Consider the following 72089-nt stretch of genomic DNA (forward strand, 5'->3'; position numbering starts at 1 on the left):
TTGAAGATTAATTGTATATGGTATATGGGTACAGGTCCTTTGCTTGCAAATCAGCTAAAGATGGAGATATGAAAGAGAGCAAAAGCAAAGGTTTTTGCAGTAGTTAGGCATGATGTATATATGATTTATTGTAGTAGATAGCGGGGAAGTAGAGAGGATGGTGTGAAGAGTTCCAACCCAACCGGGTATCCGCATTCCCTAATTAACAGAGAACCAAAAACTCCCATTGCTCTTATGTGAGTATAACAAGTATGACATCTATTTTATGAATGAATACTAACGTAGAGGAAAGCGGAGGAGTCACTTCGTGTGATGGATGCTTCGCTTGTTTGTATGATGAGATAAGATAACGATTCATTCATGCTTGTTTGTAAAGAAAAGATGGACAGTATTATTATGAAGTTGGAATTATTTGTTTTGTTTTCCAATATTTTTTCCCTCCCTGAAATGGTAATCTGCAGGTATCTGGCCACAGCATCTTCTGATCATACTGTCAAGATATGGAATGTGGATGGATTTACCTTGGAGAAAACTCTCATAGGTACATACCAAATTAATGTGGTTCTTTTTCTTTGATTTTTTATGTTAAATCTCTAATGTCCTCATTCTCTTATTTCACTACCCATAAGATTCTTCATAAAGTCAAATGTGATATTTCTTATTTGGAGGCATTTTTAGTCTGTATCTTGAGAATGCTTGGTCAAATCTTGGGGTGACTTATTGCCATATTTGCATGCTTCTTATTGTGTGCTTTGTAGTCTGTAACTAGCTGACATGTCTAGCTTTCCGATTTCAAACATTATAATGTCGAACCCAATCTCTAGTACACGCTAAAATAATCACAACCTTCAAATTTTGCAGCTTCTTCCGACACAACAGCGAGATTATGGTCCATGTCTACTGGCAAAGATATCAAAGTATACCAGGGACATCACAAGGCAGCTGTGTGTTGCGCTCTCCATGACGGGCCCGAACCCTCTACCCGATTCTGCAGTAAGCTAGCTAGCTAGCTCATCCATCAATTATAGATCATTTGGTAAACTGGCAAAGGATATTTTGTCCATGTCAATCTGACAATCAATATAATACACTGATCGAGTTGCACTTATGCACAGATTTGTTTGCATTTCTGGACCATGACTGGTTGTATGCAGGCCTCTCATCCTACTACTAACTAAATGTTTATTTGGCATGTTCAACAGAATCAAGTAGTGGATAAGGGCCAAGTTCTATGCTACATTGATCACCTTGGTTGGGAGATGCCGGTTGAGTTTTGGGCCTTGATTTCAATGTAATTTCTTAATGATCGAGTTGGACTACAACAATGGCTGTGTGACAATATTGTAAAATATGTAATTTCATTTTTCATAATGGTTGTGAGAATTACATGGTGCAAAATAATTATAATTTTAAAATTTTTTTTAAATTTTTTTTTTAAATTTTTTAAAAGAATATCCGCGACCATTCTTTGTGATTTTTAAAAAAATAAAAAAACAATACGCGACCATTCCTATCCAAGAATGGTCGCGTATTACATTTGAATAAAAAAAATAAAAATACAATAGGCGACCATTCTTGGTCAAGAATGGTCGCGTATTACCGACAATGCGCGACCATTTAGAAATGGTGGCGTAAAGTCCATGGCTTTCCGCGAGCCTCTCATAGGCGACCATTGTACAATGGTCGCCTATTGTCTTTTACAATGGTTGCCTATGTGCAGTTTTGTACTAGTGTAGCAGAGTCGGGTTCAACGACGGAATGATGTGCAAAGCTTATGCCATGTCTAACTCTTTAGGTAGTGTGGTGCTCAAACAATCAGGGACTTTACAGAGACGGGCCTATCTCGACGTTTGAGGCTATTAGCAGGGTAAGGCGGGAGCTATTCTTGATCTCTCTCTCCTGGACTTTTTACCGCAGGGGCTTTGGAGATGAGTTCCTTCTTACGGCTGGTTTAGCAGCACACTTTGGTGCTCCTCCGCGGAAGGACAACCGTGTGGATCAGATGGCTTACACCGCCGGTGGGAAGATTAAAGCTTAACACAGACGCGACTTTCTTGGCGGATGGGGCAGCGGGTGGGGCCTGCTTGAGAGACTCACGCGGCCACCTCATGGTGGGGCTGTGTTTCCGCCTTGAAGACTCTTCGGCCCTTGAAGCCGAGGCTTTATCTCTCCAATTTTCTCTCCAATGGTGCATCGCCTTTGCCAAGCGTCCTTTTGAGGTTGAGGTGGAATCTCTAGTGCTAGCCAATTTGACAGCGTCGGGAAGGGACAGGATATCGTTGAGGATCAGGCGCAGTGCTCTTCATTCGTTCATGTCTAAGTTCGTGGAATTCCGAGATTAGACATATCTACCGGGAGGCAAACCACGTCGCGGATGCACTTGCTGAGTCCAGTTTTGCTTTCCCCACGCATGGTCTATTTAGTTTAATAGGCTTTAAAATGAGCCTAAGTCGAACCTTTTTACTAAACAAGACAGACCTAATTAGGCCAAGCCACAGACCCCTATGAAGGGGCTTGGCTATTCCCATCCTTACCTACAACCCATTTTCTTGGCAAATTATACCATGGACCAGGGTCTTCCTTGCATTGTAGACCATGATCGAAAAAAACATTCATATTTTGTATCTATAGTTTACATATTTTGTACCTGCAGTTGATAGTTTCTGTACATTTAACTATCATATTATATGTCATCAATTATCAAGGTATATGTTTATATGTACATAAATTATATTGTTAACTGTAGGCACATAATGTGTTAACTGAAGGTACATAATATTAGGGTTCACAATGCAATGTTTGTTTACATGTATAGGAACTATTAACGGTAGGTACAACATGTGTTAACTGAATGTACATAATTTTTGTATAGGATTCACAATGCAATATGAATCCTGGTACATAGTATAACAATTGTATTTTCTTCCCCTTTACTTCATGTTCTTCATAACTATGAAACTCTTTTAATGCCTTCCAATTAAAACCTAATCATTATATATACATATACTATTTTCACCAAATATAATGGAACCCTTAAATTTGCTTAATCCCAAAATGGCTATGATGTTTTCTGACTTTTAATGTTAAAATTGTGCCTTAATCTTTTTCTTTAATTTACACTAGTCTTTGCACCCGTGCGATGCACGGAATGGATTTATTGTAATATATTAATAATATATGAATCAATATATAATTATTTAAATTAATACATCAAATATTATATAGTACAACTAAAGATATGATTTGGATCGTCTATATATTTTGATGTTATCATTGCTTGAATTTGTGCAAATAATTACTCAAATTAATAGCTATATTTAGATGTAGGCATGTGGTGCTATAACTTTGAAGATTTTATTTATCATTGTTTAATATTTTCATAAATTAGGCAAATGTGCTCGTTCTCTAACAACTCAGTTATAGAAATGAATTGCTATCCTTATTCACATGTATGGAAGATATATTTTTTTTGTCATGATATATAGCAATTTTTTCATTTAAAAAAAAAAAACTTAATATCACCGATTATATTTACACATTATTGAAACCTCTTTGTAGACGACATTGGTAGTGACAACACAATCTTGTTCATCTTGGTCTAGAGCTAACACTTTCAATCCATCAAGACGGGTTACTTGGGTGAATAATTAGTAATATTAGATTCATTTTTAGCCAATTTTTTTTTTTTATATTTTCAGTCAATTAGTCAATTAGAATATCAAATGCAGTGATATTTTTACCTAATTTTCGTTCCATTTTTATTTGATGATGTAGATATTATTATTGAATATTTCCATTCCATTTTTAATTTACCTTTACTATTGTTTTAAATATGCATTTACTATTGATAATGTAGAATATTATTATTGAAATATTTTCCTCCAATTTTTAATTTCCATTCCATTTTTAATTAAAATGCAATGATCTGACCATTTCTTTTTTTATTTTAGTCAATTATGGATCATTTTTTATTTGCAATCAATTATTAATATTAATTTCTTTTTATATTTTCAGTCAATTAGTAATATTAGATTCATTTTCAATCAATTATTATTTTTTATTTTCAGTCAATTAGTCAATTATAATATAGATGCAGTGATGTTTTTACCTAATTTCCGTTCCATTTTAATTTGATGAAGTAGAATATTATTAATGAAATATTCTCGTTCCATTTTTAATTTTTTTTTGAATGCTACTGGCTCTATTACATTGTAGTACGTTCCATTTTTAATTTACCTTTACTATTTTTTAAAATATGCCTTTACTATTTGATGATGTAAAAATATTATTATTGAAATATTTCATTTACTTCTCAAAAAAAAAAAAAAAAAAAAGACTTTGGACTACTCAATACTTGTCCACATTGATGGTTTGTAAGAGGAGCAGGAGATTAAAGTGATCGCACATCATTTACAAAGGGAGCCACGGGTGCGCTCCCTTTTGTCTTTTTTTTTTTTTTAATTTTATTTTGTATATCGTTTTGTTTGGATTATTAATAATAATAATAATAATAATAATAATAATATTATTATTATTATTATTATTATTATTATTATTATTATTATTATTATTATTATTATTATTTGATTATTGACAATTTCGTCAAAATTTTAACAATTTCGCTATTTTAACAATTTATCTTTAATCAAAACACCAAAATATTATTTAATAACTCAATAATTTGCTCCAAACTGCTAAAAACTAAAATAACACATACATTTTGGGTTAATCTTTCCCAAACCCCACTAATAATAAATAAATAATAAAAATCTAAAAAAAAAAAAGACAAATCTAAGGTTTCTTAAATAAGAACATTGTTGACTTCTCAATACTTACCATATTGATGGACAAACAATTATGTTTGTACCTCTTATATAGAAGAGCTCAAGAGCTCATCTTTTCAAACATTTTCAATGTGCGATCAAAATGATCCCACATCATTTACAAAGGGAGCCCGTGGCTCCCCTTTGTCTTCTTTTTTTTTTTTTGTTAATTTTAATTTTATTTTGTATATAGTTTTGTTTGGATTATTATTATTATTAGTATTTTCACCCGTGTGATGCACGGAATGGATTTGTTGTAATATATTAAGAATATTTGGATCGATATATAATTATTTAAATTAGAACATCAAATATTATATAGTGCAATTGAAGGTATGGTTTGGATCCTTTGTGTTTTTATGTTATCATTGCTTGAATTTGAGCAAATAATTGCTCAAATTAATAGCGAATGTGTATATGTACGCATGCGGTGTTGTAGCTTTGGAGATTTTATTTATCATTGTTCAGTATTTTTATAAATTAGCCAAATGTGCTCGTAACTTTAGCAACTCAGTTATAAGAATGAATTGATATCCTAATTCATTTGTATGAAAAATATATTTTTTGTCTAGATATATAACAATTTTTCCATTAAAAAAAAAACATAATATCACCGATTGTATTTACACATTATTGAAACATCTTTGTAGACAACATTGGTAATAGCAACACAATCTTGTCCATCTTCGTCTAGAGCTAACACCTTCAGTCCATCAGGATGGGTGACTCGGGTGAAAATATATAATGGTAGAATATATCAGTCAATTAGTGATCCTTTTATATTTTCAGTCAATTAGTAATATCAGATTCATTTTCAGCCAATTATTATTTTTTATTTTCAGTCAATTAGATAATTAGACTATTAGATGCATTGATATTTTTACCTAATTTCCGTTCAATTTTTAATGGATGATGTATAATATTTTTATTGAAATATTTCCGTTATATTTTTAATTTACCTTTATATTGTTTAAACTTTAAAATATGCACTTCCTATTGATGATGTAGAATATTATTGAAATATTTCCGTCTAATTTTTAATTTTTGTTCCTTTTTTAATTAAAATGCAATGATCTTGACAATTTCTTTTTTCATTCTAGTCAATTAGTCAATTACTCAATTAGAAATATTATTGTTACCAATTAAGCTTTATTAATTTTTTTCAATTTAATTAATATTCATATTAATTTGGATGGGAATGTTGAAAAGGGGGATTTTACTTTTTATTAATAGTATAGATAGATTAATTTTATTTTGAAATCATTGGTTCATATATTTGAATTATTTATTTTTTCATTAATTATTCGCATGGTAAACATAAATGATAGTGCAATAAAAAAATTATGATATTTATCAAATTGTATCTTTTTTAAAATATAAAATTTTCATGGGTTGAAAAACTTTTAAAATATTTTTATTTTTAAAATATTTTCTAGCAACCCAAACACTCCATTAATCTCCCATAAAAAACTGATAAAGAAAAATCATTTCATTAAGGAAATTAAAACTAATTAAATTAAATCTAATCATGCTATATTTATTTGTAACTGTATATTAATTTCATTTTGAAAATATTGGTTCACATATTTGAATTATTTATTTTTTCTTTAATTATTCTCATTGTAAACGTAAATGATATTGCAATAATTAATTTATGATATTTATCAAATTGTATCTTTTTTTAAAATATAAAATTTTCTCATGTTTACGGGTTAAATAATATTTTAAAATTATTGTTAAGCATAGTCTGTGTATATACTTTAAGAAAATATTCATTATTGAAAATGAGATATAATTTAAAAACTAAATTATTAATTAGATTACCTAATATAATTGTCCAACTAATTGATTAAATGCTACTATGTATAATTCATATATTTGAAGACTTGTTAAAGCTAAATACCTATTAATTGCCTTAATAATAACTAGTATTTTCACCCGTGCGATGCACGAAATGGAATTGTTGTAATATTAAGAATATTTAAATCGATATATAATTATTTAAGAGTTAATTTCACCAGAGGTCACTTATCTTTCCTGACAATTCCAAATTTAATTCTAGACTATAGTTATTAATTATTATGATTTATACTATGGACCAGGGTCTTCTTTGCATTGTAGACCATGATCGAAAAAAACATTCATATTTTGTATCTATAGTTTACATATCATGTACATGCAGTTGATAGTTTCTGTACATGTAACTATCATATTATGTGTCATCAATTATCAAGGTATATGTTTATATGTACATAAATTATATTGTTAACTGTAGGCACATAATGTGTTAACTGAAGGTACATAATATCAGGGTTCACAATGCAATGTTTGTTTACATGTATAGAAACTGTTAACGGTAAGTACAACATGTGTTAACTGAATGTACATAATTTTTGTTTTGGATTCACAATTCAATATGAATCTTGGTACATAGTATAACAATTGTATTTTCTTCCCCTTTACTTCATGTTCTTCATAACTATGAAACTCTTTTAATGCCTTCCAATTAGAACCTAATCATTATATATTCATATACTATTTTCACCAAATATAATGGAACCCTTAAATTGGCTTAATCCCAAAAAGGCTATGATGCTTTCTTACTTTTAATGTTAAAATTGTGTCTTAAATCTTTTTCTTTAATTTACATTATCAATGCCCATTCTAAAGGTTATGTTGGGCCCTACGATAACAAGCACCAACATTACTAAATTAGACAAAACTAGCATTTTTTATTTTTTTTAAAAATAAAAAGTTAATTCATTAATCATAAACATAAATATTTACAATACAAATCGTTAGAATGACAGTGCATTTTTTACAGTCAGATAAAACTAGCGTATTAATAAGTCAATCTCACTATCCACTTGCTAGACAAGATTTTTATCCCCCCACCCCCACCCCCACCCCCACCCCCACCCAAAAAGTGCAGCTTACATGTCTCTAATCCAATCACTATATTGTGGATCAAGATCCACTTTGATTTAAAACTACGCGGGACATTTCATAACTTTTAGAAGTGGTGCCTTTAGCGATGGGGGATTAGTTATAGCGGTGTTGTTTTGCATATCTGGAGGGAAGGCAAGCTTGACAAAGCACTGGAGTTGGTGGAAGAACCGCCGAAGAAAGCACTAAGAAGAAATGACCATTTTACCCCTCTATTTAACACTTTACAAACTAATGCTTAACGAGAGGACAGATGCTGGAACAAATCTGATAGTGTCCAAATTAAAAGAAGTGAACCAATTTTAAAAAATCACAATAGTCTGAGAACGCTGGAATTAACTCTATAGTTTATAACAGAATGTTGAGTGATGGACTTATTATATTTGTACACCCGAAGCACACATAATATAATGTCATTTGCAGAAAAGGTGGAGACAACAAAGCTTCCACTTTCTCGTTTTTTTTTTTTTTTGACTCCACCGCCCCACTCACCACTCACCAGTCACCAGTCACCAGTCACCACCCAGCTTTCTCGCCCTCTTCCACCGCTCTGCACCAAATTTGTTCAAACGAAAACCCATGTAAATGGAGAAGAAGAAGAGGATGGCGGAGCTGGAATTTCCGGGGACTTATGTATGGTTTGCGATGCGGGTGGCGGAGCTGGAATCTCCACTGTGACGATTTCTTCTCCCACTGCGGGCATGCATAAAGCAGCGATGGAGCTCCTCCGCCGGCGATCTTCGGTTTTTCCGGCGACCAAACCAGAGGTTTAATTTGTGCTAGTCTTTTCTTTTCATTCCATATTTGTTGTTCCTGAGTCTTGACATAGCTGTGTGTTCTTTACACAACTGATTAGATGAACCAAATTAAAAGCAGCAGCAATTTCAGTATCTGATAGATCTTCAATTTTAGGCATTAACACAATATGAATCTTTAAGATTATATTGAACTATCATTGTATTTGCAATTCTTCATCTTACTTAGTTACTTTCATTGAATTTTAGGGAAGTAGTTATTGGGATGAATTTATGCAGTTACTATCTCTCTTGAACTTTCTTTTCCATCTTCTACTAGATGTACAATGGTGGAGGCCAAGAATTCATGTTGCAATTCAGCTACTAATTTTTTGTTGGAACTGAAAATATCTATCGAAAAACTTCATCACAAGAACCTTTTTTCCATATAACCCCAAAGTGCTTCTACAGCGGGTGTACGTTACGTGTGTAATTTCTCCTTTATCATTCCTGTTTTGGTGTTATAATGCCAACGCGAGGATCAAGTTTTACATGTTTATTGCAGCTTGTCAACATTTCAGGAGCTCTAGTAGGTCGTAAAAGCCACATATGTAGGTTGCTCACCTTTTCCGAGTAAGCAACACAACTCAAGAATACATGACAAAACTCCAAGGATAAGATCGGAGCTGAGAGCTGTTCTCCTATCGAGTTTGCAGCTGAATCCAAATACTTGGTTGAAGATGTAAGTGTAAAATAATTTACACAATATTGACTATTTTATTTATAAGTCTCACTAGCTTTAAATTAAATAAGTGTTGTTAGATTTATTACTTTTATGGACCATGTGATTACAAAATAAGTGGCTAGCATGCATTGGTGAATAAAGTCTATGATGAAGCCTTCAAAGAATTATATGTGTGGCTGTGGCTTATTCGAACAGTGGAAAGATAGGAAAGGGGCTACAATTGAGGATCAAATAAAGGGGCTCATGAAGTACTATAAAAGAGCATTGCTCGAATGAAGACATTGCCGATTCGATTATTACAATTTGCAAGAGCCATTCTGATTCACTATGCTATTCATATTTTAATGTGATTTATTATTTAAATTCTTAAGAGTATTTAATCTGTACTACATGATCAGTACGTGGTACTGCTGAAGCAACTTGTGAAGATTGTTCGGGTATTCGTGTGTCAATCCTGGATAGGTGTTAGAAAGAGTGGTAGTGGTAAAGGCTGGAGGTCATCTTCATTTACCTCTTGTAATACTCCTTATGGTGAACATCTATAATGGATTGGGCAGACGTGGGTTGCCCCGCAGACGTAGGAGAAGGAGCTCCGAACTGCGTAATAATTCCTTTGTGTTTTGAATTTACTTTATGCTTTCTGCAGTTATTATTTATACTTGCGTAAACGAGTTTTATTAATTAACGAAACTGGTGCATAACTTAATTAACAAGTAAAAACACATAGCTTCTATATTTCAAGTGTCACGGTGCAATTTCAATTGGTATCAGAGCCTGTAGACTTAAATTATTAGTCTATCGATCTGGCGATTCCGTGCCTCTTGAATTCATATCTTCAGCGGCTTTTATTATTTATCTGTTTATTATTGCTTATTTGTTTGATCTCACGGGGTGTTAAGTGTTACAGAATGGATCGAACTAAAGTCCTTCCCTAGTTGACCAGCGACAACTACGCCTATTAGAAGGCTCGCACTCGTACGCATCTAAAAGCTCAAGGTGAAGCTGTGTGGCTGTCCGTGGTGTCAGGTTGGACACATCCCACTAAACCCAGTTCCAGCACTGACGGAACAGAAGTAGCTAAGCCTGAGACTGAGTGGACTCAAACAGAGATAACCAACGCTGGAAACAATGATAAGGCTTTAGACACAATTTATTCTCTTATGCATGAAAGTCAGTTTTCAATTGTTGCAGGTATTCCTTCAGCTAAAGGTGATTGGGAAGCTCTTGAGTCAACTTACGAAGGAACTACATCGGTAAAACAATCAAAGCTGCAACTGGTCCAGTCAGAATTCGAAGAGCTTCGAATGAATGAGGATGAGACAATCATCGACTTTCACACACGCGTACAAGATCTGGCGAATCGTGCAATGGTCCTTGGTGAACCATTCTCGCAAGCAAAGCTTGTTAAGAAAATTCTGAGATCTTTACCTCCCAGGTTTAGAATGAAAGTCACAGCTATCCAAGAACATGATGGCTGGGAGAATAAAACGGTTACACAGTTAATGGGAAATCTCAAAACCTATGAAATGAAAATTTTAACTGATCACACGAAAACGAAAAAACAAAAAATTGTAGCTTTTGCCGCTGAAGAAAATAATGTTGTATCCGATTCAGACGAAACTAGTGATGATACAGTTGTGTTTTTTACTAAACAGTTTTCCAAAATTCTGAAACAGGTATCCAAAAATACACGCAACAGAAATTCACAAAGAGGAGCAACATCGTCCAAAGCTGGCCTAGGACAGGTTCGTCAAACTTCAAACAGTCTGTCTCACGTCCAGGACAGTCCAAAGAAAAATCTAACAATAAAGGAATCAAGTGTTATGAATGTGAAGGCTTTGGACATGTACAAGCAGAGTATGCCACCTACCTCAGACGCAAAAAGTCTATGTCAGCCATCACCTGGAGTGACGACGAGCTTGAAGTTGAAACAACTGGATCTGATGTCGAAGAAATCTCGGGTAACTTTGTAGCATTTACTGCACGTGTCGCTGGCTGTTCGGAATCTGTTGAAGGAGCTGACTCAGAGAATGGTGAATATGTCTCCGCGGAAGACTTAGAACTAAATGCTTTATCTTTTGAAGTTGAGTTTAATAAGTTGTATCCCAAATGGGAAGCCCTACAAAAAGTAAATTGTAAACTAGCTAGTGAGATAGAGATTGTAACAAATGCTAGTAAAGTATATCAAACTCAAATAGCTGATAGGAATGTACTGCTTAAAAAAGCAGACGACCGAGAAGAAAAATTACAAAACGAAGTACAGTCTGGGAATGTACTGCTTAAGGAGAACAGAAACTACAACAAGAAGTACAGACTTTGAAGCAGGAGCTAAGCACCTACAAATGACAAATCCAAATGATGGACACCACTTCAACACTTGATAAAATCCTTGATTCCGGAAGAAAAACTTCTGCAAAATTTGGTTTGGGCTTCACCGGAAGCAACTCAAAAGATAAAACGGTATTTGTCAAAGCATCTGGACCTGATCCAGAGGACGTCCCTGAATCCAGCTCAATGAAACACTCCTATGGTAAAGTAAGCACAAATAAGCTCCATTATAAACTATATAATCCTGTTTGCCACTATTGCAGGTTACGCGGTCATACCAGGCCTGAATGCTACTATTTCTACAAGGATCAAAGAATCGAGAAGTTCAGGCACAAGAACATACAACCTTTCACAAAACAAATTTGGGTTAAAAAGACTGATTATATATCGTTTGTTTCGTTTCACTCTAAAAGTGCAGGAAGAGAAGAGAACCTTTGGTGATGGTGTCAAAGGTCAGGTGACTGGCGTAGGCAATCTTACTGTCTAATTTCCTCGCGCAGGTAAATTTTTTTTCTTTCATTTTATTTTTTTAACAGTTATTTTTTTTTTCTACGTGAGTGTTAATGCAGGTATAACAGGGTGGTTCGGCCATTGTTCACATCCTCAGATGTTCGTTTTTTTTTTTTTTTTTTTTTTTTTTTTTTATATACTCCTATCTTTTTTTTTTTTTTTTTTTTTTAAATTTTTTTTTTTGTGTGTTACATATAGAAGACTAATTCAAGACAAACACATATTCTCTCTCCTACTCCTACTCAATAGCCTACATTATCACCTAAGCCTTTTACCCATCCTATCACTACACGGATTTTTAGAAGACATCCCCTCACAATTAATTTTTTTTGTCTCTTCCCTTGCCTCTACTACGCCTAAGCCGAGATCATCATCTTCCCCATCTCTCTCAATCCATCCGTTTCCACCATTGTTGCTTCTTGAAACCTTCTCAAATGGAAAATCCATTTCTCATCTTTGTTTCACCTTCTGAAAGGCACACGCTTTTCATCAAATCATAGATGCCGAATCTCCTATTTCAACAGAAGCTACCGATCGAGTTCTTGCCACCATCAAGCAACATTATTCCCTTCTAGAAGGACTCACAGACAAGGAAAAACGACAACTGCTTGCACTTGCCCGCCACATCTCCGCCGCACCATTCCCCATTCCGGCCGAGACATCAGCCGCGACTATTGTACCGGAGCCACTACCAGCGATAGTCTCTCTATCTCTATCTAACCCTGTGGTATCTCCCTTGTCTCTCTCTCCTCTAGAACATGCTTTGTCTACTTCTCAAAAAATTGATTCCAATGTCTCCTTACCTGAGCAATTTGTATCTACTGTGCCTAGTAGTTCCATAAATGTGTGTTCTTTTCCTTTACCTAATGACCCTTATGATCTGGCCTCTCACTTATTGTCTGGCAGTTCCACACCTTTGGTTGCTTTCTCTGATTTTGTGAGTTCACTGCCGTCGAATTTCTCCATTAGAAATATTGCACAACATTTATCTGGTCCTGTTTTAACTATGTCATGCTCTGCCTTCTCTATACCCATACACATTCCTGCCTCACTGTCCAAAGCTGAACATGCAACTCTGTCCCACTTATTACTGTACCTCTGTCTAAAACATTCCGAAAGGGAAAGGAGAAACTGTATGTTTCAGGTACTGCAAAAAGGAGGAAGGTTTCTCATTTAGATGATATGGAAACTCAATCTGACCGTAAGCATCAAAGGAGGGGTTCCACTCTTCCACCCAGACTCACTCAGTCACGAGCCCTCACTGAATCACCAACTGTACTAGTTCCATCCAGCTCAAAATCAAAGGGGTCCCGCAAAACTTACGAAGGAAGAAGACTTTAACGAAGAACAATTCCTTAGTACTTTGAAGGCTACAAACACTCAGGAAGTTGGTACACACTCTAACACCCCTCCTTTAATTGGTATTACCTCAATACCCGAGTTTGAGAATCCTAATGTGTTACAATTTTTTACTGGCAATCTTCTTTTGCAGTCTTCGTTTGCCGTTTATATTTTTTCTCTGTTTTAAATGTGCCTAAGATGAATTGCGTCTTTTATTTTATGTGAGTGGCTTTAAAATTGAACATGAATTATTCATTCCCACTTTTACATGTGTGTATCTCTGAATTTATTCACACATCAGGTACATTTGATCATTCTGGATTCATTCTCTTTACTTGTTCGTTTAATTTTTATCTTAAAAGTGTTCGTTTAATTCGCTTGGGTTACTCTTTATGTTTGGTTATTAGCTATTTCTGTGTTTTCACTACATGTCCTTTTTACATTTAATTTGTCTGGGTTACTCTTTAAAGTGCTCGTTTAATTTGCATGGATTAAAGTGTTCCTTTTTATTTGTTTAATTTGGTGCAATTTGATTAATGTGTTTATTCTCTTGTGTTACTTTATGTTTATGTAATTGTGGTTTGTTTGGTCCGGTCATGACTGTATTTGTGTTTATTCATGTGTTTCCCGCGGTATTTGTGCCTCAATTGTTTATTTGTGTGTTTTCCGTGATATCTGGTCTGAATCTGTGCCTAAATTTGGTTCATATGTGTCTGTGTCTGAATTTGATTTATTTTGAATCTTTGGCTTGCTTTACATGAATGTGCTTACTGTTTTATTTGCTAATCTGTTTGACTTCAATTGAGAATTGAAAATTCCTGATTTTTTTATGTGTTTTGCTGAGTTGTTTGCAAGTTGCGTGTGCATAGCTCTAGGGCTCTCGTTTTTTTTTTTAAATCTTCTGCAGGTTCAAACAAAGCAAATAACTTTTTATGGAGTCCCAATTACAGCTTCAAGCTAATGTGAAATTCTTGGCAAAGGAAACAATCACGATGTACATTTGGAGGGGGAGTTCTTCTTAATCTCTTATGAACAAATTCAAATTGTGTATTTATTGGGTATTTTCGGTTATATTGGATTTCTTGGGTATATATGGATTCTCTTACTGGACTCTATCAGTTTTTGGATTATCTCGTTGGGTTATCGTTTTATTTGGCTTATTAAAATCTCTGGGATCTCATTTTATAATCATCACCTTATTTGGATTCTTCTTGGATTATCTACTTGATGAGATTATTTATGAAGAATATTTTGGATGGGATTGCTTATAAGGCTTTATCTTCTTGGTGTATGATATCTGATACTGATGATGCTGATGACGGCTCAGTTTTGGGCACCCCGTTTGTAGGGTAAATCTAGTCCACTATTATGATGTTCACCTTCCTTTGTCATTTATTTGGCAAAAAGGGGGAGTTTAGGAGTAAGGGGGAGTATTATGATAACTTTAGAGCATTTTGGACACTTTTGGATTTTTTTGAAGTATTGGATGATTATGGAATTGTTTGGTAGTGATTATTGACAGTGATTATATTTTTGTTTGGAAGTTGTTATGATTAGTCATTATGGAAATAATAGGATTATATTAGTTAGGGGGAGTAGTAGTGTTTGGTGCTCCTAACTAATTGAATGGATATTTCGGGTTATGCTTCTCAAGATTATTTATGATGTGGTTTGCTATGAGCTCCTAACTACTAATTGAATGGATATTTCGGGTTATGCTTCTCAAGATTATTTATGAAGTGGTTTGCTATGAATTCAATGCCTCTGTGTGTGATCCAAAAATTGAAGATCTCTAATCAGGTACTTTATTCACAAATGGTCCAAAAAAAACTTCTATAAAGTCAAAACATATCACTTGCGTAAACGAGTTTAATTAATTAACGAAACTGGTGCATAACTTAATTAACAAGTAAAAACACATAGCTTCTATATTTCAAGTGTCACGGTGCAATTTCAGAAGAGATGGCTAAGATGAATGTCGACTCTGCCTCAAAGCTCATTTTGTGATATTTAGTTGACATTTCCAGAAAATTGTTTTAGTTTTTCTACAGCTCCTCAACAAGCACTTAAGGATCGGAGGATTATTAAACTTACTTTATGGGATTTTCATATGTATAGCTATGTGCTAATTCATTTTTCCATTGTAAACCTAAGCAAGAAAACCAAAAACAACTATAGAAAAAGGGACCAGAAATGAGAAGAAAGCTAGGAGCAAAGAAGATGCTATTCTTGTTCCCTATATCCCACATCGAAACAAAACGGAAGCAGGAGTTCAACAGCGCCTAATAAAAAGGGGCTCAGGAACAACAAAGAACATACTTACCTGGACGGAGTCAATGAGCGATCATCAAGGCTCATGGCTTAGGCTAGTGACCTTCATTGCACTTTGGAGGTGCATTAGGCTAAGGACTACCTAATAGGTGGAGCCTACGTCATAATTTGTGGCAGCGGGGGCTTGCGTTCGCGCAGCTCCTATCCAAATCTTGTTTAATATTTTATTTTATAGAATAGTTATTTGGTTAATAATTATTAAATTTAATCTAAAAACATAATAAATTTTAGTTAAAGTTATATCCTTCATTTATGTCCATGTTTTTAATGTCAATCATTTTGTACATTGTGCTTTTAGAGTTGTACAATATAATTTTTTTGGACAAAAATTCCCCAAACTTCCGTATCTTTTTCTATTATTGTTACCATGCATATGCATCAACCATATATTTTCTTATATTCTTTAATGATAATAATATTTGTAGACATTATATATTTGATTATTATAATAAATAAATTTGATTTCATATAGATTTTAATTAGAAGGGATTTGTTAGTTATTTTTAAAAAATATAAATATTGGGCATATATTTTTGCGCATCGCAAATAGAAAAGACTAGTATGTTAATAGTGTTTGGTTAGGTTGAAGAATAAAAATATACACAAATAAACATTTGAAACACAAAATTATGGTAATTTATATCGTGCTCCAGGGTGCACATTGTATTGTGCGCCCTGGTGCAAAACGACGTCGTTTTGCACTTTTTTTTTTAAAAAAAAAATTCGTTTTTTCCGTGTTTGCTGTTAATTTGTTAAAAAAAATTCACGTTTTGAAAATGTACATAATTATATACTAAAATGTACATAATTGTATAACAGAATACACATAAATTTTTAGTTGTTAAAAAAATCGCGTGTTCGAATGTACATAATTGTATAAAAAATGTACATAGTTGTATAAAATAATGTACATAATTGTATACCAGAATATACATAATTGTATAACATAATTATATAACATAATACACCTACACTCTATTGCGTGGACTCCCCACACAACTTAACAAAACGACGTCATTTTCGGAGGCGCGAGGCGCACAGTGCTATGTGCACCGTGGTGCAGGGTATAATGATTACAAAATTATCCACTTGATTTAGCAAATAGAGATTAGCCTAATTGTAAAGAAATGTATGAACTGTCTATTATTCTCTGTTGTCCATTTGAGAAGATGTACACCCCTATATATACAAACTATAAGATACAGAGAAAGGAAATAGAATCAATAAGAATAATAATAATGAAACCAAGATTACAAGAGAAAATATTTGCTAGAAGAATTATGTGATTTCTTGTGATTTCTGTGATTTCTTTCCTTAACACCCCCCTCCTCAAGTTGGAGCATGTAACAGAGAGATGCCCAACTTGGGAATAAGAGACTCCATGGGTGTCTTTCCCAACGCCTTTGTATGAATATCAGCCAACTATTGTGTCGTAGACACATGCTCCGTTTGTATCACACCTTGTAATAGCTCATCATGAACAAAGTGACAATCAACCTCGATGTGCTTTGTTCGTTCATGAAAGACTGGATTCGCTGCAATGTGAAGAGCAGCGGTACTGTCACAACGAATGTGCATAGGAGCCGTATGGTGTATCCCAAGAGAATGAAGAAGACCTTTTAACCACTTCAATTCACATGTCACTGCGGCCAAAGCTTGGTATTCAGCTTCGGCTGAGGAGCGTGCAACTGTGGTTTGTTTCTTTGTTTTCCAAGAGATGGGAGAATCGCCTAGCTGAACGAACCATCCGGTTAACGATCGTCAAGTCAAAGGGCAAGCTGCCCAATCTGAATCGCACCAGCCAGTTAATTGTAGAGTATTTTTAGCGAATAGAAAAATACCTTGACCGGGACTTCCTTTTAGATAGCACACTACTCCAAGTGGTGCTTTCCAATGATCATCACGGGGATCCTTCATGAATTGAGCTAGAGTATGGACAGCATAGGCTAACTCTCGCCGGGTGATTGACAAATAAACTAGACGCCCCACTAGGCGACGGTATGGTTTGGGATCATCGAGAAGTGGGGCTTCAGATAAAGCAAGACGATGATTGGGTTCCATAGGAGTACCCAGTGGTCGAGCACCTAGTAGACCTGTCTCAGAAATGATATCAAGGGCATATTTTCTTTGACACAAGAAAATACCAGAAGAATTCCGAGCTACCACTATACCAAGAAAATATTTTAAAGTACCAAGATCCTTCATATGAAAACAAGAGGTCAAGTAGGATTTAAACTTGGCAATCATAACTGTGTTATCTCCCGAAATAACAAGATCATCAACATACACCAAAACATGTACCACACCATGATCACTGTGCAACGAGAACAGCGAATAATCAGATGTGGAATGTGTGAAACCATACCTTTTCAGAGCACCTGACAATTTTGCAAACCAGCACCGTGGGGCTTGTCTTAGCCCATAAAGAGACTTCTTGAGTTTGCCCACCACGTTGGACTGTGACGGTGCGAACCCTGGTGGAAGCCTCATGTAAACTTCCTCATCTAAGTCGCAATGAAGGAACGCATTATGTACGTCCATTTGATGTAGCTCCCATGAACGTGTTGCAGCCACAGCAAAAAAGAGTGCGAATAGTCGTTAACTTTACTACCGGGGCAAAGGTCTCATTGTAGTCAAGACCCTCAACCTGATGATTGCCGAATATCACCAGTCGTGCCTTGTAGCGCTCAATGCTCCCATCAGATTTTCTTTTTATTTTGTAAACCCACTTACTCCCAAGTGGCTTCTTGTGTCTGGGAGCAGGTACAAGTGTCCATGTGTCGTTCTTCTCCAAAGCATCAATTTTCGCACGCATAGCCTTCCTCCATGGTTCACACTGAATTGCTTGACGAAAATTTATGGGCTCTACTTCGGTATCAAGAGAAGCAAGATAACATTTATGAGTCAAGGAAAACTTGTCATACCCAATATAGGTAGTGATAGGATACTTGCACAATGTGTCAGGTGCTCCAATGACTGTGTATGTTACATAATCTGGAAGGTGAACACTAGGAGTACGCGTTCGCCGTCCTCGACCCTGTGCATCGGATAAACTAGAACAGGGACTGGAACCTCCGGGGTTGCCATCCCATCTCTGCCGGCAGCAGTTCCGCCCACCTCCGAGACTGCCACCTCGTCTCTGCCGGTAGTAGTACCGCCCATGGGCAAGTCGTTGGTCTGGGTGGCTGGTTCGACGGGTGTCCTGGCACCGGCGACAGGCCAAACACTATCCACGCACTCCTCCTCCTCTTCGGGGATAAGGTTGTCCTGGCTAGGCGGTGGCGACTCCGAGTCTTCTTCTGTTTCCTGCGAAAAGGGGAACACATTCTCCGAGAAAATAACAACTCGTGAAACAATAATTTTCCCTGTGTTTGGACAATAAACACGCCACCCTTTCCAGGAATACTCCGTTCAGCAAATTTGTCTCCATATTGCTTCTGATTATGCACAAAACATCTACAACCAAAAGCACGAATGTGAGATAAAGGTGGAGCCCGTCCATAAATTTTATCAAACGGAGCAACCCCCCTAGCAAAGAAGAAGGTGTCCGGTTGATGAGATATGCCGCTGTTTGAACACACTCGCCCCAGAACTTTATAGGTAGAGAAGCCTGAAATCGGAGTGCCCGCGCCACATTGAGGATGTGACGATGTTTTCGTTCAACCCTTCCATTTTGTTGAGGCGTGGAAACACAAGATGTTTCATATATGATGCCTTGTGTACGGAAGTATTCTTTCAACCCTTCAAACTCTGTCCCATTATCACTCCGAACACACTTGACATATTTTTCAAATTGACGGGTCACCATAGCACAAAATTGTTGGAAAATAGGGACCACATCGCGTTTTGACTGCAACAAATATACCCAAACTCCGCGAGAATGATCATCGACGATTGTCAAAAAAAAAAATGTAGACCCATTTAGACTTGGTATTTTATACGGCCCCCATAAATCACAATGCACCGTGTCAAAAATGCCACTAGAATACTGAATGCTAATAGGAAAGCTAGCACGTAATTGTTTAGCACGTACACAAATCTCACAACAATTATTAGCTAAACAACTGTTCTTAATAGAGACTGCTAAAGGGACAAAAGAAAAAACACGAGATGAGGGGTGTCCAAGACGTTTATGCCATAAATCAAAACTATGCTCCTTAACTGCATTAAACGCTTTTTGTTTTCCATCTTGGTTGAAGTAGTAAAGTCCTTCTCTATATTCACCCACACCAATCGCTGTCTTTAGGTCCTGTAATACACAAGATTTGTCTGTAAAACGTGCTTCACATTTCGAGTCCTTCGTCATTTGGGAAACAGATATCAAATTGCAACTTAGAACAGGAACAAATAAAACATTTATCAAAATCAAATTGTCCGTCAAACAGACCGTTCCTGATTTCACTGATATAACCCGGTTTCCATCTGGCAAACCAATGGTACAAGGGTCTGTTTGCTGAATATTACTCAATAAATTAATATTCTCTGTCATGTGATTTGATGCCCATGTATCAATAATCCAGCGAGGTAAAGGAATACTTGACAACGATTCATTCAAAGTTGACCTTGTTGGAGACAACGACAAGGCATGACGAACTGTATTCCACTGCTCGGGAGTAAGGTTGTCGAAGTCCGGAAAAGCGGTGAGTGACGCGTCGGCGGTTGCAGCATGTGCTGTCACCTGTCCGCCGGGATGTTGTCCGGGTATACCGCGACCGTCATTCCTGCCGGCTCTCCCACCGCCGCGGTTGCTGCCACGGCCACCACGTCCCCCGTTTCGACCACCAAACCATCCTTCTGGATAGCCAATCAGCTTAAAGCATGTGTCAATAGTATGGCCAGGCTTCTTGCAGTTGGTGCATGTAATCTCCTTGATAGTTGCAAACATCGCAGCATCACTGGTGCCTCCTTTAGTACCATGGACTGTGACACGAGCCGTCTCTTCCTGGACCAAGATATTATAAACCCGACTCACAGTAGGTAGGGATTCAAGAGACAGGAGCTGTGAGCGAATAGAACCATACCCCCCTTCGTCTAAGCCCATCAAAAATTGATGAACACGCTCTTCTTCACGTTTTTTGTCTAAAGCGTCAATTTGGCAAGTGCAATTTTTTCACACAGAAGTAGGATAACGATCCACATCAACAAGATTGTCGTCCCACAATTTCTTCATTTTACCATAGTAGGCCATTATGGTGAGACCCCTCTGTTTGACCTCCGTCAACTCGCGCTTAAGTTGTTGAACCCGTGGCCCATTAATTACAGAAAAAAACGAGCCTTCAAATCATCCCAAAGAGTATATGCAAGTTCAACATGAGAGATCGTGGAACGCAACGTTGGTTCAATCGTGTTACGTATCCAGGATACCAACAATGAACGGTTCGTCCACCAATCATCCACATCATCAGAAGTCGGTACAGGTAAGGGTATAGACCCGTCAACGAATCCGAACTTCTTTCAGGCACGAAGAGCAAGTCTCATAGATTTAGACCACTCATCGTAATTATCTCCTTTCAAAACAACTTGGGTTAGAAGCATACCCGGGTTATCGCTGGGAGAAAGATCGTATGGAGAGATACGACGACGACGTACCATCGTGACATCGTCGTCGTTGTTGCTAGCGTCCCTCTTGTCAGCGTCGACGACCTCCGTGTCTGTCATGGCGGCAGCGGCACACGACAGGAACAATGCAAGGAGAGGGCGTGGATAAAGAACCTGGGAATGATACCATGTAAAGAAATGTATGAACTGTCTATTATTCTCTGTTGTCCATTACAGAAGATGTACACCCCTATATATACAAACTATAAGATACAGAGAAAGGAAATAGAATCAATAAGAATAATAATAATAATAATGAAACCAAGATTACAAGAGAAAATATTTGCTAGAAGAATTATGTGATTTCTTGTGATTTCTGTGATTTCTTTCCTTAACACTAATACTAAGGTTCTTCAGAATAAATAATTATTGTTATTGTTATTATAATAGAATACATAGTATATAATAATTGTTATTATTATTGTGTATTATACTAATAAGAGCCAAAAGAAGTTAGGTCTATAATGTGTAGAAAAAATGTCCATCAAATTATTAAATCAAATGAATGGTTCAGATTGTTCAGATTTTAATCTTTCATTGATATTCTCAAATTTATCTTTAATTATATGATTTCAATATATAAGAAAGGTCCTAGGTTCGAATCTCATCACAATCAAAATTCTATTAAAACTTATATGCTCCATTAACTTACTCATTGGTTTCAATAAGAAAGGTCTTAGGTGAACATATCCCAATGAAAGTTAGCATAATTAGAACTATATTTTACTCTTATTAAATTAATTATTAAATTAAATAATTTAGTAGCTACAACAAAAAATAATACATATGCATTTCTTTAATTTAGAATTATGTGTCTACAATGTATTTATTCAAAAAATAAATTATTCATTATCAATAAATTAAATAAGAGAAATAATTTCATTAGTTATATTGTCTTTATTTTTCTCCAATGTAAAAATTCTTTACATTCAAATTCATCAATTGATTATATTCTCTGCATTGTCACTACAATGTCTTTATTCAAAAATAAATAAATAAATTCTTCATTATCAATAAATTAATTAAAAGAAATAATTTCGTTAGTTATATTGTCTTTATTTTTCTCCAATGTAAAATTCTTTACAATCAAATTCATTAATTGATTATATTGAATACATTGTCTATTATCTTTTTTTGTACACTAGTTTTTAATTAAATATCAAAGTTATAATACAAAATAATGCTATATATTTATTTACCAATTATTTTATTAATACCATGAAAAAATAAAAAAAATATAATTAAGTCAATCATATTAACTACTTAATTGAGGGGGATTTGTTGACAAAGAGAGTATTCAAATCACACAATAAATTGATGTGAAAACTACGTCGCAATGTCCTTGTTTGGCCATCAGCAGTTTAAAAAATTTAGATGTTTAGATTAACATGTAAAATGTCCAAAAACAACTTAATTAAAAGTCTGTTTAATATGTAGTTTAATAAAAATGTTTCAAAGTAAGTATTGCTTTGAGCCTGTTTAAAGCCTACATGTTAAGGTTTTTTAAAAATTTTGATAAGTATTTTAAAATAATTTAAGAAATATACCTAATACAAAACTAATAATATATAACTACACAAATATATCACCACAATGCAAACATAATAGCATTAAAAACTCATTTGTATTATATTATTTCTATTTCATAAATAGTTAACAATCAACTTACTTAATTAATTCGCAACACATCATTAAATATTATAATAGTAAGAACAATTAGTAAATAATTAAACAATGATTAATAGCAATGTTTATAGTTGAATCAGAATTTAGAATGAGACTTTAGAGGTTAAGGTCGGTAGTGTTAGAGTTTGGAAATTATATATACTTGGGGTTAGAGTTAATACCCATTTTGGTCCCTCGACTATTATGTAATGCGTAATTTATTCTCATACTATTAAAAGTACCCAATATATTCATCTAACTTGTAAAATCATACCCAATTTAATCCTCTGATACGATTGTCATCCATCCACCGTTATAGAGATGGGCAAAAATGTTCTTTTATCTAATAGTCGAGAGACCTAAATGGGTATTAACTATTATTATCTAATAGTCGAGGGACCAAAATGGATACTATTACTATTACTATTACTATTACTATTACTATTACTATTACTATTACTATTACTATTACTATTACTATTACTATTACTATTACTATTACTATTATATTACTATTACTATTACTATTACTATTACTATTACTATTACTATTACTATTACTATTACTATTACTATTACTATTACTATTACTATTACTATTACTATTACTATTACTATTACTATTACTATTACTATTACTATTACTATTACTATTACTATTACTATTACTATTACTATTACTATTACTATTACTATTACTATTACTATTACTATTACTATTACTATTACTATTACTATTACTATTACTATTACTATTACTATTACTATTACTATTACTATTACTATTACTATTACTATTACTATTACTATTACTATTACTATTACTATTACTATTACTATTACTATTACTATTACTATTACTATTACTATTACTATTACTATTACTATTACTATTACTATTTACTATTACTATTACTATTACTATTACTATTACTATTACTATTACTATTACTATTACTATTACTATTACTATTACTATTACTATTACTATTACTATTACTATTACTATTACTATTACTATTACTATTACTATTACTATTACTATTACTATTACTATTACTATTACTATTACTATTGGTATTGTATTGTATTATGTATTGTATTGGTATTGGTATTTATTTATTGGTATTGGTATTGTATTTATTGTATTGGTATTGGTATTGGTATTGGTATTGTATTGGTATTGGTATTGGTATTGTATTGGTATTGGTATTGGTATTGGTATTGGTATTGGTATTGGTATTGGTATTGGTATTGGTATTGGTATTGGTATTGGTATTGGTATTGGTATTGGTATTGGTATTGGTATTGGTATTGGTATTGGTATTGGTATTGGTATTGGTATTGGTATTGGTATTGGTATTGGTATTGGTATTGGTATTGGTATTGGTATTGGTATTGGTATTGGTATTGTATTGGTATTGGTATTGGTATTGGTATTGGTATTGGTATTGGTATTGGTATTGGTATTGGTATTGGTATTGGTATTGGTATTGGTATTGGTATTGGTATTGGTATTGGTATTGGTATTGGTATTGGTATTGGTATTGTATTGGTATTGGTATTGGTATTGTATTGGTATTGGTATTGTATTGGTATTGGTATTGGTATTGGTATTTATTGTATTGTATTGGTATTGGTATTGGTATTGTATTGGTATTGGTATTGGTATTGGTATTGGTATTGGTATTGGTATTGTATTGTATTGGTATTGTATTGGTATTGGTATTGGTATTGGTATTGGTATTGGTATTGGTATTGGTATTGGTATTGGTATTGGTATTGGTATTGGTATTTTGGTATTGGTATTGGTATTGGTATTGGTATTGGTATTGGTATTGGTATTGGTATTGGTATTGGTATTGGTATTGGTATTGGTATTGGTATTGGTTATTGGTATTGGTATTGGTATTGTTATTGTTATTGTTATTGTTATTGTTATTGTTATTGTTATTGTTATTGTTATTGTTATTGTTATTATTATTATTATTATTATTATTATTATTATTATTTGGGACAATGTCTCCTGCCACAATAGGGCATTTCTATTTGCACCACCCTATTTGATATTTGCACCACATTTTAATAGGTGTGATAGCTTTATAGGTGCTGTAAATAGAAAATTTCTATTTGCACCACCTTCATTAAATTTATTCAAACATTATATTTAAAAATATAATATTTATTATTTATTTTTATTTAAAATCCAAATTAAAAAAAAAAAAAAAACCTTCCTCGCCTTCTGAGAAGGCAACCCCTCAGGTTTTTATGTTTTTTAATGTTTTAATTAATTAATTTTTTTAATTAAAAAATTATTAATTGCATCTCGTAAATCACATTTGACCAAGGCGGTGCAAATAACAATATGAACACCCCTATGATTAGGAAACAATGTTTGTATTGAATGAATAAACACGGTAAAACTACAAAGATATATATACACACAGTCTAGCAGGAAAATAGAAAACAACCCCAAAGACTTCTAACTAAACATTTATTTCTTACTACTCAATACCCCCCCCCCCCCAAGTTGACGGGGGACAAGGGACCACGCCCAGCTTGCAACGAAGATCACTAAAGTGCGAGGAAGCTAGTAGCTTAGTGGATATGTCGGCGAGTTGGTCGCGAGTGGAGACAAAATTGACTTTGAGGCCGCCAGACGCTACTTTGTCACGAACAAAATGATAGTCCACTTCTACATTTTTGGTCTGTGCATGAAAGACCAGATTAGCGCACCAAAGAATGAGAATAGTTGGCGGTTGTAGGCCGAGTTCACGTAACAGTGATTGAACCCATGTAACTTCTGCCGCCGCATCAGCGACGGCCTTGTATTCGGCTTCGGTGGAGGAGCGGGCCACGGTGCGCTGTTTCCTGGTAACAAAGGACGCTAGGTGTTGACAAGGGTTTGCAAGACTCCATGCCTGCTTTTCGCAAAAGTTCAGTAACATAGCGTTGTTGAGATAACATTAAGGCATCTTGTGTATATGTTGCTTCAATCCCTAAGAATAAACGAGGCATGTCTAGATCCCGAATCTGAAATGTCGTAGCCAACTGTTGCATGACACCGTCGACCATGCTCAGGTTATTGCCCATCAAAATGATGTCGTCAACCTAGACCAATACAGGCACGGACCTGTCCAGAATCAAAGATAAACAAGCACACATCTATCTTCGAGGGGCGAAAACCCACGCGAAGCAAGAAATCATGTAATCTTTTAAACCATGCACGTGTGGCCTGCTTTAGGCCGTACAAAGAGCGTTGTAGTTTACACACATAATCAGGATATCAGGCCATACAACGTACTGCATATTTTATCTTTACTATTATTGTCTCGATTATTATTTTTAGTCTGGTTTTTAGTCTGTTCTGGTCTTTGTCTGTTATGGTCTTCCTTTTGTTTAGAATTATAGGCTTATAACTATTACTTAGGAGAAATAATTTATTATGACTTGTTATAGTTCAGTTGAGTTTTTTGAGGTCTTTTCTATGTATTTAAGCTGCTTGTCTATGCAGTTTTCACAATAGAAAAATAAACACTGATTTTATCTTCTTTACTCCTGTAAACATTTACGTATAAATATATATCTTGTTTCATGGTATTAAGAGCCCAGGTTTGACTTCGTCACTCAGTAAAAATGAATGGCAGTAGTATTTTTATTGATAAGCTTACTAGTGATAACTTAGTTATTGGAGGCAATGCATGGAAGCTTATCTACAAGGGCAGGATTTGTGGGAGCTTGTCTCTGGTGAGGAGGTAATTCCAGCAGATACGCTACAGAATGCCGAGTTACGACGGAAGTGGAAGATTAAGTGTGGCAAAGCTTTGTTTGCTTTGCGGACGTCTGTCGATAAGGATTACATTGAGCATTTTCGTGGCAAAGGGTCTCCTAAAGAAGTGTGGGAGACATTTGAGAAGTTGTTCGCCCGTAAGAACACGATGAGGCTCCAATATTTGGAGAACGAACTTGCTGGGATGGTCCAAGGTAATCTTTCCATTCCAGATTATTTTGTGAAAGTCAAATCTTTGTGTTCTGAAATTTCAGAATTGGATGAAGATGAGCCAATTAGTGACGCTCGTTTGCGGCATTGTCTTATTCGTGGACTGCGTAAGGAGTTCATGCCGTTTATCTCTTCGATACAAGGTTGGGCGACACAACCTTTTATCGTTGTGCTTGAGAATCTCATTGCCAACCAGGAAGCTTTGGTGGCTCAGATGATTGGTGATAGTAGCAGTCATTCCCTTAAGTGGAAAATGTTCTTTATACAAAAGACAAAACGAAGGGCAATTCTTCTTCAAAACAACCTTCTAGTGATAACAAGCAGGCTAAAACAAAAGGGCAATCCAAAGGCACCAACAAAAGTTGCTATAGGTGTGGAAAACAGGGACACCTAAAGCGTAATTGTCGCGTGAGAGTGGTGTGCAGTCGGTGTGGGAAATCAGGTCATATTTAGCAAAATTGTCGTGTGAACCTCGCAGGGGTGAATGTGGCACATGAACCTGCCAAGCTTGAGCAACCTGAGTGGGAGCATTGTTTGTCTGTTGAAGCTATTGATCAACCTGTTATTCTAAGCTCAGTTGAGCAACGAGGTAATACTGCTTCTATAAATTATAGTACAGATTGAATTATTGATTCAAGTTGCTCTCACCATGCAACTGCAAATGTCTCCTTACTATCAAATGTTCGTCCGCATAATGGGAATAGAGCAGTCGTCACTGCTGATAATTCATTACATCATGTAATGGAAGAAAGACATCATTATGTTAGGACAAATGCTTCTGATGTTTCTCTGGAGGATGTCTATCATGTTCCAGGTATGAAGAAGAATCTTGTTTCGGTGTCACAGATTGTTGACTCTGGGAGGTATTCAATTCATGGAACACCTAACTAATGAACTACTTAAGTACTAAAAGCCACTAACTAGTAATTATTAACTACTTGACAGCAAAAATAACATAAGTAAACTTATAAAACTGTAAACATATAATCAAATAAACAAAATTACAAGTTAGAACTTAGAAGCTACTAAGCTAGTACTGAAACTTCAAAACATACAAATTTACAGCAGATTAGCTTACAACTTACAAGTTACAAATTTAAAACTTGTAATGAGAATTATAATTCTTCATAGCAAATTAGCAAAATATAACAATCTTCTCCAAACTCCCAAGGCAAGCAGGCAAGCATGCAACAACATCAGTCTCCAATCAGCACATCTGCATTCAGCTTTCATGTTGCAGCCATTGAGCAAAAGAAAGCCAGAAATCCAAAACTCCAAAAGTAATATATGAATATATGATTAAGATAATATAGAGTACTCTATGTCTCTATCTCTATTAGTCTATTCTTCTTCCTGATAAGTGAACACATAAAAACACAATAAGTTCAAAACATTTGAAGTTAGGATTGACACAATCACACAAACTGTAAAAGACTAAAAGAGTACTCAGAGAGCTTTTTTTTCCATATCAAGTTAGGATTGGGGGCATACTACTCAATGAGTATGGCATAAACACCACACTTCATAGGCAACATACCAAACCCAATTCTAAATATTCAGAGAACATGGTGGAAGCATCATCATAGCACAATAATACTTATACTGGAACAACTAATGAATTATATTTAAATAGCAAAGACTCAAAGAGTGCTCAGATAGTTTTTTTTTTCCATATCAATTTAGGATTGGGGGAACACTACTCAATGAGTATGGAATACACCACACTTCATAGGCAACATTCCAAACCCAATTCTATATATTCAGAGAACATGGTGGAAGCATCATCATTGCACAATAATGAACAGTTATACAGTTATAAGTATAGTAAGTCAGAAGTCAGAAGTCACATTTAGACATTTAGTCAGTACTTATACTGATACCTGAGCTCAATGGCAGCAACATTTAAAATGTTACCTAGCCATGAGCACTTTCCAGTTCCAGTTCCAACTTCCCAGCCTCATGAGGGACATTGATTTGAATCATTGATACACATACATGATACACTGATACAGAGGCATAAATTTATCATGAAATCAAATAAGTAATCACAAATTCAGATTTCAAAATAAATTAATGGAAATTGTAAACATACAACAATTGTAGGCATTCCAGTTCCAGTGCTGGATGTGCTGCACAACTCTGCAGTACAAATACAAAAAGGAAATTAAAACAGAAATTAAACAATTAAACAGATACAAAATGGTAGTTAGAAGTATATACCTTTCTCAATCCTTTCAACATCATCAAGATTTTCTTCAATTGAGATTGGTTGATTGCTTAACCTTAGCCAATCCTGTGCACACACCAATGCCTCAACAATTCTAGGAGTTAGGGAACTCCTAAAGGCATCAAGTACCCTTCCACTTGTACTGAATGTTGATTCTGAAGCAACAGTTGATATTGGAACAGCTAGAATATCCCTTGCCATTTTAGATAAGACAGGGAACCTTTCAGATTGTTGCTTCCACCATCTTAGAAGGTCAAATGAATCATCCTCATCCACAATAACCTCAGAGAGATACACTTCCAACTCAGTTATTTTCCTAGACAAATCCCCACTCACCAATTTTTGCTTCTTAATCTGAGATTTCAGTAATGATTGAGGTCTCCCAACAGAAACAGAATCAGATATTGTTATTGAGGGAGAAGATTTTTCAGATTGTTCAACAGACTGGACAGGGAAGCATGCAACATAATCTTCAAACAACTCCTTAAGGCCAACAATAATCTTATCAAACATTGTTTTACCCTTGTCCTCACCATATAACTGGTTAAACTGAATGGGCATATACTCAATTTTGTCCCTGGGGTCTAAGATATTTGCATTGAATATCAAAAAATTCATTTTTTCAGGCTCACCCCAATACTTATCAAATTTTGCCCTCATATTTTTACCCATCAGTTTAACACTATCTTCTGTAGCTTCCTCCATATTTTTCAACAAGCAAGACAAATCAGAAATCTCAGAGAAGAAGGTATTAGAAGTCACATACAATGATCCAGAAATCCTAACAGTCATTTCATAAAAACATTTCAGAATCATAACCAAAGATTGAATGGATTCCCAATCTAAGAAATCAGGTACACTTCCACCCAAATCAGATTTAAATGAACTGTCATGATCATCATAGGCTTCAAATACCTTCTGAAACAATAACGCAGTATTAAGCATCATATATGTGGAATTCCACCTTGTAGGGACATCTAGACACAGAGAATTCTTAGCTTCCACCCCAATTAGATCAGCTAGTGATTTAAACTTCTACAACCTAGCAGGTGAGCTCCTCACATACCTAACAGCATCCCTGACTTTCTTAACAGAACTTTCACATTCTTTCAACCCATCCTGTACCACCAAGTTAAGAATGTGAGCAATGCACCTCATGTGCAAATACTTACACCTAACAGCAGTACAACCCCAAGAGCCCAACTTCTTCTTCAAGAATCCTAGGGCAGTATCATTGCTGGAAGCATTATCTACTGTCACACTAAACACTGATTTTAGACCCCAGTCCAAAAGGCAACTCTCTAAAGGCTTTGCAATACTTTCCCCCTTGTGGGAATATATAGGAACAAATGAAATAATCTTCTTTTGCAGCTTCCATTCACTATCAATGAAATGTGCAGTTATGCACATGTAGTTTATTCTCTGGACTGAGGTCCAAGTATTAATTGTGATACTTACCCTCTTACTGCTAAGCCTAAAAAACTTCTTCAAGTTGACCCTCTCATCAGAAAATATCTTGAAAATGCCCCTACTGATAGTCCATCTTGAAGGGATTTTAAACCTAGGACAGCAAACTAAAACAAACTTTCTAAAACCCTGTCCCTCAAAAATCCTAAAAGGAAGTTCATTTAAAATAATCATCTCAACTAAGGCTCTCTTTATCAAGTCTTGATCAAACACCCAAGTACCCAACACCCCTTCAGTTCCTTCACTACTTTGAGTTCCAGCAGAAGAAGGTGCAGGTTGGAATGTAAGTAGGGACTGCCTTGTCTCCTTAAAGTGAGGATTTTTAAGGCAGTTTACCACATGAAGTCTGAGTGAAGAAGTCCCATGTTTCTTGGTCTCACAGCAATACACTTTTGCACAATATATACATTTTCCTTTGATGACAATGCCATCACTGTCTTTGATCTTTTCAAAGTGATCCCAACATGGAGCCCTGGATTCAACCTCTTTCCTTTTCTTTGGAACAGGTGGAGGCAAAGGCTGCTGAGACTGAGGAGTAACAGTCTCTACAACTTGTGCTTCCAACTCAGGTTGGGTTCCAGATACACCAGTAACACCACTAACACTTTCCATCTAAAAAGGGGAAAGTATCAGTGACACAGAATGGGAAATCACTCATTCAAAATCATCAACAGAGAATGGGCTTTGTCACATGTATCAATTAATTAAAGTGTTAAACAGGCAGAATTCAGGCAATTGAACATTTCATCATGTATGCAGAATTGCACATAAATGATTTAAGGGTCACATATCCATAAACTTACAATTTCATATTTACAAATTACAACTTACAAATTACAATTTACAATGAAATCCATAATCAGGCATTCAAGCTAAGTAGATGTATGCTACTTTATATGCTCATCATTTATATGGATTTCAGTCACACATGAGTGCAAGACACACTCCCACATTTATATGGCTTCCACAACAATACCATCATGCTTAACATTTATATGGATTTCAGTATTTCACACATAGTTCCTGAGTTCCACACTTCCACAGTGGCAAGGGGCTAGGGCAGTATGGCTTCCACCACATATTAGGTTACAAATTAGAAACCCTAATCAAACAATTCACAAATTCACACTCAAAGAACTACTGACATGCAATCCGAAAATTCTCAACGGATTTACAAGTATCATAGTCCAGTGAGTCCACATATTAGGTTACAAATTAGAAACCCTAATCACACAATTCACAAATTCACACTCAAAGGACTAGTGACATGCAATCCGGAACTTCTCAATGGATTTACAAGTATCATAGTCCAGTGAGTCTACATATTAGGTTACAAATTAGAAACCCTAATCACACAATTCACAAATTCACACTCAAAGGACTAGTGACATGCAATCCGGAACTTCTCAACGGATTTACAAGTATCATAGTCCAGTGAGTCCACATATTAGGTTACAAATTAGAAACCCTAATCACACAATTCACAAATTCAAACTCAAAGGACTAGTGACATGCAATCCGGAACTTCTCAACGGATTTACAAGTATCACAGTCCACATAATCATAAAAATTAGAAACCCTAATCAAGAAGACAAATACACAATAATCTATAACGAAAATATAAATAGGGTTTAGTAATTACTTCATTTCTCAAATTTAATCCCTCGAGAACAAAGGGCTTCGAATCCACTATTCCACCGTTCCACAGTTCCACAGTTCCACCGGAGTCTGGTGACCGGACTAGGGTCTAGGGCTTCCACCGTTCCACCACTCCGCCAGTCGCTACTCCGAGTTTCCGAATAGGGCTTCCACCAGACTACAACTGCGACTCTGCGAGTGTCTAACACTCTAACAAACAAAGACTCAGAGTCTTAGAGAGTAAGACTCAAAGTCTCAAAGACCAGAGCGAAAGAGAGAACGAGAGATGAGAGATGAGAGATTGAGAGAAGTCTAGAAGAGTGAAATGGGAGCTCGCCTGCGCTCAATGAAATGAGTAATATATATATATATATATATATATATATATATATAAACCAAACAACGTCGTATTACATAGGGTAAAAAAACCCTAGGGTTTTATCGGATGTTCAGACGGGTTCGGGTGGCGTTTACTGCCTCCCACCCAAACCCCTTGCATCCGTCTTGTAGCGTAGCATCGGATCGGGTAGGGGTTTCGGATACGGTTCGCTTCACGAACTCGCCCGTCGGGTTTCGGGTCGGGCGGGAGGGTCGGATTTCTCGGGTTTTGCACACCCCTATTCTCAAGCATACGGTCAGGATTATGAAGAGACGTTCAGCCCTGTTGCTAAAATGGCCACAATTCGGATGTTGTTTTCTTTGGCTGCTTGCAAATATTGGAAGTTGTGGCAACTAGATGTGAATAATGCCTTTCTTTATGGGGAGTTAGATCGCGATATCTTTATGGAGCAGCCAATGGAGTTTGTTTCTAAAACCCCTCTGGATTATGTCTGTTGTCTCAAGAAGGCTTTGTATGGCCTCAAACAAGTACCACGTGCCTGGTTTGGTAAAATTGCTCAATACCTTGCGTTTCGTGGTTTTAAATCTTCTGATGCAGATTCAAGTTTATTTGTTAAGAAGACTACATCGGGGAGTACAATGCTCCTTTTATATGTGGATGACATGACCATTAGTTGCGATGATAGTGCTGAAATTTATCATCTTCAAGATGCTTTGTTTCTTCGTTTTGGTCTTGAAGTTAAAAGAGCAGAAGGTTATTTTGTTTCCCAAAGAGGATATGCAGCAAGGTTATTAGATCGGTTTGGTATGAGTGAGTCAAATGCAGTGACTACTCCTATGGAACCTGGTTTAAAGTTGACTAAGGATGGAGGAAAACAACTAGAAGATGCAACTCTTTTCCGTCAGTTTCTTGGTAGTTTATTCTATTTAACCATTACAAGGCCTGACATTTCTTACTCTGTAGGTGTCATATCTCAATCTAAGACAGAACCGCATGATAGTCACTTTGTTGCAACTAAGAGTATTTTTCGTTATACTAAAGGAACTTTGAATCTTTTGAATGGTTTTGTTGATGCAGATTGGGCGGGAGATGTCAATGATAGACGTTCCACGATAGGTTATTGCTTTAATACAGGTTCAGCTGCGATATCTTGGTGTAGTAAGAAACAAAGTACAGTTGCACTTTCTAGTTGTGAAGCTGAATATGTAGCATCTACTATGGCTACTCAAGAATGCATTTGGCTTAAACGGCTTATTTAAGATATGCTTAATGTTGTGGATTATCCGGTTCCTATTCGGTGTGACAATGAAAGTTCCATCAAGCTTGCAGGAAATCCAGTTTTTCATGCCCGTACGAAACACATTGATTATCATTGCCATTTTGTTCGGGAGAAAGTCTTGACTCAAGATATTCAATTGCAGAAGGTACGTACCGAATATGAAGATCAGGTCGCTGATATATTTACAAAAGCACTTGGCAAGGTTAAGTTTTAAACTTTCAGGAGTTCTCATGGCATGGTGGACAGTGCATTTGCACTATGAGGGAGTGTTGAAATTTAGTGCAACGTACTGCATATTTTATCTTTGCTATTATTGTCTCAATTATTATTTTTAGTTTGGTTTTTAGTCTGTTCTAGTCTTTGTTTGTTATGGTCTTCCTTTTGTTTAGAATTATAGATATTATTTAGGAGAAATAATTTATTATGACTTGTTCTAGTTCAGTTGAGTTTTTTGAGGTCTTTTCTATGTATTTAAGCTACTTGTCTATGCAGTTTTCACAGTCGAAAAATAAACACCGATTTTATCTTCTTTACTCCTGTACACATTTACGTATAAATATATATCTTGTTTCAGATGGCTGTCTCGTAGGTGGGTGCGGTGAGGACTGCATGGGTTGACAAAGTTGTGCACTCGCCCAAGGGCGCGTTGTGGTGCTAGAAGTAATAGCGGCACTGCGTTGCACATTATTAAACGGGAACACCTCTTCGTTGAACTGCACTAGTCTTGCAACATAAATGCGCCCTGTTTCCATGTGTAAACACCTGGAACCAAGAAAGGACTCCGGGTACCCCAGAAATACACAAGAGATAGAGTGAAAATTCGTTTTAGGTCTATTGTACGGGCGAAGGAATGGGAAGCACTCGCACCCGAACACACAAAGCATATTGTAGTTCAAAGACTTTATAAATAACATAAAATAAGGACTGACATTTTGGGAAGCGGGGGACGGTAGGCGATTGATTAGGTGAATTGCAGACTCAAACGCGTAATGCTAGTATTTTTGTGGGACATGACTCTGGGCTAGCAAAGTTAGCCCGGTTTCAACTACATGGCGGTGCTTACGCTCCACACGTCCATTTTGTTCGCGTGTGTCTTGACATGAATACTGGTGAGAATGCATGCGGCGGAGAACACCAAATGTAGCTTTTGGTATTCCCCGCCCATATCGGGCTGGACACATTTAGTGGTGGTGGAAAAGCATTTTTCTACAAAGCACGAAACTTAGTCAATATGGAATATATATATCAGATTTACACTTCATTGGAAAATACCAAACAAAGCGTGAAAAATCATCAACGAACAGCACGAAATATTTGTAACCTTCTACTGACTAAACCAGGCCTGGTCCCCAAATACATAGGACTACTTGGTGTATTTGTTTCTTTGGTGAGGTTGCAGTAGAACTCTTTGATGGCTTGTTCTTCATAGGGATCAATATTTGTAACTGATCCTAATAGTTGATTCTTGGTTAGAACATCTGAAATCTGTTCATAGTTGTCTAAGTTGTCCGGAACAAGGAGCTTTTGATTTATGATCTTTTTCCTTAGAAATTTATCCCACATTTTGGAGTTTTCCTTTTTTCAGAAACTTTTGGCTATATGGTTTTGGTAGTTTTGACAGGTCACCTTCTTTAACCACTTTCTGTTTTCCCTTTTATTTGGCAATTGGTTTAACCACTTTCTATTTTCCCCCCTTTTAGCAGCTAATTTTTGTTTCTTTTTGGCTCGAGTTCTTATATGTCCACAACCAGAATCTTCACTCATCTCATCCGGAACCCAATTCTATTCTTCCTCTGCATTCCTTTCTTTTGGTTTCTTAGATTTAGACTGTCTAGGTGGTGGAATATTAGGGTGCCTGCGGGGTGGTCTAGCAGAGATTGGAAAGTCATCAGGCCTTTTTGCCCTAGGATCTGCCCCTTCGTAGTTGTCAATCCTTTTTCTCTTCCTCTGTTCTCTATCTGATATAGGGACAGGTTCATCTTCCACTGCTATAGGGTGCTCGGTGTTCATGGGGCTAGGTTGTGAGTCTGCTTCGGACTCTTCCTCTGTTCTTTCTTCAGAAGCTAGATGAGGAACCCTTCCTTGTTTTAGGGCAAACATCAATTGGAAGAGATCATCATTCGGATCTTGAATGATGTTGTCCCCTAAATCTACCGCAGTGGGTAGGGGATTTGCAATTTCTTCATTTAAATCTACAACAAGGTTTAGGTTACCTGGAATGGTGTCCTGTTGTTCTTGGATTTCTTCGAATGGTACTTGGGAGATTGGGACCGGGTCCATAATGATGGTGTTGGGGCTTTCTTCTTCGACGCACAGTGGGTTCGAGGATGCTCCGGTGCCGGTGTACTGTGGTGTGACCCCTCTTCGAGGTATCTTCCCCTTCCTTTGATTTCTAGTTCTCACCATTGTCAATATTTTTGGAGTGTGAGAGAAGATTGTGGGTGGATAGCCTTAGGTAGATGATGACCCTGATTTTCAATTTGGGGCTTTTTAGACACGGACCGGGTATGGGCTTTGATAGCTTAGATATGAGCCCCTTTATATATATATATATATATATATATATATATATATATATATATATATATATATATATATATATATATATATATATATATATATATATATATTTGGCTATGTAGAAGTAGCACATGCTTTATATATATATATATATATATATATATATATATATATATATATATATATATATATATATATATATATATATTCTTTACAAAATGCATAAACCTATTTCGGCAATTAGTTTTGCATATCTGTTCCCGTCAAGTGTTTTTGTTAAGATGTCTGCTAGTTGTTTTTCTGTATTGATGTGTGTGAGATTGATGATTTCATCTTCTACTAACTCTCTTATGAAGTGACGCATGATATCAATGTGTTTTGTTCTTGAGTGCTGTACTATATTTTTTGAAATATCTATTGCGCTTTTGTTATCGCAATGAATTGTCATAGTTGATTGATGTATTCCATAGTCTTCTAGCATCTGTTTCATCCAGAGTAGTTGTGTGCAACAACTTCCCGCTGCAATGTATTCAGCCTCGGCTGTTGATAAAGATATAGAACTTTGTTTTTTGCTTATCCAAGATACTAGGTTTGTTCCTAGGAAAAGCATCCTCCTGAGGTGCTTTTCCTGTCATCTATGTTTCCTGCCCAATCAGCATCACAATAGGCTGACCGGTGATGGTTGGTATCGAAGGAATACCATATTCCTAAGTCGGTAGTTCCTTTGACATATTTAATGATTCTTTTTACCGCTTTTAAATGTTGCTCAGTAGGACTGGCTTGATATCTAGCACATATACCTACTCCAAAGCTTAGATCTGGCCTACTTGTAGTTAAATATAATAGGCCTCCTATCATGCTTTGATATAGGGTTTGCTCAATCTGTTTACCTTCTAAATCTTTTGAGATCCTTTCTGTTGTTGGAACAGGTGTTCTGACTACTTTGCTTTCTTCTAGTCCGAATCTCTTAACTAGGTTCTTTGCATATTTGCTTTGTGATACAAATATCCCATTATCTTGTTGTTTGATTTGTAGACCTAAGAAGTAATTTAATTCACCAACCATGCTCATCTCAATTTCTCCTTCCATGTTAGTGATGAATTGGTTTTTGTGGCATTCGAGTGTTGATCCAAAGACTATGTCATCAACATAGATTTGGGCAATGACAATGTCTTGACCATAGTGTTTAACAAATAGGGTTTTGTCCACACTTCCTCTTTTATAGCCCTTTTTTACTAGAAATTCAGTGAGTCGTTCATACTAAGCTCGTGGTGCTTGTTTCAGCCCATATAGAGCTTTGTTGAGTTTAAACACGTTTTGTGGAAGATGAGGGTCCCCAAACCCCTTTGGTTGAGCAACATAGACTTCTTCTTTTAAATTTCCATTTAAGAATGCTTTTTTTACGTCCATTTGATAGAGTTTTATCTTGAGTATGCATGCTACTGCTATGAGGAGCCGAATTGATTCAATTCTGGCTATTGGGGCAAAAGTTTCCTCAAAATCCGTCCCTTCAATTTGTGTGTATCCTTGTGCTACTAGTAGACCTTTGTTTCTTGTTATGTTTCCTTGTTCATCTGTTTTGTTCTTGTAGATCCATTTTGTCCCGATGATATTGGCTTTTTCTGGTTTAGGGACTAACTCCCAGACGTTGTTTCTTTCAAACTGTTGTAATTCTTCTTGCATAGCTTCCACCCAAAATTCATCTTTTAAGGCTTCAGTAATGTTTTTGGGCTCTACTTTGGAAGTGTAGCAATAGTCTCCTTCCCCCATTTTCCGATAGTCTCGTTTCTTTCCTCTAGTTTTGATCCCTTCATTGAGTCCTCCTATAATATTTTCTAATGGATGATTTTTCTGTGTCCTTGTGTCCTCAGTAGTGTGACTTTCCTCAATGGATTTTGTTTCCTCTTTCTCTATTGTTTATGTTTCAGATTTCTGTTCCAGAGGTGTTGAAACTGTTGTTTCAACAACACTTGGTCCTTCTTCATCAGTGGTGAGATCTTCTGATGATGTGTCATTGATGACAACATTTATGGATGTTGTCACTGGATAGGCCCTGTTGTTTGAAGAGTATCCTAGGAATATTCCTTCATCTCCTTTGATGTCAAACTTTCTCAATGGTTGTCTATCTTCTAATATATAGCATTTGCTGCCAAAGACATGAGTATGTTTTAGATTTGGTGTATTTCCCTTCCAGATTTGATAGGGTGTCATGTTGGTTTCTTTTCGTATGAATACTCGATTGATCAAGTAACATGCGATGTTTACTGCTTCAGCCCAGAACCTTGGTGATAATCTTTTGTGATTTAAGAGAACCCTTGCCATCTCTTGGATAGTTCGTTTTTTTTTTTCGACTACTCCATTCTGTTGGGATATTTCTGGAGCGGAGTATTCATGGTGAATTCTATTTTCTATGCAATAGTCTTTCAATTTTGAGTTCTCGAATTATCTACCATGATCACTTTTTAAACGGATGATTTTTCCTATTTTTCCATCCTTTTCGTTTTGGATTTTGATGATGAGAGTTTTGAAGGTTGTGAATGCTTCGGACTTCTCTCTAAGGAAGTTTACCCATGTGAATCGTGAGTAATTATCAACAGTCACATAGACGTACCTTTTCCTCCTATGCTTTCTGTTTGAGTGGGTCCAAATAGATCCATGTGGAGTAATTCTAGAATTCTGGAGGTGTGTATTCCCAAAGTCTTCTTGTAAGCTGTTCGTGTGATTTTGTTTTCAAGGCATGCATCACACTTTTTATTTTCATCTATGTCAAGTGTTGGAAATCCTCGGTAGGCTCCTTTCTTTAATCCCTTTTTCATGTCATGGAAGTTTATGTGTCCCATCCGTTGGTGTCATAGTTGTTTGTAGGCAGGTTAAATCACTGTCCCATGTGTAGCATTTATTTGTAGACTTTTTCCCTATCATAACACATTCGTGGTTTTGGTTGAGAACATTGCAGCTATCTTTTGAAAACTCCACTTTAAGTTCATCTTCACATAGCTGGCTTATACTAATTAAGTTTGCTTTTAGTCCTTGACCAGGAAGACTTTTGGTAACCTAGGTAGCCCATGTACATTTAAGATCCCGTTTGCAATAATCTTACCTTTTCCTCCATCTCCAAAGGTAACGTACCCTTCATTCTTATACTGAATGTTTTCTAGATTTTCTAGATTTCCAGTCATATGCCTTGAGCATCCGCTGTCAAAATACCATATATTTTGTCCTTTGCTTGTTTTAGAGGTATATGCAACATTTTGATCTTTTCTTACCCATATTTTCTTGCTATTATTTCTGTTTTGTGTTGGTCAATCTCTGTTGTTTTGCCTGTAATAGAGATCATTTTGTGTTTTGTAGCAGTATGCTTTTATGTGTCCAAATCTGTGACAATAATAGCATCTAATCCTTCTTCGATGTTGAAAGTGATGTTGCGACACTTCAGGATTTTCAGTTTGGTGGTTTTCACTGGAGGCTGAGATTGGAAATCTAGGCCTTTCAGTTTGAACCTTGATTTCTTGTAGCAGTTTGGCCTCTCTGTTTTTGGAATCTAATAATTCATTTTGAGCTTCTTTGAACCGTTTTTCTCCTCTATCTTTTTCATCTTTTAGAAACTAATTTTCTTCCATGAGTTCTAGATTTACTTTGGTGATTTGTTCCCATTTAGCATGTATTTGAGTATATGCCTCTAGTAATTCTTCTATATCTTCTCCGTTGTCATTTTCATGATTTGCCGTGAAAGCTACGAAATTGGTGTTGGTGTCTTCTTCACTGTCTGAGTCATCACTTAATGTTTTCATGTATGTCTTGTTCTTTCTTTTAAGGTATGTTGGACATTCTGACTGGATGTGTCCAAACCCTTTGCACTCATAGCACTATATTCCCTCTGTATTTGAACTGTTCCTTCTTTTCGTACCTGGTGGTTTTTGATTGATTGTGGATTTTCCCTGGCTATTCGAGGGGTTTTTATTTCTAAATTTGTTGAACTTTTTGAGAACTCGATTGAAATTCTTTGTCAATAGGACGATTGACTGTTCTATGGTTTTGGTATCAGTTTCTGAGATGTCTTCTTGTTTTGATTGTAGTGCTATTCCTTTGCCATTATTTTTCTTGTTTTGTAACATCTCAAGCTCATATGTTTGAAAGTTTCCCATTAGATCACTGAGTTTGTAGGTGTTCAAATCTTTGTTCTCTTGGATTGCTGTAACTTTTATCATGAATCTTCCAGTAGGGAACGTAGTACCTTTTTGACGATCCTATGTTCAGGAATAGATTCGCGTAGACTGAATGCATCTCCGGAGATGCTTAAAATTCTGGCACTAAATTGAGTGATGTTTTCTTCTTCTTCCATTTTTTAGTTTTCAAAGTCTGTTTGTATCATCTGTAATTTGGATTGCCTTACAGACGTATTCCCCTTATGATGATCACATAGTATATCCCATGCAATTTTGGCTATGCCAGTGGTGACGATTAGTTTGAAGGTATCTTCACTTACAGCTCCATAGATGGCGTTCATTGCCTTCGAGTTGAAATCATATTCTTTTCTTTCTTCTTCGCTCCAGTCAATTTTAGGTTTTCTATTTCCTTTATCATCAACTAGAGTTTTCCATTCGTTTTCTATAGCATTCCAGACATCTTCTCCTTGTGCCAAGATGTATATCTTCATTCTGGCTTTTCAGTAGGAAAAATTTGTGCCAATTAGAGCCGGTGGCCTGTTGTTTGATAGCCCTTCTCTTGGAAATTCCATTAGGATCCTGCTAGTAACTTAAGCAGTTTGGCTATGATACCAATTGAAATATATATATATATATAAGCCCACCACACAGTGATGTTGAAACTGACGTTGTAACACAAACGATTTGTAACGCAGTTCGGGCAAACAACCCTAATCTGCGAGGCACTTCTCAACATGAGAATTTGCCTAAATCCACTAAAAGCTTAATATTTAAATTACACTGTTTGGAACCTGAGATTACACAATAGAATGATCTTTCCTATCGGACTATTGAGACCTAAACACATGTACTACTTTCTAGGGGATTTGGGTATCTCTTCTCAATGACTCTCGTACCTCACAATATAGATCTTTAAAGCTTAATCTTTGTATTGAAAGACATCCCCTATTTATAATAGCTATACCTAGTAGTTTAATGTTAATCCTAATTAAACCAGGACTAGATATGTTTTAATAACTTAGTCCCAGTGGAACTAGGTTTCTTCACTGACTACTGCCTTTTAGGATTAGTATTCCTTTATAGAACTGGATTCCCTTTTTGCACACAATTTGACAAAACGTCTTCTTGAGTCAACAGATTTGATTCGAAGACCGTGATTCGCAGCACCATTATATTGTAGCATTGATGATCGAGAAGAAGCAAACAAATGTCGAGATTTTTTCCTGCAAAATTTTGGATTCCAAATGTGACCAGTTTAAACAGAGAGAAGAAGACATGAAAATGATTTGAGAATGATTGATTTTAAGGGTAAAGATGGCGGGAGAATGTGAGAGTTAGTTAAAAGCCATGGTTGTTCCTAGTCAATTTCCGGCCGTTGCTGCAACTCTACAAGGAGGAAGAAGAAGAACGAAGAAGAATAGAGAAGGAAGAAGGAGGAAGAGTTGAAATGACCAATTTGTCGCCATAATTAAATAATTAAAAATAGCTAGTTTATATTTTTCCGGCCAAATTTCGCTGGTGATTTGGCCGGGAGGACCAAATGTGTTAAATATTATATAGTTACAAGACTAAATTGTTAGTTTTTAAAGTCAAGTATTGAAATTAACACGCCCCCAATACTCATAGGACCAAAAGTGTAATTTCCTCTTAAATTAAAATTCAAACAGTAAATTTAAAAATTAATATCGCCCCAAATTGAATAATAATTTAATAATGAATAAATTCAATTGGATGATTACATAGAAAAAGCCCAAATATGATAGAAAAAACTAAAGCAAGACCAAATAAACGCATATTATGCCGTGCAACCGTGTGCACCATGTATGGTGCACACGGTTGCAAAAACAACGTCGTTTTGACTAAAAACGCGAGTCCCACTTTAAAAAAAAAATCAGGTTTGATTCCCGGTAATACTATTTTTTTGTGCATAATTTGAATTATATATCCACAAATTCATAACTATATATCCACAGTGAATGAATAACACACAATCCATAATGAATAAACTAAATATTCACAATGAATGAACTAAATATTCACAATGAATGAACTAAATATCCACAATGAATGAATAACATAATGCTGTTGAGGGGAATCGAAACTGAATTTTTTTTTTAATGGGATGCGCGTTTTTAATCAAAACGACGTCATTTTGCAACCGTGTTGCATAGCATAACTATTGCCAAATAAACTAAAGTAGGCTTTTTTTAATAGATCCAGGTCTGGCCGAATGGCCCAGACCCGACCCATACAATATAATCCATCATCATATTCATATTTAATCAGCCATGAAGAAAAAAAAAAAAAAAACTAACTGCAGAGAATTAACATTTGACAAAGGACTGGAAAATCCACCAACTTCTGTTAATTTCGGTTCCAATTTCATGGAAGTCATGGTTTACACACACTGCAAACTAGAGGTACAATACTTTTATTTAACCTCACAGCATTCAATTATAAACAATTCTTGAATCAAGAAACTGGAGATTTAGTTCACTAAAACGCATGGCAAAAAGACAAATATGGTTCAGTGAAAAGGGTTTATATTATCTATGAAGATGACCAAGTTATTGACCAAGAATTTCAGATACATAACATAGAGAACAGGCCTTCTTGTGAAGTGAAATCCATGGCTGCAACTGGACATATGGCCATGCTATCAAAACTTAATTGAGGAGCTCTGCTTTAGCCTGCAGGAAATCATTGCTGATGCTAACATGAAATGGAAGTGATACTGTCATTGTTTGAGTTTTCAAGAAATTGTTGTCATCATCAAAAGAATGAAAAGCAGAGAATGTGGCCATTAGCATGCATGGCAACCCTGAACCAAGTTGGTTAGCTTGGTTTGGTAACCAGTTTAATTCCATGGGAACAATCTAAACCAAATCAATCAGCTATGAATAATTCTAAGGGGATAAAGTACAAATTAGCCGTTGAACTATTTGGGAAACAGCAATTAAGCCATCGAACTCAAATAACCATCAAATAAGCCATTGAACCCGGAAAAAAAGAGCAAATAAGCCATTGAACCCTGAAAAAAAAGCGCAATTAACATTTTTTATAGGTTAACTCCAAGTTTTTGCTGATTGGATTGCCAAATGTTTGTTTTATTTACATTTATTATTTTTTTATTAATATTATCCACTTCGATAGTATTATATTTTAAAATAATTATAATCAAAATAGTTTTATCTTGTCGAGATTTGATTTGTTTATTTATTTATTATTATTTTTTCACTAGATCTTTTGTTTTAAAAAATAATAATAAATAAATAAATTAGATCTAGACAAGACAAAACTACTTTGATTATAATTAATTTAAAATATATTACTATGTAGATGGATTATAATAATAAAAAAACGTAAATAAAATAAACATTTGGCAATACAGTCAGTAAAAATCTGGAGTTAACCTGTTAAAAATGTTAATTGCTCTTTTTTCCGGGTTCAATGGCTTATTTGGGGGTTATTTGAGTTCGATGGCTTAATTGCTTTTTCCCAAATAGTTCAGTGGCTTATTTGTACTTTATCCCTAATCTAAGCTGTTTTTAGTCTTTTGCCAACTAAAATCATAAATACTATAATAGTATGTTTGGTTCATCGAATAGATTATGAATAAAATATCATTATCGGGAATAGACCTATTCCGTCATTTGACAAATAATTATTTTATTTCTGAAAAATTATTTTATTTTTGAAAATAGTATTTCAGTGAATGATCTTATTCTCCTTTACTTATAACGGCCTGAATTCTCATAATGAGAATGATTTGGTAATATATCATCAATCCTTATTTATTTTTATTATTTATACATCTCACAATTAGCATAATTTGGCATTTGGCAATATATAATTTTATCATTATTTATTTTTATTATTTACTATATATGTATTTATTATAACAATAACAATAATTACTATTTACTATGTATTCTATTATAATAACAATAACAATAATTATTTATTTTAAAGATCTTTAGTATTAGGCTAATCTCTATTTGCTAGATCAAGAAGATAATTTTATGTTTCAAATGTTTATTAGTGTATTTTTTTTTTTCAACATAACCAAAAACTACAATATATATTTTATAATAAACCAAATAACAATTCTATTCTATAATATAATAAAATATAAAATATAAAATTAATATTAATAAAATTAAATAATAAAACATTAAACATGATTTGGATAGGGGCTGCGCGAACGCAAACCCCCACTACCACAAATTATGACGTAGGCTCCACCTATTAGGTAGACCTTAGCCTAATGCCCTTCCAAAGTGCAATGGAGGTCACTAGCCTAAGCCATGAGCCTTGATGATCGCTCATTGACTCCGTCCAGGTAAGTATATTTTTTGTTGTTTCTGGACCCCTTTTTATTAGGCGCTGCTGGACTCCTGCTTCCGTTTTGCTTCCATGTGGGATATAGGGAACAAGAATAGCGTATTCTTTGTTCCTAGCTTTCTTCTCATTTCTGGTCCCTTTTTCTATAGTTCTTTTTTGTTTTCTTGCTTAGGTTTACAATGGAAAAATGAATTAGCACATAGCTATACATATAAAAATTCCATAAACTTAGTTTAATCCTCCTTAAGTGCTTGTTGAGCTGTAGAAAAACTAAAACAGTTTTCTAAGAATGTGAACTAAATATCAGAAACTGAGCTATCAGGCAAAGACATTCATCTTAGACATTTCTTCAACCAAGTATTTGGATTCAGATGCAAACTTGACAGGAGAACAACTCTCCGAGATCTTATCCTTGGAGGTTTGTCATTCTTGTATTCTTGAGTACAGTTGTGTTGCTTACTCGGAAAAAGTGAGGAACCTATATAGGTGGCTTCTTACGGCCTACTGCTTTTGGTAGAGCTCCTGAGACGTTGACAAGCTGCAATAAACATGTAAAACTTGATCCTCGCATTGGCATTATAAGATTGATTCAGAGATGAATGGAATGGGTAAGAAATGTAACCCCAAAACAGGAATGGCTTCAATCGGAATACAATTTTCAACCAAGGAACACAACAACTGGATGAAATTTCCAAGAAACATAATTGCTGACTTTGATTTTGCGGGTTGGAATTGAAGCAAACCATCTGCAATATAATGGGGTCTTCCAATCCCTTACTTGTTTGACTAACAAAAACCTGATCCAACAAATCCCATGGCATATATTTGAAATAAAAGAGTTAGTCAAACCCAAGTACAGTTTGAAAAAGTGATTGATCATCGCCATCTTGTTTCAAGTTCTTTAGTATCGATCATACGTAAAACTTGAATGATGACAGCCACTGTTAGCCACATTGCACTTTTATGGTGCGGATTCAATGGTGAAGCAGAAGGTGCTGAATTGCAACATGAATTCTTGGCCTCCACCATTGTACATCCAGTAGAAGATGGAAAAGAAATTTCAAGAGAGATAGTAACATAAATTCATCCCAACTAACTAAGTAACTAAGTAACTAAGTAAGATGAAGAATTATATTGCAAATGCAATGAACTTAACACCATATCATAACATACAGATGCAACTATGAAATCAGAAATAGCCACCAGAATGTTGCCAACTAAGTGTTGCACATATGGATATTCAATAGCAAGCAGGCCCATTTGTGAATAAGAAATGAAAAGATTAACATTTGCATATGTAACCAAAATGAGATGGTAACAGTGCAAAACCAGAACCACAACATTTTGGAATGCAAATGTTGTCCATGAGAAGCTAAAATTATATTCTGAACTTCAAAGCAACCGAAAACAAAGCCATAAAAATGCTGCTAAAAAATGTCTACCATCTAGATGATGGTGTCCCAAGACATGATGAATATAATGATATGTTTCAGTAGTTTGACTACGCGTCACGGGTCTATGGCTAATAGAAGAAGAAGATGGTTTACCTATGGTGGTTGATATAATAGAATATAAGAGAGGAGAAGTTGGAGGAAGAAACTTCCTTTTGATTTTATTTAATTTCCAACTTAACCAGACAAATTAATATTCACCCATATATATAGGAGGTACAACCAAAGATATTAGGAAATAATATTCTAAAAACTACTAAACTAAATATGAAGGCCATCTTTAATAAAAAGGAAACAACATAACTAAACTAGTAAAGGAAACAATATAACTAAATTGATTCTTAAGGGGGCAGCAGGATCTGTATTGTATCATTACACTCCTCCGGGATCCTCCGGGAGATCAAGCTTGTCCTCAAGCTTGAAGTAGGTGACAACTGACAATGCTCAAGGTGAATTCAGGTTATTCCATCGCGTGCATTCAACTCTGTGGATGCAAGCCAAGCAGGCGGTTCTTCGCCATCCTCTAATGTCCACAACATAAAAAGGTGGCGGCATTTATGACCCGGAAAAAATCGCTCATCCCAATTATAACACAATTTTTTGGCATCCCTCTCGGCCTTTTCCGCTAGGGATAAGAATTTATACGGAGGTCCAGGTGATTCGGTGTGGTTGGTTGGTTGTTGTGGGGGTAGTGGGACACGGGCAGAGGGAAGGGGTGCGGCAGGGTGTGGGTCATTGTTTGCCGTTTTGGCATGTAGAAGGCCTAAGATGTGACATTTCCGGTAGAAGTCACGGGCTATATTAATGGCTTCGTTTAGAGAACTAGGCTTGGTCCTTTCTACATCAATCCGAAGTACCTCGTCTAGACCACCGGTAAAACGATCAATCCGTTGGGCTGGGACTGTGCCTGCACGTGCAATGAGGCTTGGACTGCTGATAAAACAATTAAAACATTTAGTTGGGCTAACAAATTAAACAAACAAAAAGAACGAAAAGAGTTTTGCCCACTTTAATTCCATCTAACTCAAGTCTTATTAATTAACAAATATAATATATATATATTTCTAATGGCCCAAAATCATCTTTAAGCTTAATTATTTAAATAATTAACATATTAGTTCAAAATATAAAATAATGTTCAAAATAAATGTAATATTAAATAAATAAAATTAATTTATTATAAAGGCTAATCTAAATTAAATATAAAAATAGTGCTTATCAATATATATATATATATATATATATATATATATATATATATATATATATATATATATATATATATATATATATATATATATATATATATATATATATTTGCACTCAGGTGCGAATGCTTCGCCCAGGCGCGAAATAGGAATGGATTCTGTCCGTCCACGTGTCCAGATCTAATGGATGAAAAACACTGATTTTTTAAAAAAGTGCGGTGACATTTTCGTAAATAATTGAACATCGAAGTGCAAGTAAAACGTATTACAAGTGCATGTAAAATGTATTATAAGTGCAAGTAAAAACTTACACTGAGCATCAATACTAAGTGCTCCTATAGTTATAAGTAGTTGCATTTATAGGTCTAAGTAGTTGCACACATAGTTATAAGTAGTTGCACCTAGGTGCATAAATGTTTGCGGGTGGTTTTCAGGGGTATTACTACCCGCTGAACTCAGATCAATGAATGTTAACAAGGCAAAATTACATGCACTTATAGGTGAAAGTAGGTGCACCTATAGTTATAAGTAGTTGCACCTATAGTTATAAATAGTTGCATCTATATATAGTTATAAGCACACCCAGGTGCATGAATGTTTGCGGGAAGTAAATGCTAACAAGGCAAAATTACATGCACTTATAGGTGAAAGTAGGTGCACTTGTAAGTGATTTTACTTGCACTTCGATGTTCAATTATTTACGAAAATGTCACCGCGTTTTTTAAGCTATTAGATCTGGACACGTGTCACGCACTGATTCGTTCGCATATTCCTTCCTGGGCACTTATTCGCACCTGAGTGCATCCCTCTCTCTCTCTCTCTCTCTCTCTCTCTCTCTCTCTATATATATATATATATATATATGTATATATATATATATGTATATATATATATATATGTATATATATATATATATATATATATATATATATATATATGCCAAGTGAGATTGAGCCTCGTCAATGGAGGCGGAGTCAGTAGAATTTAAACAAAAAATATATATTTATTTAATAACAATAATTCATAAAATAGACACTAGTTCTTAAAATTCAAAAACATATTAATCTATAATGTCTAAAATACACTAGTTCTTAAAATTCAAAAACATATTAATCTATAATGTCTAAAATACACAATAATTCCTAAATTTCAAACTATATTAACATTAATTCCTAAAATTCAAATTAAATTAACAATAATTTAAAATATAATAACAATAATTCCTAAAATACACAATAGTAGTTCTTAAAATTCCAAACATATTAATCTATACTGCTTAAATAAAAAACACAATAATTCTTAAAATTCAAAATATGTTAACAATAATTCCAAAAATACCCAATAACTCTTAAAATTTGAAATATAATAACAATAATTCCTAAACTTCAAACAATATTAACATGGGAAAAGGGTCAAACAAGCCCCTGAACATTATACAAGGAGGCAATTAGGCCCCTAAACTTTTATAAGAAGCAATTAAGCACATCAACTTTTGACTTTTGCGCAATTAGATCCAAAAATTGAATATTTACCTGTAATTGCAGGTAACCTCTTATGTGGCATCGTACGTGTCATTTTTATTTAAAATAATAATATTTAAATTCTTAAAAAATTAACAACATAAAAAAAAAAAAAAAAAAAAAAAAAAACTTACCCGTCAAAGGCAGCCATGGCCGGCTGCATTAGTTGCCTTCCTCCTCCTTCTTCGTCTCCAAATCTGGAGATGATGAAGGTTCTCTTTCCCTTCTTTGCCTCCAGATTGGAGACGAAGAAGGAAATGATTGTTATTTATTAAAAAAAAAAAAAAAGAGGTTGAAGCTTGAAGGCAGCCATGGCCGTCGGCCATGGCTGCCTTATTATGTGTTCCTTCTTCGCCTCCAAATCTGGAGATGAAGAAGGGTCCTCTTTCCTTTCAGAGACGAAGAAGGGAAAGATTTACAACAAAAAAAAAAAAAAAAAAAAAAAAAAAAAAAAAAAAAAGAGAAAAAAGGTTGAAGGCAGCCAGGGCCGACGGCTCGGCCATAGCTTCTTCTCTCCTTCTTCGTCTCCATATTTGGAGACGAAGAAGGGAAAGATATTTTTTTTTTAAAAGGAGAGAGAGAGAAGAGGATGAAGGCAGCCATGGTCATGGCTGCCTTCTTCTTCTTTGCCCACCGGCGGCGGCGAACGGCACATGACTTCATTATCGAAAATGTTTATTTATTTATTTATTATTATTATTATTTTTATTATTATTATTATTATTTTGATTTTTAATTTTAATACTTTTTTTTTATTAAATTTGCATACGTGGCAAGCTCAAATGATGTCACATAAGAGGTTACCTGCAATTACAGGTAAATATTAGGATTTTGGGTCTAATTGCACCAAAGTCAAAAGTTGATGTGTTTAATTGTTACTTATAAAAGTTCAAGGGTCTAATTGCCTCCTTGTATAATGTTCAGGGGCTTATTTGACCCTTTTCCCTGTTAACATTAATTCCTAAAATTTGAAATAAATTAACAATAACTCAAACTATAATAACAATATTTCTTAAAATACACAATAATTTTTAAAATTCGAAACATATTAATCTATAATGCCTAAAATACCCAATAATTCTTAAAATTTGAAATATATTAACAACAATTCCTAAAATGCACAATAACTCTTAAAATTCGAAATATATAAACAAATAATTCTAAATATACTTAAAAATGATTTTAAACTCATAAAATTCAAACATTAAAACAATATTTTAAAATGTATAAATCTTACAAGGTGGTGGCCGAGTGGGAGAGCGGCGGTGACGACCGGAGGCGACAGGCAGCAGCGGCAGGCGGCGACCAAAACAAAGGCAGCGATGGTGGTGGTGCGAGGGCGATGGTATGGAGGCAGTTGGGAAGACAAAGAAGGAATTGAATGAAGGAGAATGTGGAGTAGAACAAGAAGAAGGAATGACGGTTCGGAAGAAGAAGGAGTGGCGGATGAAGAGGATATGAAAGAAGGGGAATGCGTGCCTGGATTTGAAAGAACGGACATTTTTTAATATAGCTATACAACGTCGGTTCTTCATCGAACCAACGTTGTATAGTATTAATTTATTTTTTAAAAAACAAGTATAACGTCAGTTCGATGACGAACCGACGTCATAGTCTGAATTTTTTAATAAATTTATACGTTTAATATACGACGTCGGTTATACAACCGACGTCGTATATCTACTAATTTCTTTTTTTTTTTTAAGGTTACGACGTCGGTTCGTCGTCGTATCCTAAATTTTAAAAAACATAAATACGTATACTATACGACGTTAGTTATACTAAAACTAACATAGTATAGATATTAATTTCTTTTTTAAAAAATAAAATAGGTTAGTCGTAACTTTAATTAAAAAAATTTAAAAATTAGATATACTATACGACGTCGGTTATAAAGCAAACCGACGTTGTATAGTTTGTTAATTTTTTTTATTATTTAAAATGAGTTATAACGTAAGTTTTTAAGCAAAACCGACGTTAAAACCCTTTTAGATAAAATTATAAATTTATTTAATATTTTGACAAAATCGACGTCATAAGTCTGACGTTGTAGGTGATTTCAGTAGTAGTGGCAATGCAATACTTCTATTCTCAATCCATATTCATACTTAGCTATAGTTTACTTGTAGTATTGTACTTTAAGTAGTTAGAAACTTTGAAGACCTATTAGCAGGGCCGGCCTTGAGGGCGAGCGAGATGGGCGCCTGCCCTGGGCCCAACGTTGGGAGGGGCCCCTAGCTTAATTTTTTTAAAATTTTTTGATGAAGTTAAATAAAAAATGCTTGCATTTGCAAATATTTGAATTCATAATTTTAAAATTATTTATTAATTTTAAATCTATTTAACAATTACAACCATTTGATATACTTATAACAGTTAATAGATATATATTTGCGAATGTTGAATTAATTTATAATTACACTTCATATAGGGGCCCAAAGTTTGAATGGGCACTCCTCCAAGACTATTCTAAAATGTTTTTTAAATAAAAAAATTATATGTTTACAAAAATTTAAAATTATCATTTAATTATTTTTAATTAACCCATACAATCTTTTAACTTCATATATTAAAGACCCTTGTTTTTATTTTGCCCCAGGCCCTATAAAATGATAGGACCTGCCCTGCCTATTAGACAGTTTTTATTCAACTGTTTGTGGTTACTGAAATGGGTTCTGGTTCACAGGGATAGGATCTTCAGCTGCAAAATATTGAATACAAGGTATAGATTGCTGGCTTGCTGCAAATTTGGAGTGGGATGCATATCATGAATTTGCAGAGTGTTGATCTGGAATATATGTGCCCATTTTTTTGTGTTCCCAAACTATACCTCGTGAAATAAAAATGGATGGCTTGTATGCACAAACAAACAACCCCGCCCTATTAGTTAACATTTTGTCTGCCAATTATGTTCTTTAAGCTGTGTGTTTTGGTGTTCCCTATGTTACATCTAGCCATACTTGCCAAACTTCTTATTTATTTATTAGCACGATACATTTTTTTTTTGGTGTTCCCATACTATATCTTGGGAAATTACAAGTGCACTCATCACGATGATACAATTTTATTTTATTGAAAGAAAAAATCATTTTAATTTCCTTTAATCTCCTTCATCCCATACTATACCTTGGGCATTACCTAATTCCGGTTCATATCATTCATCTTCATCTTCCTTCTGCTAACCTTCACTCCAACAAACTCACAAAACAACTCTCCTTTCCATTATATTACACCTACACATATAGTACAGAGAGAGAAGAATGGCTTGTGTGGTTGTACTTTCTCTTATGAGGACACTTGAGCTTGAGTTCATGCAACCTCTCCCTCGTCCAATTCTACAACAAAAGGAACTCATCCCTTGCAACAAAGACTTGGTCCTATCTCTCCACAAGAAGCTTGGATCTCTGATGGAACTATTCGATGAGAACAGAATAGATGGTGTTGAAACAATAAAAGACTTGGAAACAAAGCTCAGAGATGTAGCTTTCAGGATTGAGGATGAAATTGAACTCCAAGTAGTACATCTTTATGAGGAAGAAGAAGACGAATTCAGAATTTTTGCAGGAATTTTTGATATTTTTGACAGATTTGTGGATCAGACATTTCAGCCACGGGAAAATCACATTTATGTGGAAATGTCACATGGTGAGAAAAGCACTCGTCATCGCCAAAGCCTTCATCAGACAAGTACTCAGCATTGCCAGAGGCTTCATCAAATTTTGCATCCGCTAAGGGGAAAATCACATTCGTGTCTCAAATTCCGTCGTATTTTACACCGAGCTGTACAAGACATTGATGCCATCACTGAAGAGTTGGCAAAAGCCAAGGAGGAGTACCAGCTTTTCAAACATCATCTACAAGGAGGAACAAAGGTTAATGTTTTACCAATACCTACTTATCAAGTTATCTCCATGCCTGATTCTTCCCACCATGCTTCACGCTCCAAAGAAATAATGGTAGGAAAACAGGATGAATTCGATATTATAAAGGAGATGCTAATCCAACATCCATCTAAGCAATTAGAAATTGTCTCCATTAAAGGTATGAGAGGTATTGGTAAGACAACATTAGCTAGGCAAATTTATGAAGATTCATCAATCACCTCCTACTTTGATAAGCAAGCATGGGTTGTTACATCACAACATCACAATAAGAGGCAAATGCTCTGCGGTCTTCTTGGTTCCAAACACCATAATGCAGGCAATAGCAGTAATGAGGACCTAGCATTACGACTCTACCAAAGTTTCAAGTGTCAAAGGTACTTGGTTGTGATGGATGACGTATGGAGCGAAGAGGCATGGGATGCTATCAAAACTTGCTTTCCCGATGATGGAAATGGTAGTCGAGTATTGGTGACTACTCGCCTTGCTAAGGTGGCTAATCATATCTGCACTCAAAATGACTTTTCTCATCAAATGCAATTGTTAGAACAAAGTGAGAGTTGGAAACTATTTAATGAAAAGGCATGTAAATCTCGCGGTGCTGAATTTGAAATGATTGGGAGACCGGTTGTTGAAAAATGCAAAGGACTGCCTTTGGCAATTATTGTGGTTGCAGGCCTTTTTTCCAAACTCAACACTCTAGATGAGTGGAAGAATACTGCCAATGCTCTACGTTCTTCTTCTGCAACTACTCTAGATGATGAAGAATGTTCGAGAATACTCTCATTGACTTACAATCATTTGCCCCACAACTTGAAAGCTTGTCTTTTATATTTGGGAGTTTTTCCAGAAGATCACAAGATCAATGCTAATAAACTTGCAAAGTTATGGCTTGCGGAAGGACTCGTAAAGGCATTTGAGAATGAAAGCTTTGGTGCAGTGGCTAATAGGTACATGCAAGAACTTATGGATAGAAACCTAATAATTTTAAGCGAGCTAAGCTCTTGTAGAAGAAAAATTAAGAGGTTTAGGATGCATGATTTACTGCATGCCTTTTGTATGAGAGAAGCTCAAAACGAGAACCTTTTGCATGTTGTCCAGAGTGAAAATAGTTCTTATTTTTCTCAGAAAGGTTTTCGCTGGGTAAGCATCCAATATGAAGATTTTAACATGTCTACAATACAACATTATACCTTGAAAAGCTATAGATCATTCTTCAGTTTTTTGTGGGGGAAATCATTTTCAAATTTTATAAATAGCAATCTACTGAGAGTACTCTTCTGCTATTTTACACGTATGAAACACAAAAATATTGTGGATAGTGTCCATTTGAGATTCCTAGGAGTTCCAAATAGTATAGAACTATCTATGGCCCAAGGATTCCTAAAGTCAAGACGTGGAGAGAGTATAGAATTGTCAAGGTCTTGGAATCTTCAAACACTTCATTCTCATGGAAAAGTAATATATAGATTTGTAATACTCACTATCTTGGAAATAAAAAATATACCTATGTTATTAAAATAGGTCAACAAGTCAAAGGTTATTAAAATTGATATTGGATGAATTTACTAAATTACCCCTCTTTACCCTTAAAGGTTAAGGAACCACTTTGGTCTTGGATAAACATTTCATTTGAAAGAAGATAAGGGGAGCTAACTAGAGAGAGATAGGGGAAGGAAAAACCTTGGAGCTTTGATCTCCATCTTCTTCAAGCTTAGATCTCAAAGCTATTGGAGTATTCTAGGTAAGTTTGACCTCTATATTTCACTCTTTGAGTTGGGTTTATCACTTGAGCCCTAAGATTAATGTTTGAAAATATTAGGGATTTTGACAAGGAGTATTTGGGCGAGCTTAATAGCTAAGATTTGGATGTTTTTAGGTAAGTGATTAACTTTTCTCTCCTTATTTTGGAAAACCCCTAAATATTATGAAATAATCTCCACTACTTTGAATCCTCATTTTATGGTTAGTATGAGTTAAAAATATTTTGGACTATGATTATGTTTTGGGTCTGAAATGCTAAGCTGAATTCTGGATTGAAATTGTATTTGGGTTCGTTGGAATTGTGATTTCGGAATGTATTGTTAAGCTAAATAAATTCTGACTGATACAATCACCATGTGTAGAGACGGTAGAGTGGTTTTACGGCTGTTATGCAGGTAGTAGGGCGTGGGTTCGACTCCAACAGCTAGCATATTGTGTGTGTTTGTTTTATATCAATATGCCTTATAAAAATGGTTTGTTTGTTTAAAGTGAGAGTTGAATCCTTAACCTCTTGTTTATTAACTTTAAGTTCTTTTCACCTAAGCCATTTCAATCCTTGTGAAATTACTTTGGTTTAATAAACCATTCTATGATGTTAAAAGAGTTATGTACTAAGAAAATTATTATTTTGAGAATGGTTTATACCTTGCATATTTCTTAGTTTGATAAACTTATTACCTATTTTGGAAATATGAACTTTGTTATGTGATTTTAAGCAAATGATTTTTGCTACATCGGGCTATTTGATTATAAGAACTATTTTGATTATTTGATCAAACTCATGAGGCAACCTACATTTTGTTGTTTGTTTTGTTTGGCTTGGAATGTTCCTAATTGCTCATTCCGAATCGTCGAGCTTGACTCATTTCGAATCGTCGAGTCTTTCGAAATATTTGTTGGAACGTTCCATCCGGCTCATTCTGAATCGTCGAGCCTGACTCATTCCGAATCGTCGAGTCTTTTTGGACCATTATACCGATAATGGCATGTGCCACATAATATAATGGTGGTTGTAGGTTGCCAATGAGTTATATGTAAAGGAATGATTGGTGCTTTTGAAAGTATTGTATTATGACATAATATTGATGCCCATGTAGCTAAAGTTTTTCGTTTTGGAAATTTGTGTATAGTATGATGGAAGTATGTTATGATTTTGATATAATTTAAGGATTGAGTTTTGCATCTAGTTGTTACTCTAAAGCTTTTTGTATTATATTGGGGCTACTTGATCCGGGGTTGAGAGGAGTATCACTTACTGGGCATTAGCTCATTATTTGTATTTTTTCTCATGTTTCAGAGTAGTTAAGGACATGTGAATAGCACGAGCACAAGTGGTGGGGTCTCGAAGGTGACTTTTGAAACTTGGAGACTTAGTCCTAGTTTTGGAGCTTATCATGGATTTTTGTTTATTTAGACTTTCCCTTTGACCCTTTGTATTTTTGGTAGACCATTGTGCTTGGTTTTGGTGCTTGTGATGCATTTTGGACATACTACTCTTAATTATAAATATCTAATAGTGGATTTGATGAGTTTTTGGGAAGAACAAGTCGATTATATTTTGTAATTTTGGGTTGTGGAATTATTGTATATTCAAGAGTTATTATGAAGATTCTGAGAGGTATGTATGGTTAGGCTTCGTATTGTTACAGGTCTTCACGTAACGATACGGCCGTGTCATGTCCTAAAAGTGGGGCGTGACAAGATTAGATGAAGGAAGGAAGTATTTGGAGTTTCCACAACTACACTATATTAGTTGTGGAAACTATTTTTGTGGAAATCCTCCCAATTTTGTTCATAAACTTGATGGGATAGGAGCTGATAATTGCTCAAAAGAATACATTACCAATATTCCATGCTTGAAGAAGGTACGTATTAAAGGTGAAGACAAAGAGATTAATGCCTGCATTGCGAACTTAGCCTACTTAGAGCAACTCGAGAGACTTTGGGTTTCATGTTGGTTTGGAACAAATACTCCAATTAATAATGATATTGTTCTCTTGAAAAACCTTAGGAAGTTGAAATTATATGGTATGAGATTTGAGTGGGAGAAAATTACTCTTCTTAGCAAGTTGCCTAGGGTAGAGGTGCTCAAGTTACTATACATGTCATGCGTAGGCAAAGAATGGGAAATACAAGACGAAGTAATATTTGCCAGTTAATTGCGGTCAAAGTACCTACGAAGTCCCTGTACTATAGCGTTTTGTTCAATTTAATCCCTATACCTTTTTTTTGTTCAATCGAATCCCTGTACTTTAAAAAGTGATACAATTAAGGACAATAGTTAACGGTGCTAATATTACTGTTAACTTAGGTTACGTGGCGCTGTGGATATTTATATTCCTACTCATATATTACTTTATAAACATTTAAAATTAAGTATTTTTACCACCAATATATTAAATTAGTATGCCCAAAATAAATAATTATAACCATGTTCCTAATGAAATTTGGACAATTGTCCTTAGCTTCACCACTTTTTAAAGTAGAGGGACTAAATTGAACAGAATAAAAGTATAAGGACTAAATTGAACAAAACACTATAGTACAGGGACTTCATAGGTACTTTGACCGTTAATTGCTATATTTTTCGCCGCGTGTGATTTGGAAAGCTAGTAGTCATAATTTCCCAAAACTTGAGCACTTATTTCTTGAGGGTTGCAATAAATTGAGAGAGATCCCAATTGACTTTGCTGAAATTTCAACATTGAAGTCAATTGAATTATGGAGTTGTCTTCCTTCTACTGTGGAATCAGCCATGAAAATTCAGGACGAACAACGTGACTATGGAAACAATGATATGGTTGTTATTGAGGTCCAAACTATAGATGTATGTCACCCTTTCTCTTCCTGAATTGTATTTTTTCAACTTGTGCCAAGCAGATTTAATTAAATTCAGTGACTCATGACAGGTTTCGGGATCCGAGGAAAGCCTAAGTGAAGAACAGTCAGTGGATAACTGATAACAATATTTTTTCAACTTGTGCCAAGCAGATTTAATTAAATTCAGTGACTCATGACAGGTTTCGGAATCCGAGGAAAGCCTAAGTGAAGAACAGTCAGTGGATAACTGATAACAATATTTATGAGTTCACAAAGAAGCAAACTCTAGTGAATGAGTACGTTTCAGGTTAACCTATATAAACATTTTAGAAGAAATAAATTTATGATATTTCTTTTATTTTATTGATTGGAAACAAAATCTCCATGGAGTGTAATCTTGAAACATCTCACTCTTCAATTCTTATACAATATAATATTTCTTCCCTTAGCTTGAAACAAAATTACATCAAGTTTAGCTTTCTTTCTTATGTTTGATATGATAACATATAAAGTTACATGACGGGTTTTGTATGACATGATTTGGGATAATGTAAAACCTTAATTTTCAAGCACAAATTTTGTTCTTTTTCTTGATTTTCTCAGTATTGGTTTTGTATGTTAGTTGACAATAGCAGAAGGGCTCTGCACTTTTAGTGTAATACCCACTATCTTAGAAATAAAAATATACCTATGTTATTAAAATAGGTCAACAAGTCAAAGGTTATTCAAATTGATATTAGATGAATTTACTAAATTACCCCTCTTTATCCTTAAAGCTTAAGGAATCCCTTTTATCTTGGAAGACCATCTCATTTGAAAGAAGAAAAAGAGAATATTGGCTAGAGAGATAGAGGAAGGGAAAAACCTTGAAGCTTTGATCTCCATCTTCTTCAAGCTTAGATCTCAAAGCTATTGGAGTATTCTAGGTGAGTTTGACTTCCATATTTCACTCTTTGAGTTGGGTTTATCATTTGAGTCCTAAGATTGATGTTTGAAAATATTAGGGATTTTTGACAAGGAGTATTTGGCGAACTAAATAGCTAAGATTTGGATGTTTTAGGTAAGTGGTTAACTCTTCTCTCCTTATTTTGCGAAACCCATGTATAACCTATTTTGAAATCTCTACTATTTTGAATACCCATTTTAGGGTTAGTATGAGTTTAAAATATTTTGGGCTATGATATGTTTTTGGGTCTGAAAATACTGAGCTATGTATTCTGAAGCCTGGATTGAAATTGTTAAGCTGTATTCGGGATTGAATTTGTTTTTGGGTCAGCCTGGACTGTGTTTTAGGCTGGAATAAGATGTATTCAGGACATAAGTTATGAACATGTGTATTGATGGTGGATTGGTTAGAGTGTTGCTGTGCAAGTGGATGGTTATGGGTTCGATTCTTCCTGCTAGTATTATGTGTGTTTGTTTTGTATATATTATGCTGACAAAATGGATTATTTATTTAAAGTAGGACCTGAACCCTTGACCTCATGTTTAATAACTTAAGTTTTTTCCAATAAGCTAGCTCAACTCTTTTGAAACTATTTTAGTGTAATAAACTATTATACGATTTTTAAGGATCGAGTTATGTACTAAGAAAATTATCATTTTGGGAAGGGTTTATACCTTGCATATTTCTTAGTTTGATAAATTTATTATCAATATTTGGAAATATTATGTATCTTGAGAAAATATGTGACTTTAAAAAACTTGGTACAATAGACTATGTACTTGTTATGTGGTTTTTTTAAGGAAAATGATTTTTGCTACATCGGGCTATTTGTTTATAAGAACTATTTTGAATGTTCGATCAAACTCATGAGGCAACCTACCATTTGTTGTTTGTTTTGTTCGGTTTGGAACGTTCCTAATTGCTCATTCCGAATCGTCGAGCTTGACTCATTCCGAATCGTCGAGTCTTTTGAATTATTTGTTGGAACGTTCCATCCGGCTCATTCTGAATCGTCGAGCCTGACTCATTCCGAATCGTCGAGTCTTTTTGGACCATTATATCGATAATGGAATGTGCTACAGAATATAATGGTGGTTGTAGGTTGCCAATGAGTCATATGTTAAGGTATGGTTTGTGCTTTTGAAAGTATTGTATTATGAAATATTGTTGAGGCCCATGTAGCTAAATTTTCTTGTTTTGTGAACTTGTGTATAGTATGATGAAAATATATTATGACTTCGATATAGTTTAAAGATCGAGTTTTGCATCGAGTTATTACTCTAAAGCTTTTTTGTATTATTTTGGGGTTACTTGATCCGGGGTTGAGAGGAGTATCACTTACTGGGCATTAGCTCATTATTTGTATTTCATTTTCTCATGTTTCAGAGTAGTAAGGACATGTGAATAGCATGAGCACACGTGGTGGGGTCTCGAAGGTGACTTTTGAAACTAGGAGACTTAGTCCTAGTGTTGGAGCTTATCACGAATTTTTGTTTCTTTTGGATATTCCCTTTAACCCTTGTAATTTTGGTAACCCGTTGTGCTTGTGATGTATTTTAGACATACTACTCATGATTGTAAAAATTTGTGTGTGGATTTAATGAGCTTTTGGGAAGAACTAGTTGCTTATATTTTGTCATTTTGGGTTGTGGAATTGTTATGTATTTAAGTGTTGTTATGAAGGTTTCGAGAGATACGTGCGGTTAGGCTTCGTATTGTTACAAGTTTTCATGTAACGGTACGACCGGGTCATGTCCTAGAAGTGGGGCGTGACATAGTGGTATCAGAGCCTAGGTTTAAATCCTTAGTTGGTCAAGAAGTTAAGTTTGAATTTTTGCAAGATTAGGCTTTAACCTAGCCGAAGATAAGTTTAGGCTTTGAGCGTGTTTTGGATGTGGTTTCCTGAACATTTTTTGCTAATGTGTTCATACCTTCTCTATTGTGAATTTAGGGAGTGTTTTGTTACTATGATTAGGAGGGGTGTTCCTACTCGTGGTCGAACTCGTCAAGTTAGGCTGTCGATAAATGTGACGCCTATTCAAAACATAGTTGTGAATGCATGCTTACGTGCTATGTGATTCAGGTTCTTCACATTGTTTTGTTTATGAGAAGTTTGTAAAGAATTAATTTAAATTTGCAAGCTAAGAAGTTGAGTGAAACTTTGTATGTTAATACCCCTATGGGGAAAATTGTAGTGACAGATACTTGGTTTCAAGATGGTCCTCTACAACTTAAGGGGAGTGATTTGTCAATTGATTTAATTCGACTAGATATGCAGGATTTTGATGTGATAGCGCTCGTAGAAAAGTGGTATTTCAAATTCCTGGACAATCTATCTTTACTTTGAGACACTTTCCTAGGAGCGGAATGTTGGTGTCAATAGTGCCATTGAAAGTAATTTCTGCATTGAAGGCTAAGAAAGAATTGAGAAAAGGCCAAAAGGGTGTAGCAGTTTCTTGACTTATGTAATGGATACCCACCAGAAAGAAGTTGAGTTAGATGATATCCCAATTGTTAATGAATTTTCGGATGTGTTCCTAGAGCATTTACTTGGATTACCTCCAAATAGAGAAATTGAGTTTGAAATAGAAGTTCTCGGAACTACTCTAATCTCAAAGCCCCTTATCGCATGTCACCGTCTAAGCTAAGTGAGTTAAAGGTGCAATTGCAAGAATTGCCTGATATGAGATTTATTAGACCTAGTGTATCTTTTTGGGGTGCACTAGTGTTATTTGTGAAGAAAAAGGATGGTAGCTTGCGATTGTGTATTGACTATTGGAAATTGAATAAAGTTATTGTCATGAACAAGTATCCTCTACTTCACATAGATGATTTATTTGACCAATTCAAGGTGTTGAATACCTTTCAAAAATTGATTTGAGATTAGGGTACCGTCAATTGAAGGTTAAAGCTAGTGATATATCCAAGACTACTTTTAAGACCTGGTATGGCCATTATGAATTTTTGGTGATGCCGTTCGGGCTAACTAATCCTCCTGCTTTCTTTATGGATTTAATAAATAGGGTCCTCAAGTCATTTCTGGACAAATTTGTTGTGGTATTTATTGATGACATTCTGCTATATTCAAAGAGTGAGGAAGAGCATGCTCAACATCTAAGGACCATCTTGCATACCTTGAAGGAAAATGAATTGTATGCCAAACTAAGTAAATGTGAATTTTGGCGTAAGGAGGTATCTTTTCTTGGTCATGTAATTTCTGGAGACGGGATTTCTGTAGACACAACTAAGGTTGAAGCAATAACACAATGGCCGAGACCCACTAATGTTACATAAATAAGGAGTTTTCTGGGTTTAGCAGGTTAACTATGCCATTGATTCGGTTAACTCGGAAGGGTATAAAGTTTAATTGGGATGAGGAGTGTGAGAAGAACTTTCAAGAATTAAAGGAAAGATTGGTTAGTGCACCTATCTTAGCCCTACCATCTAGGGAAGAGGGATTTGTTATTTATAGTGATGCATCAAGTAGAGGATTAAGATGTGTGTTGATGCAAAATGGTAAGGTGGTAGCCTATGCCTCTTGACAATTGAAGTCCCATGAAGTTAACTATCCCACTCATGACTTAGAACTAGCAGTTGTGGTTTTTGCTCTAAAAATTTGGAGGCACTACCTGTATGGAGAATCTTGTCAAATATTTACGGATCATAAGAGCTTGAAGTACCTCTTTATCCAAAAGGAATTAAACATGAGGCAACAACGATGGTTGGAGCTAATAAAAGAATATGACCTCACTATTAATTATCATCCATGTAAAGCTAACATGGTAGCTGATGCTTTAAGTCGTAAGTTTTCCACGGTTAATGTGATAGTGGCGACTACTCAAACCCAATTGTTGAAGGATTTTCAAGATTGAGAAGTTGAGGTTTTTTTTTTTCAAAATAAGCAAGGAGGGATATTGGCAACTATGATTACAAAACCGGTATTATTAGATCGCATTAAAGTTGCCCAAGTTGATTAAGATTCATGGAAAAAGAAAATCAAGTGGGTGACCCAAAAGAGTTCGGTATTTAAGATGATGGACCCCTATATTTCAAGTCCCGGCTATGCATTCCGAATGATATTGAGGTAATGAAGGATATTTTAAAGGAAGCCTATCAGTCTCACATCTTGGTACATCCAGGTGCTACCAAAATGTATAGAGATATGAGAAATAATTTCTGGTGGAGTGGTATGAAGCGGGATATTGCTGACTTTGTGGTTATATGCATGGTATGTCAACAAGTACGTTAAAGTTGAACACCAAAGACCTGCAGGATTATTGAAATCCTTAGAGATACCTCATTGGAATTGGGAACATATATCTATGAATTTTGTGAGTGAATTACCGAATAGTCAGCATGGGAAAAATACAATTTGGGTTATTGTGGATTGACTCACTAAGGTTACACATTTTCTACCCATTAGGAAGACCTAGCTAAGTTGTATGTGAATGAAGTTGTAAGGTTTCATGGTGTACCTGTTAGTATAGTATCTGACCAAAACTCTAGATTTGTGTCAAATTTTGGAGAAGCTTATAATGAGCCATGGGGACTGAATTAAAATTAAGCACTGCATTTCATCCACAAACAGATTGGCAAACCAAGAGGACTATTCTGACCTTGGAGGATATGCTTCGAGCTTGTGTCTTGGATTTCAAGAGTAGGTGGAGTATCAACCACTACAAGTTAGGGATGACCTAACTTATGACGAAGTACCTCTTCGCATCATTGATCGGAAGGAACAAGTGTTGAGGTCCCGAGTAATCCCATTTGTTAAAGTGCAATGTTCACATCATACTCCAAGAGAAGCAACATGGGAAAAGGATGATGATATGAAGGATAGATATCCAAAACTCTTCAAGTTTGATGGTATGTAAGTTTCGAGGACGAAACTTATTTTAAGGTGGGGAGATTGTAATACACACTACCTTAGAAATAAAAATATACCTATGTTATTAAAATAGGTCAACAAGTCAAAGGTTATTCAAATTGATATTGGATGAATTTACTAAATTACCCCTCTTTATCCTTAAAGCTTAAGGAATCCCTTTTATCTTGGAAGACCATCTCATTTGAAAGAAGAAAAAGAGAATATTGGCTAGAGAGATAGGGGAAGGGAAAAACCTTGAAGCTTTGATCTCCATCTTCTTCAAGCTTAGATCTCAAAGCTATTGGAGTATTCTAGGTGAGTTTGACTTCCATATTTCACTCTTTGAGTTGGGTTTATCATTTGAGTCCTAAGATTGATGTTTGAAAATATTAGGGATTTTTGACAAGGAGTATTTGGCGAACTAAATAGCTAAGATTTGGATGTTTTACGTAAGTGGTTAACTCTTCTCTCCTTATTTTGCGAAACCCATGTATAACCTATTTTGAAATCTCTACTATTTTGAATACCCATTTTAGGGTTAGTATGAGTTTAAAATATTTTGGGCTATGATATGTTTTTGGGTCTGAAAATACTGAGCTATGTATTCTGAAGCCTGGATTGAAATTGTTAAGCTGTATTCGGGATTGAATTTGTTTTTGGGTCAGCCTGGACTGTGTTTTAGACTGGAATAAGATGTATTCTGGACGTAAGTTATGAAAATGTGTATTGATGGTGGATTGGTTAGAGTGTTGCTGTGCAGGTGGATGGTTATGGGTTTGATTCTACCTGCTAGTATTATGTGTGTTTGTTTTGTATAGATTATGCTTACAAAATGGATTATTTATTTAAAGTAGGACCTAAACCCTTGACCTCATGTTTAATAACTTAAGTTCTTTCCAATAAGCTAGCTCAACTCTTTTGAAACTATTTTAGTGTAATAAACTATTATACGATTTTTAAGGATCGAGTTATGTACTAAGAAAATTATCATTTTGGGAAGGGTTTATACCTTGCATATTTCTTAGTTTGATAAATTTATTATCAATATTTGGAAATATTATGTATCTTGAGAAAATATGTGACTTGAAAAAACTTGGTACAATAGACTATCAGGCCCGATCTTATCATTTTATAGGCCCAGGGCGTAGCAACAAAATGGGCCCTATACTAAATTAATATATATTTTTATAATTAAAATTTAAATTAAATAATAGAAAAATACTAATATTAAATAACTTGAAATAAGATTCTCAAATTTTTAACAATTATACATACACATGAAAACAATTCTAGATGCATTTCTAAATCCAAACTAATCAATAATTGCACCAGTGCTTTCATAAATAAAGAATTACGGAGTATAAATAAAGAATTATAGTTTATAAAAACGAATAAAACTTAATTATTGGGATAAATAAATCAAAATATTCTAAACGTGATAAAATAGTTCGAGTAAAAAATACATAATAAATCACACATCTTGTATATTGATATCATATTTATAAAAACTTTTTTCTTTTAGTTAGATCAATTTTGAATTTTTCTAGATTAATTTGAATACGTTGACACATAATAAGACTTCTAAACTATATTGACTAGATAATTCATAGAAAAACTAATCTATCTTTTAAAATATTTTTCATAACTAAATCACAAAATATATTACATTTACATTTTTTTGAAAACCAAAAATTTCATATATTGCATTAACTTAAATCAGAAGGAATAAAAGAAGGGAGGGATTCCCTCCAGACAGTGCGTGCATGAACCGCTCCTACATGTTTAGCTAAGACATGAGCAACCAAGTTGGTGCCTCTGCGTACAAACTTGATGGAATAAGTTGAAAACGAATTAAATAAACGTAAGCAGGAATCTAAAATAATGCCAATATTCGAACGATAAGAACTGACGTCCCGAAAGCTATCAACGAGAATCGCGCAGTCCGACAAAATAACAATGTTGTGGTAATTGTGATCCTGTAGCCATGAAAGAGCCTCACGTATCACCATAGCTTCGGCTAAGAGAGGATCATACGGGCAAGAGAGGGGGCCATTTACCGCTGCTACAAAAACACCTTCCGGGCTACGCACGTAGAAGCCGAAAGTCGGGGCGTGTTGGGACCCATAAAAGCCGGCGTCCCAACAAAACAAAGTTCACAAAGTAACACATATTTTAAATATAAGTAATAAATTATTTAAATAGAAACAAATTCAAAATTTGATATGCATCAAAAATCAATCTATATTATAAATATTACTATAATTATAGAAAAGTAAAAAAAAAAAAATCTCAAAATTTACAAATTAAATTAAAAAATACAGAAATATAAATAAATTTCATAAGTTAACTATATAATCATCTACTAAAGATAAAGGAGGAAAATTTTGATATAATATTGATTATTGAATCAGACAAAATTCGATCCCTCAATCTAGTGCAAACAAACTTCACTTCTTTCCAATTCAGCTAATTTTCAGTTTAGAGACAAATTTATAATTTATATTTATATCAAACATCTAATAGTATATATAAAAGGTAATTAGATAGAAATGTGGGCCCCTTCCAAGCATGGGCCCTGGGCAAGGGCCTAGCCTGCCCTTGCCCAGGGCCGGGCCTGTAGACTATGTACTTGTTATGTGGTTTTTTTAAGGAAAATGATTTTTGCTACATCGGGCTATTTGTTTATAAGAACTATTTTGAATGTTCGATCAAACTCATGAGGCAACCTACCATTTGTTGTTTGTTTTGTTCGGTTTGGAACGTTCCTAATTGCTCATTCCGAATCGTCGAGCTTGACTCATTCCGAATCGTCGAGTCTTTTGAATTATTTGTTGGAACGTTCCATCCGGCTCATTCTGAATCGTCGAGCCTGACTCATTCCGAATCGTCGAGTCTTTTTGGACCATTATACCGATAATGGCATGTGCTACAGAATATAATGGTGGTTGTAGGTTGCCAATGAGTCATATGTTAAGGTATGGTTTGTGCTTTTGAAAGTATTGTATTATGAAATATTGTTGAGGCCCATGTAGCTAAAGTTTCTTGTTTTGTGAACTTGTGTATAGTATGATGATGAAAATATATTATGACTTCGATATAGTTTAAAGATCGAGTTTTGCATCGAGTTATTACTCTAAAGCTTTTTTGTATTATTTTGGGGTTACTTGATCCGGGGTTGAGAGGAGTATCACTTACTGGGCATTAGCTCATTATTTGTATTTCATTTTCTCATGTTTCAGAGTAGTAAGGACATGTGAATAGCATGAGCACACGTGGTGGGGTCTCGAAGGTGACTTTTGAAACTTGGAGACTTAGTCCTAGTGTTGGAGCTTATCACGAATTTTTGTTTCTTTTGGATATTCCCTTTAACCCTTGTATTTTTGGTAACCCGTTGTGCTTGTGATGTATTTTAGACATACTACTCATGATTGTAAAAATTTGTGTGTGGATTTAATGAGCTTTTGGGAAGAACTAGTTGCTTATATTTTGTCATTTTGGGTTGTGGAATTGTTATGTATTTAAGTGTTGTTATGAAGGTTTCGAGAGATACGTGCGGTTAGGCTTCGTATTGTTACAAGTTTTCATGTAACGGTACGGCCGGGTCATGTCCTAGAAGTGGGGCATGACATTTAGCCAGAGCTCAAAATGGTAGGTTTTCAAGATTTCAGCATTATGATTGCATTATTCTTTAAGAAAAACATGTTTTACATAGATTAGAAAGTTTCCCACTTATTCTTGAAACCTGCTTTCAATTTCATTTAGGCGGTGCTCTAATGATTTGCACAATCTTATGTTATGTATTTCATTGAATACTTTGTTGATGGCATGATTAGGCAAATACTATACTGTTACCGAGTATTGCTTTGTCAATCTCTTAAATTTCCTTCCAAGTTGGAAAAGAAAACATTTACATCATATTTTGCTTTCTTTCTCGTGTTTTATATGATAATAAGGAAGTCGAAGCTTGTGTTCGTTACATAATTTCTTTAAAACAATTTTCCTTCCTTTTGGATTGTGGCATGCAGTTGTATGTCAAAGGGTCTATTGGTCAAGATACAATTAATGGTCCAGCAAAAGCCTCCATTTCACATACATTACTTTGTAAACAGTACATGATTCTTTATCAACTTTTCTTAAAAATTCTTCAATTGTCCTTCACAGGCCGGCCAGGGACAGTTTGAAATAACAACATTATTTTACAAGAAGAAAGGTTTAATGCTAGTTTTCACTTGCTAGTCCAGTACAGTAGTGTACAGTACAGGGACTTCTCATAGTAGCACATCAGTCTTCTTTTAATTAATGCTTATTCTACTATACACTTCATACTATATTTCAACTACTGTTGTGGCTATACATTTCTACTTCCACAACCTAGCTAATTCCACAAATTAAATTAAATTAAACTAAAATGAAATTGGTTATTGAAGTAGTACATTATATAAATATATTCCCAGTTGAAATGACTTCAGGTAATATTTGGAAGCTTTCGATGTGTTGGTTCAAAGGCAAAGAATTGAGCAAATCTGATGGGCAGAGAGAGAGCGAGAGAGAGTTGCAGCCCAGACGGGCAGGCGTTTGTAGAAACTCATTCAAGAATCCAACGCTTGCAAGAATTCATGGATATATATGCTATCTATTTCATGGAGTTTAGTTGTTGGAATCATATCAGACAATCACAAAACTCTGGGGCGTGCTCAAACTTCATGTCTTGTATTTCAGTACTGAATTGGAAGCTTAAAACTTTATAATACTCTTGAAGCTTAGATTTGCAATATGTGTGTGTGTGTTTTTGATGCATATATATATATATATATATATATATATATATATATATATATATATATATATATTTCGAATCCGGTGCACCCCCTACTAGGTGAGCTCGTGAGCACGCTTCTTGGTCGTTGATGGGTTTTTTTTGAACGGTGAGATGGTGTGTTGATGGAATACACATGTGTTTGTCTTAGGGGTTGTTTTGTAATTTTCAGTTGGCATTTATTATGTCTAGCCATATTAACGGAGGTAATTTTGCAAAGAGAGTAGATAAAATAGGTCTCTTCCGTTTCCCAAGCAGCTCTCTTCCTTTTTTCACCCGCTTCTTCTCCACTTCGCATAATCTCTCCGGCGTACTCAAAGTTGCACTTTCTTCATGGCTGGTTCAAGCAGGAGGGTGTCCAAGAGGTTTAGGGGAATCGAAATCTGCTTCAAATACCGGTACTATGTTCATCCATTATTTGATTTTTTTTCGTTCTTTTTCCGTTCGCGTTTTTGGTTTTCCATGGTGGGGGGGGGGGGGGTGTTTAACCGGCGTTCTGTACCAACGGGTATGATTGTGGGTTTTTGGATTTTTGTATTTTTATTTTGTTTGTAGTTCCTCTGGGCGTTATATTTTTCCGGGATTTTCATCGCGGTTTTACGACTGGTGGTCGTCGATTCAAGTAGGGTTGGTGGGCGGCGAGTGTGTTGTTGTCGCTGGTCGAATTCTGGGTTTAGGATTAGGGTTGCGGTTTTTTTTTTTGTTTTTTTTTTTCTAATCGGGTGGGGTATTAATGGGGGGTGTTTCGATGGTGCTTCGTTTATGACTGTGAAAATGTTAGCCGGGTTCTTTTTTTTTTTTTTTTTTTGTTCATGGTGGGGGGCGTTGGCGTGGGGGTTATGTGGTTGGTGTATTTGGGGATTATATATGCTCCGAGCTTGGAGGCGGGTGTGGGGTTTTATTTTTGTGTACTGTAGCTAGATGGTTGGTGTTTTTTGTTTTTATTTCATGCAATGTGTATTTTTGTTTTAGTATTTGCTCAATATTTTTTTTGTTAGGGGGTACGAGGCTTCAAATGTGTGGGTAATTGGCTTGTGGCGGGTTTTTGTTGTTTGTAGTGGTAACATGTTTACTTTTCATGTTATTTATGTTTCGGTTAATTGTTTTTTTCGCTGTATTGTGTATGGTTTTTTCGGACAATGTCAACCACTTTGTGTCTTCCTTTTTTTTTTTTTCCAACCCAGAATGGGGTCTGGGTTTTGGATTTTTTGGTGGGGTAAATGCATATGGGTCCAATAGTTTTATGTGATAGTGTCTGGAGTTGTAATCTGCATTATGGTTTTGTGTTTCCATTTTTTTCGTGATGGGGTGGTGGGCTACTGGTTTTGGGTGGGGTGGTTGTTGCGTTGTAGTTGTTGTTAAGGATATCTGTGGCTGACATATTTTGTATATAATTAAATCTAGTTGCATTCCTTTTATATAGCATTGTTAGACTGTTTGTTACAACAACCTGCTAATTACTCACTATCTTCTCTCCCTTGTATGCTATTTAAAGCTGATTGTTTTACATCAATAATACCAGTTAAGTTCATAATCTATTATGGTATCAGAGCCTAATTTCTCCCACGAAGTTTTTTTTTCTCATTCCCCTTCCAAATGACTTCCGCTACTACAACCACAATAATCCAATTAAATGCCCCAACACACTTCCCAATTAAACTCACAATTGTGAATTTCCCGGTGTGGCGGCGTCAAATTCACGCCACACTTGTTGGGTTTAATCTCTTTGGCTATGTTGATGGTACAACCAAGGAACCAGCCAAATTCACTGATCCTGCTCAAACTTCTATCAACCCGGCTCATTTAGCTTGGTATCGTCAAGACCAAGTTATTGTCAGTGCTCTACTTGGGAGCTGTACTGACACCATACAGTCCCTTATCTCCTGGGCTACGACAGCCCATGATGCGTGGCAACGTCTTGTTGCTAGTTACGCCAGTGCCTCACGAGGACGTATCATATCTCTCAAGGCCAAACTCATGAGGAATCCGCGAGGGTCTCGGTCCATCACCACTTATCTCAATGACATGCGAGCCATAGCTGATGATTTAGCGTTGGCTCAGTGTCCCGTACCTGACGAAGATCTAATCGTCTATGTATTGACTCAGCTAGGCGAGGATTACAGTTACATCACATCGGCCATCCGCGTTCGTGAGAAGCCTCTTTCTTTTGGCGAGTTGGCAGATGTGCTGACTGACCATGAACGCCAATTGACAGACGCAGATGCTTTGCATTAGTCCTTGTTTACTACTAATGTTACTCAACGCACCTCGTCACCTCCGCGGCGCAACCACCAGTCCAACACCAACCGGAGGGCTCGCAACAATAACAATCATTATGGCTCCAATCGGCAACAAGGGGAACAAAATCGCTCAGGTATCGTCTGTAAGTTTTGTTATCTTACGGGTCATGAAACAAGGGTGTGTCGCAAGCTAGCTCGATTTTTAATGGAGCATGATGTTCCTCCTGTGCAATTCTATGTATCTCCTACAGCCAATTCAATGACTAGGGCTTCTCCTCCCTGGATGTTTGATAGTGGGGAGTCGCACCATGTGACACCAAGTCTCGCTCCTCTACAGACTTTCACCGAGTATAGTGGATCGGATGAAATACGCCTGGGTGACGGTAATTCCTTACAAATATCCCATATTGGCACATCTGTCATTCCCACTCCTTCTAATGTTCTCACTCTAGATAATGTCTTGCGTGTCCCACATTTACACACTAATTTAGTTTCTATTTCCCAGTTATGCAAGACTAATCGTGTGCCTGTTGAATTCTTTGATTCTCATTTTCTGGTCAAGGAACTTCGAACGGGGATTCCGCTGCTACGGGGAGTGAACATTAATGGTGTCTATTTTGGACCAGTTGCCTCTCACCCAACAGTTCATGCTACGCAGTTGGCTTGTTTGTCTCAGTGGCACCAACAACTTGGCCACCCGTCGAATAAGGTGTTGCAACTTGTGTTACAACGCTGTAATGTTCCAATCTCCATGTCATCTCTGCGAGAATTTTACTGTTCCTCCTGCAATGTTCATAAAAGTCATAAACTACCTTTTTCTAAAAATACACTTGTTAGCACTAAACCTTTGCAACTTGTTTATACTGATGTGTGGGGACCTACTGAGAACTCTATTGATGAATTTTGCTATTATGTCATTTTTGTAGACCACTTCTCAAAATACATTTGGTTGTACCCCATGAAACGTAAATCGGATGTGTTTACGATATTCATTCAGTTCAAACAGCTAGTGGAAAAATATTTTAGCCTGTCAATTATTTCTGTTCACTCAGATAATGGGGGCGAGTTCATGAGACTTGGGCCGTTTTTTAATACTCACGGTATCTCTCATTTCACCACCCTGCCACACACTCCTGAGCACAATGGTGTCGCAGAGCGACGACACAGGCATGTCGTGGAAACTGGCATATCTCTTCTTCACTCCGCGTCTTTGCCATCCTCATACTGGACCTACGCCTTTCAGACAGTCGTATATCTTATTAACCGGCTCCCTACTCCAAATTTAGGTAATCAATCCCCATTTTATGTCTTGTTCCAACAATTGCCTAATTATGCCAAGTTACAACCCTTTGGTTGCCTGTGTTTTCCCTGGTTGCGTCCCTATAACACCAAGAAACTACAACCAAAGTCACGTCCATGTATTTTCCTTGGCTACTCGAAAACCCAATCCGGTTATAAATGTCTAGATTTTGGTTCGAACCGTATTTATGTATCTAGGCATGTTAGATTTGTGCCCCATGTGTTTCCTTATAACGATTTGCTGAAGTCATCTACCAGCTTACCTTTTGCTTCTA

General features: G+C 35.4%; 3 protein-coding genes and 1 long non-coding RNA gene across 4 annotated transcripts in view; 2 read left to right on the plus strand and 2 right to left on the minus strand.

Moving 5' to 3' along the window:
* Positions 1 to 1040, plus strand: part of LOC109193372 — a 7462-nt gene extending 6422 nt beyond the window's left edge. The window contains exons 3-4 of the long non-coding RNA XR_002056268.1: positions 462 to 541; positions 862 to 1040. This is a non-coding gene — a long non-coding RNA (uncharacterized LOC109193372). The remainder of the gene's footprint in view (positions 1 to 461; positions 542 to 861) is intronic.
* Positions 1041 to 18285: 17245 nt separating this feature from the next.
* Positions 18286 to 21416, minus strand: LOC109193375. Its single transcript, XM_019344229.1, has 4 exons — positions 21296 to 21416; positions 19165 to 20837; positions 18777 to 19064; positions 18286 to 18672 (listed from the first exon to the last, which is right to left on the minus strand). Exons 1-4 carry the CDS (start codon positions 21414 to 21416, stop codon positions 18286 to 18288), a joined length of 2469 nt encoding a protein of 822 aa, XP_019199774.1.
* A 7519-nt stretch (positions 21417 to 28935) lies between these two features.
* On the minus strand, positions 28936 to 30196 carry LOC109193376 (zinc finger BED domain-containing protein RICESLEEPER 2-like). The gene is made up of 3 exons (XM_019344230.1): positions 29242 to 30196; positions 29110 to 29160; positions 28936 to 29024 (listed from the first exon to the last, which is right to left on the minus strand). The coding sequence occupies exons 1-3, from the start codon at positions 30194 to 30196 to the stop codon at positions 28936 to 28938; spliced, it is 1095 nt and encodes a 364-aa protein (XP_019199775.1).
* A 22236-nt stretch (positions 30197 to 52432) lies between these two features.
* LOC109193378 (disease resistance protein RPP13-like) lies at positions 52433 to 56985 on the plus strand. Its single transcript, XM_019344231.1, has 3 exons — positions 52433 to 52904; positions 52956 to 54531; positions 56529 to 56985. Exons 1-3 carry the CDS (start codon positions 52442 to 52444, stop codon positions 56983 to 56985), a joined length of 2496 nt encoding a protein of 831 aa, XP_019199776.1. The 5' UTR covers positions 52433 to 52441.
* Positions 56986 to 72089: the final 15104 nt, after the last annotated feature.

Source organism: Ipomoea nil, unplaced genomic scaffold (genome assembly GCF_001879475.1).
Source record: "Ipomoea nil cultivar Tokyo-kokei standard unplaced genomic scaffold, Asagao_1.1 scaffold1869, whole genome shotgun sequence".
Classification (NCBI taxonomy): domain Eukaryota; kingdom Viridiplantae; phylum Streptophyta; class Magnoliopsida; order Solanales; family Convolvulaceae; genus Ipomoea; species Ipomoea nil.

Excerpts from the sequence above, each read along its gene's own strand:
- LOC109193375 (XM_019344229.1), bottom strand. The coding sequence starts at position 21,416 with ATGACAGACACGGAGGTCGTCGACGCTGACAAGAGGGACGCTAGCAAC. Across the intron at positions 20,838-21,295 it reads TTCTCCCAGCGATAACCCGG|ACAAAAAACGTGAAGAAGAG; the intron begins GTATGCTTCTAA and ends TTGACGCTTTAG. Across the intron at positions 19,065-19,164 it reads AGACAAATTTGCTGAACGGA|GAAACAGAAGAAGACTCGGA; the intron begins GTATTCCTGGAA and ends CCCTTTTCGCAG.
- LOC109193376 (XM_019344230.1), bottom strand. The coding sequence starts at position 30,196 with ATGATGCTTAATACTGCGTTATTGTTTCAGAAGGTATTTGAAGCCTAT. Across the intron at positions 29,161-29,241 it reads TGTTGAAAGGATTGAGAAAG|AGTTGTGCAGCACATCCAGC; the intron begins GTATATACTTCT and ends TTTGTACTGCAG. Across the intron at positions 29,025-29,109 it reads AATGCCTACAATTGTTGTAT|TGTATCATGTATGTGTATCA; the intron begins GTTTACAATTTC and ends CCTCTGTATCAG.
- LOC109193378 (XM_019344231.1), top strand. The coding sequence starts at position 52,442 with ATGGCTTGTGTGGTTGTACTTTCTCTTATGAGGACACTTGAGCTTGAG. Across the intron at positions 52,905-52,955 it reads GAGGCTTCATCAAATTTTGC|ACCGAGCTGTACAAGACATT; the intron begins ATCCGCTAAGGG and ends GTCGTATTTTAC. Across the intron at positions 54,532-56,528 it reads CATGGAAAAGTAATATATAG|ATTAGATGAAGGAAGGAAGT; the intron begins ATTTGTAATACT and ends GGGCGTGACAAG.